The following is a 68,992-nucleotide window of genomic DNA, read 5'->3' on the forward strand; positions in this document are numbered from 1 at the left end:
ACATTCACTTAAACTTTCTCTCTATGACAGAGACATCATACCTATAAACTGTACTGTAGAAATATGAGGGTCTGGATGTGTCTATGCCATAGACATCTTACCTATAAACTGTACTGTAGATGTATGAGGGTCTAGATGTGTCTATGCCAGAGACTTTATGCCAGAGACATCTTACCTATAAACTGTACTGTAGATGTATGAGGGTCTGGATGTGTCTATGTCAGAGACATCATACCTATAAACTGTACTGTAGATGTATGAGGGTCTAGATGTGTCTATGCCAGAGACATCATACCTATAAACTGTACTGTAGATGTATGAGGTTTTGGATGTGTCTATGTCAGAGACATCATACCTTTAAACTGTACTGTAGATGTATGAGGGTTTGGATGTGTCTATGCCAGAGACATCATACCTATAAACTGTACTGTAGATGTATGAGGGTCTAGATGTGTCTATGCCAGAGACATCATACCTATAAACTGTACTGTAGATGTATGAGGGTTTGGATGTGTCTATGTCAGAGACATCATATCTATAAACTGTACTGTAGATGTATGAGGGTTTGGATGTGTCTATGTCAGAGACATCATATCTATAAACTGTACTGTAGATGTATGAGGGTTTGGATGTGTCTATGCCAGAGACATCATACCTATAAACTGTACTGTAGATGTATGAGGGTCTAGATGTGTCTATGCCAGAGACATCATACCTATAAACTGTACTGTAGATGTATGAGGGTTTGGATGTGTCTATGTCAGAGACATCATATCTATAAACTGTACTGTAGATGTATGAGGGTTTGGATGTGTCTATGCCAGAGACATCATACCTATAAACTGTACTGTAGATGTATGAGGGTCTAGATGTGTCTATGCCAGAGACATCATACCTATAAACTGTACTGTAGATGTATGAGGGTTTGGATGTGTCTATGTCAGAGACATCATATCTATAAACTGTACTGTAGATGTATGAGGGTTTGGATGTGTCTATGCCAGAGACATCATACCTATAAACTGTACTGTAGATGTATGAGGGTTTGGATGTGCCTATGTCAGAGACATCATACCTATAAACTGTACTGTAGATGTATGAGGGTCTAGATGTGTCTATGCCAGAGACATCATACCTATAAACTGTACTGTAGATGTATGAGGGTTTGGATGTGTCTATGTCAGAGACATCATATCTATAAACTGTACTGTAGATGTATGAGGGTTTGGATGTGTCTATGCCAGAGACATCATACCTATAAACTGTACTGTAGATGTATGAGGGTCTAGATGTGTCTATGCCAGAGACATCATACCTTTAAACTGTACTGTAGATGTATGAGGGTCTAGATGTGTCTATGCCAGAGACATCATACCTATAAACTGTACTGTAGATGTATGAGGGTCTAGATGTGTCTATGCCAGAGACATCATACCTATAAACTGTACTGTAGATGTATGAGAGTCTAGATGTGTCTATGCCAGAGACATCATACCTTTAAACTGTACTGTAGATGTATGAGGGTCTAGATGTGTCTATGCCAGAGACATCATACCTATAAACTGTACTGTAGATGTATGAGGGTCTAGATGTGTCTATGCCAGAGACATCATACCTATAAACTGTACTGTAGATGTATGAGGGTCTAGATGTGTCTATGCCAGAGACATCATACCTATAAACTGTACTGTAGATGTATGAGGGTCTAGATGTGTCTATGCCAGAGACATCATACCTATAAACTGTACTGTAGATGTATGAGGGTCTAGATGTGTCTATGCCAGAGACATCATACCTATAAACTGTACATTTCTGTATTCTTTTATTTTTCATGTCATTTTTCTCTTTTCTTTATACGTTTTGTCCATTATTCTCTATTCCTTGTATTATAGAATAAAGAATAAATAAGAATAAAATTTGCTTATTATAGTGTCACATTTTGATTGAAACAAGACATTCACATAATATCTATATACACAAAAATAACAATCAATATCCAGCCAAAATGATAAATTATGAAACACTGATCCTTAAAACCAAAATTTATACAAGATATTATAGCACCTCATTATTCTCTATTTTTTTTGTGCCCTATTTTTCTCTTTTCTTTTTTTTTAGTCCACTTTTCTGTCGATGTTGATCCATTATTCTCTATTCTGTAAACCCAATCAACACCCTCCCGATGCTCATTATATCAATCACAAAACATTGTGAATTCCTTGCTTGTTTGTTTACTACTGGTAAGACTTTTCATTATTATAGCTTTCCTATAATTATATTTGTGATTTGTTTAACTACTTTTCTAGCTGTCATTTACGCCTTTAATAGAATCAACGTACCTAGAATACATGGACACAAAATTAACAGAATTGTGAAATTAAACACACCTCGAGGACTATAATTATAAAGTTTAACAAACTGGTTTTGCATTTTGTTTTGTTGAATTAACATATTTACTCAAAGCTATTTCTTTTCCAAATGACCGGTGTGTGATATAAAATGGCCATTACTGAGGTATTAACATCTTGATTTGTAGATAGAGTAGACAATATTCAAACATTAAAGCTGATCTGGTTGACCAGGGGTCACAGAATCTAGAAGTTTATTGTTAACAAAATGTCTTTCTTTACTATAACCTTTAATCAAAAGTTGGTATTGTTGACAATTTTAATTATTCCATTTAAATACGAGTTTTAATTCTATTTAAATAGCTAATCAAGGTCACCAGACCAAGAAACAGGACAGTTAAAAAACTTTAACATTTCACATACTTGAATCTTTATTGTTACAAAATGAATTGTAAATAAAGCTGTATGGAAAGATTTAATGTAAACAATATGAAGGGAAATTTTAAATCTACATGTATGAAGTGTAAAACAAGATTGAATAGACTGAAATGTCTCGCTTGCTTTAAAGTCATAGGAAACGAGTTTCCAGTGAATATAATGTTGATGAAGTTATTAAACCAATTCATGCGTATACACTATGCTAAGTCCTCTATGCACGCTCTTTTATTACATTTATCACGAATCCATAACGTATAATCGACAAACAATATTTCATTCGGTGATTGTTGATAGAGAATTTTGAATTCTTATCACCGTTCGTTTTTGGTGACGAAGTTTACCGATCGTTACCTTGACAGAGCACGTGCAAAATAAGTAAGAAGATAGAACGATGTTCGATCGTTGTTTTTTTTTTTTTAATTTCTCCCATGTCTTTTCATTTGTTAAATAAACTTTATCTTAACAGTTGTGTAAATGATTTGGTGTGTTATTTTTTTCTTTCACAATTAATTTACACATTAAACTTCTACTTTTGTCCACCTTTTCTTTCATCTCGGTTTTTCCTTTGCACTTGCGCTGTGCGGTTGGTGAAGTTCTAACGAGCGGTATCGTGGTTAAGGTCACTGCATAAGAAAAAGCTGTCATCGAATTATAGTACTGGAAGACAGTTATTTAATAGCAATATATTTCTGAAGATTTTGATAAGATAAAGGACTTCCTTTTAAACGAAAATCCAAGTACACGTGTTTTAAAGTAAAACTTGTCCATTCCAGTATAATTCCCAGAAAAACTGGACCTATACAGTCACTGAAACTTAACATTGCCCAATGAACCACGAAAATGAGGTCAAGGTTAGATGATGTCTCCCGGACAGACATTACGCCTTACAATCATTCTATACACTAAGTATATTTAAACTATTGCTCAAGGCATCGGAGAAACTGGCTGAAACCATGCAAACTTAACTTTGACCAATGAACCATGAACATGAGGTCGAAGTCAGATGATACCTGCCCAAAACCATGCAAACTTTTTTTTGACCAATGCACCATGAACATGAGGTCGAAGTCAGATGATACCTGCCCGATATTCATGTACACCTTACTATCATTCCATACACCAAATAGAATTAACACACTGCTTACAGTATATGAGAAACAGACTTAACCAGGAAAACTTAATATTGACAATTAACCATGAACATGAGGTCAAGGCCAGATTAACCCTACCAGACAGAAATGCACACTTTACACTAATTCCGTACACCAAATATAGTTGACCTATTGCTTAAAATATTTGAGAAAGGGACCAAACTACGGAAACTTAACATTGACCTATGGACCTTGGAAATTAGGTCAAGGTCATATGATACCTGTCAGAGAGAGAGATGTACATCTTACAATCATTCCATACACAAAATATAATTGACATATCGCTTAAAGTATCTGAGAAAAGGACTAAACTATGGAAACTAATCATTGACCAATGATTCATGAAAATGAGGTCATTGTCATATCAACACAAGTAGACAGACGTATAAACCTTAAAATCATTCAATACACCATGCAAATATAGTTGACCTAGTGCTAAAGGTATATGAGAAAATACCAAAATTTTGTATGACGAAGATTCAGACCTAGCAAGGATTCCATATACCAAATAGTATTAACATATTTCATAATAAGAGAGAAAATCACATGGCAAAACTGTACAGTTTTTAAACAGTAGCTGAACAATGAACATGAGGTCAAGGACAATGGGCATGACAGACAAACATTTCGTTTTTCCAAGGGCAATCAGTATACTTGGGCATTCAGTATCATGGCAGTTTTCAGTAAACATATAAATTGTTAAGAAAGAAATAAAAGAAAGGGGATTGTAGCAAGTCTAATCTTTAATATTTGGTAACAGCTACGAATTTGTTTGAAGTTTGCTATTTTGACCATATTACTATGATGGTATTGATCACATCAGACATTTGATTATGTATAAAATTAGATATATCATACGTCAAAGAAACAGAAACCAAACAACACACTAAAAAAAAATTAGAAATAAAATTAGAGGTCAACATATGATATTCAACAATAACCAGATGTCAAGCTGTGAATTGCCTAGAATCTACATAAAGTGAATAAATCAGGCGAGACTATGAAAGGATTATTCACTTTTCTTTAGCCAACATAAACGATATATAGAAAGATCTGTGTAATTACATGGGTGTCATTCGGTATATCGAGAGAAATCATCGCGAAAGAATAACTAACGGTGGCCAAGCATTGCGATCAGATCGTAAAAGACCTGGTATCGGATTGTGAATGCAATTAAGTGTAATTCTACTTCAAAATCTGTGAAAATCTGCTGTATTTTCAAAAGGTGGAATATATTAGAAAAAAAATATGTCTGTCAAAATGATTCAACTTCCTTAATAATACTGTGCACTAAGTTAAAGAAAAAATGCAGTACTTTTTAGGAAAACACAAAAGGCGACACACAATACTACGAGAATTACTAAGAAAAATTCACGTTTCGTGTCTATAATGGTCACATTCCAATATATCATGATATATTTGAAAAGTTAATCTTTATTGTATATAGATATAAGAAGATGTGGTATGAGTGCCAAGGAGACAACTCTCCATCCAAGTCAAAATTTATAAAAGTAAACCATTATAGGTCAAAGCGACACACAATACTGAGCCTTGGCTCACACCGAACAGCAAGCTATAAAGGGCCCCTTTATCAACTGCAATAACTGTTTTGTTGGCGTCTTTGTTTGAATTAATTGGTAGTGCGTTTGAACGTTTAATTAAATTGTGTTGTATGTCTGTGATGTATGTTTACACAGTTTTGGCTGCTGGATCCCAAATATGGCCACGTTAACCAATTATGTCTGTATGGGTTCCTCACCCAATTTGGCAATATTTCGGAACATTAAACAACTGTCATATAAGTGGGCGTATTAGCTAGCTAGAAAACTAGATTTAACTTAGGATTCAAAAATGGCTGTGCCAAGTCAGGAATATGACAGTCTATTTCCTGTTGTTTTTTTAAACAATTTTTTTTCCAATTTTTACAAAAATCAACAAGGATCATCGTTTTAAAGATATGACTGTGCATAACTAGAGGCTCTAAAGAGCCTGTGTCGCTCACCTTGGTCTATGTGCATATCATACAAAAGGACACTTTCCAACATTGTAGATGAGAATAGACTTCATGACAAAAATCTCTATTTTGTTGATCTTGTATTACGGATCTTTAAGTCTGTTTAGTTTCTCTCAATCTTCTTTAGTTTTTGCTCAGGGTAAAATAAATCCTCATTTAAGGGCAATCACTCCTATGAAGAGTGACAGTTTACTAACTATATCGGCAAAATTTGACTTTTAAATAGATCTTACCTTGCTGATCATTTTTGTGATTTGAGGTGTTTATTTATCTATTATAATTTAAATCATATAAGGCATAACGGGAAAAAAAATGTTTCTCCCTCTCTAAATATCATAGTTTTCATTATAATAGACAAAAATGAAAAAAATGGTAAAATTTGTCATTTATGGGCAATAACTCCTATAAGAATTTGTCTAACAGTTTTGTTGTATATGGACAATTGGTAGAGCTCATTATTCTGAACATTTTTGCTCCTTTCAGATTTTCTCTATTTATAACTGTTCAAAAAATAATAGACATAACTTGCATTTTACCCCTATGTTCTATGTTTAGCCATGGTGGCCATCTCTGTTGGCGGGCCGGATCATCGGACACATTTTTAAAACTAGATACCCTAATGATGATTGTGGTCAAGTTTGGTTAAATTTGTCTCAGTAGTTTCAGAGGAGAAGATTTTTGTAAAAGATTACAAAAATTTACAAAAAATTGTTAAAAAATGACTATAAAGGGCAATAACTCCTTAAGGGGTCAATTGACCATTTTGGTGATGTTGACTTATTTGTAGATCTTACTTTACTGTACATTATTGCTGTTTACAGTTTATCTCTATCTATAATAATATTGAAGATAATAACCAAAACCTGCAAAATTTTCTAAAAATTACCAATTCATGGGCAGCACCCAACAATGAGTTGTCTGATTTGTCTGAATATTTCAGAGCAGATAGATCTTGACCTGATAAACAATTTTACCCCCATGTCAGATTTGCTCTAAATAATGCTTTGGTTTCAGAGATATAAGCCAAAATCTACATTTTACCCCTATGTTCTATTTTTAGCCATGGCGGCCATCTTGGTTGGCGGGCCGGGTCATCGGACACATTTTTTAAACTAAAGACCCCAATGATGATTGTGGCTAAGTTTGGTTAAATTTGGTTTCAGAGGAGAAGATTTTTGTAAAAGTTAACGACGACGGACGACAGACGACGGACTTCTTATTCTTACACGATCATTTTTCTCGATATACCGAATGACAGCCGTGAATTAACTATCACATGATAAACAATTTATCCATTTATTGTATGATTCATTTTTTTAAATTTTGAAAAAAATGACAAAACGGATATATCAAATGTTTGTGAGGAAAATAGTTATACCATAGATGCATGGGTTTATATATCTATGGTTACATATAATAATGTATGTAAACACTTTACATCCTATTTGTACAAACATAAGCCATAATATTGTCATATATATCTATGTATATCTGAACGGTATTTGTCGCATACTCCATGCATGTAACCATTGTAACTATTTCTCCAGAATGTTATTACCCCATCTTTAAATGTGGTTTGTTGGTTGCTATAGTTACAGGGTTGTAAAACCCAATAGGTAGCTTTGGCATGTGTAAAAGAGAGGCGACAGATACCAAAGGGACATTCAAACTCGAAAGTCGTAAACAAACTGACAACGCCATGGTAAAAAAACGAAAACCGATTTATTGTTGCAGGTCAAATCATATCAATCAAATTAAAAGCTTCAGTTATAAAGTCGGCATGTCACTAGCGTTTATAAAAGAGAGGCAAAAGTTACTGTAGGGATGATTAAAACTCGTAAGTCGAAATGAGAATGCCATGGAAAATAAATGTGGATAGTGTCCACATGACAGATGATGCCCCCGCTTGCATATCATATAGTTATAAAGGGACATAACTGAAGAACGGTAAAAGTGACGCTACCCAAATTTGAACTTGATCTGAGTTTTGTGGTAATTAGCATTGTGTGTAAGTCTCATAACATTTGGTTGATGCTAACTTAAGTAGAGAACAGAAACTAAAAATTCAGCAATTTTTCTATTGGTAAACACGCATAACACGCAGAACGGTTGTGTTTAAGTTTTATAACATTTGGTTGAGACAAACAAAAAAAATCAGCAATTTTTATGTTTATAAAGGGACATAACTCAAGAATGGTAAAAGTGTCGCCACCAAATTTCGTACTTAATGTGTGTATAAGTTTCATAACATTTGGTTGAGGCAAACTAAAGTTAGAAAACGGAAACAAAACACAAAAATTGTACTTGATCTTAGTTTTGTGGTAATGAATATTGTGTATAGATTTCAATGGCTTGTTGGGACAAACTTAAGTTACAGAATGGAAACTAAAAATTTTGCAATCTTTCGGTTTATAAAGGGGCATAACTCAATAATGGTTAAAGTGACAGTACCCAAATTCAACTTGATCTGTGTTTTATCAGCGGAAGTCAAAATTAAACATTGCATTGTATAAAACATTGATTGTAGTTGATTCAACTATTATCATGGACATAGGAAGATAACTCCAATTTTAAAAATAACTTGATATTTAGAAGAAAATAAAAATTTTGCAAGTTTTCCATTTATAAAGGGGCATACCTCTAGAACGGTTAAAGTGACGCCACCAAAATTCAAACTTGATCTGTGTTTTGTGGTAATAAGCATTGTATATAAGTTTCATAACATTTGGTTGAGGCAAACTCAAGTTAGAGAACGGAAACCAATTTTGGGACAAACGGATGTACGGACGGACTGACGTACGTTCAGACGGACAAGGGTAAAACTTAATGACCCACCCTTACGGCGGGGGCATAAAAACGACCAAAAGACAAGCAACAGTATACAAAACACAACAAAGAACACAAATGTGCACCAAATTAAACTCGTCTTGTTTTGGGACCTACCTTAGTCTAATGGTTACAAACTGCAAGACAAATTTAAAGAACTGCTTTGTTTCATAGAAAGGGGTTCTGCGGAACCCTGTGTCTCACACAGGCACTTGTCTCTAAAAAAATTTCCTATATACCTTTAAATAACACACTTGTGTTAAATTAAGGTATATAGGAATTTTTGTTTGTGTTATATTAAGGTATTTAGGAAATTGTTTTTAGAGACAAGTGCCTGTGGTGTCTTGCCTGTGATTGCTGCTGTCAGTGGAAAATGTAATGTTGACCTAAAAAATTGTCCATTTATCAGTAAAATACAGTATTTAAAAAAAAAAATTAAAACTTTTTCTTTAAGATTAGCTTCTGTCCAAGTTTCATAGCAATCCATGAACGTTTACAAATTTATCATGTCAAAAAAATTAAATCCCAGACTATCTGTAAATGTTAACTGTAAAAAACGAAGTCCATCTATCAGAAAAATACTAAAAATTAAAAAGTTGAAAAAAAAAATTTCAAAAGTTTGCTTCAGACATTAACTCTTAATCATTAAAAAGCTTCTGCCAAAGTTTCATAAAACTCTATGACGGTTTGACAAAATAATTGATGTGTAACAAACTTTAAACTTAACTCCAGACTGTATCTACTTGTTGACTGTAAAAAAAACTCCATTTATCAGTATTATACGGAAAAATTAAAATAAATATTTTCAAAATTTCAATCTGGATACTGTATTTTGGTCATAAAGAAGCTGCTGTCAAAATTTCATGAAATTCCATGTAGGTCTGACAAAGTTATTGATTTCTTAAAAAACATTAACCTCAGACTAAATCTGAATTTTAACTGTGAAAAAAACCAAAGTGCATTTATTAGTAAAATACGGAAAAATGAAAATAAATATTTTTAAAATTTTGCTCAGGATAATGTATTTTGGTCATAAACAAGCTTCTGTCCAAATTTCATAAAATTCCAGGTTTGACAAAGTTATTGATGACTAAAAAAGCTTTGACCACAGACTGATGCAGACGACGGAATCTAGGATCACTATGTCTCTTTTTTTTTTGCAAAACAAATTTCGCAGGCTCAACACAAAAGAAAGGTCAATGATACAGGAATCTTATCTTAGAAAGGGATAAATCGTACTTTGTAGAAAATCACTCTGATTTAAAACAAGAAACAATCAGCATTCCCATGGGAACCAACTGTGCCCTCTTCTTGCCAACTTGTTCCTTTATTCATATAAGTTGATACAGCAGCTTCTTAGGAAGAATGAAAAATGCTAGAATTATCCTTTAACTTTAACTTCACTGTCCGTTATATATATATGATGTCCTCTCACTAAATAATTCAAAGTTTGGTGACTATGTTAAACACATCTATCCCATCTAATTTGAAATAAAGGATACAACCGATAGTTAAGTCCACCTCATATCTTGATTTACATTCAGAAATTGACAATGAGGGTCGGTTGAGAACAAAACTTTACCACAAATGAGAATGAGATAATTTCAGCTTCACAATTGTGAACTTTCCATTTCTATGTAGCGCTTGTATATGGAGTATATTAAACTGTATATATCTCCCAGTTGATTCACACCAACTCTGGTAAAGGAAAGTTTTATCATTTATTGTCAAAATATTGTTTAGCCATATGGAATGTATCATGATCTCATCAGCAGTGTCATTAGTGACAGTGTTAAGGATACTCCAGTTTAGTAAAATGTCTTTACAAAAGCTATTAAAATTTGTAGAAATCTTTTGGATACCATCAGGGGTCATCAGCAATATTTTGTTTGCTCCCAAGTTTTTTTCATGATCTATTAGCAGTGTTTTCCATGGGGTCTAAAACTCTTTTTCTGGCATTTTCAACCTCCTTTTTCATACAACCCTATCATGACTTTTCTTTTAATCTTATCTGGTTTTCCTGACCACAAAAAACTAATAAGGTATTTGAAATATGTTTTTATCTTATTAACAGGTGGGTTTGACAAAGTTATTGATGTCTAAAAACTTTAACCCCAAGCTGTATCTAAATGTTAACTGCAACAACAACTAAGTCCTTTTATCAGTAAAATATTGTAATACTCTAAAAAATATTATCAAAATTTTACTCTGGATAATGTCTTTTGATCATAAAAAACCTATGTACAAGTTTCGTAAATTTCAATGAATGTTTGATGAAGTAATTGATGTCTGGAAAACTTTTATCTTAATGTAACCTCCAAAAAAAAAACCCCAGTAAAACAGTGAAAATAAAAAAAAATAAATTTCAAAATGTTTGCTCCGTCTAATTTTCATACAGTTCCATATTATTGATGTTAAAACAAGCATTCGTTGAGTATTGCATGGCAATACATAGTCCCCTGCCGGTTAAAAATTCATTGTATTGGAACAAAATTCTAACTTGATCTATAACTTGTCATGGTGTAGACTATATAACAAATATCTCATCAATATCTTCAAGCATGACGAAGAAAAGTGTTGAAAACTGATTATTTAAGTGAATTTTCTAAGTCCAAGGACCATAACTCTGCTCAAAATCATCAGACTGGAACAAAATTTGAACTTGATCTGTAACTTGTCATGATAAAACTATATACCAATTTTCAAATCAATATCTTCAAGCATGAAGAAAAAAAGTGCGGAAAACTGATTATTTGAGTGAATTTTTTAAGTCAAAGGACCATAACTCTGCATAAAATCATCAGACCGGAACAAAATTCGAACTTGATCTGTAACTTGTCAAGATAAAACAATACACCAAATATCAAATCAATAGTTTCATGCATGAAGAAAAAAGTGTGGAAAACTGATTTGCCGGACTGACGGATGGACAGACAGACAGACTGAGTGCAAACCTAGTCCCCTTTGACTTCGTCAGTAGGGGACTAAAAAAGACTTGAACCACAGACTGACCCTAAATGTTCACGCCACCACCAAGTGTAGTAGGCTGAGCACAGCTGGATACGACCGCAGATGTCCAACCCTGAAAAGTTGGGCCAAAATGGACACAATATTCACGCTTGATACAGGTCTGAATTTGGATTGTAACTAAATTTTTGACACATAATAACTGTAGTCAAATTGGTTATATGATTTGAGTTTATATTCAATTTATTGCTATTGACCCCCCCCCCCCCCCCCCCCCTACCAAAAAAAAATTATTTTACCCAGTTTTTTGCTTTTGTGCAATACACTATGCTGTTGAATATTAACCCCCCAAAAAAAACATTTGAAGAAATTTTCTTTTAATTTCTGAAATCTGAAATGAGAAAAATTGTCCCCCCCTCCAATTTTTTTCGCCTCCCCCTTTTCACTAATTCCCCCAAAAAATTCTTTCCCTCAAGATATGGTCAGTATCTCAATTCAAATTTCTAATGCAGTTTGCAACCAAAATTACCCATTTAAATACATCATAAAAGTTTTAAAATATAAAATGACATATATAGTCATGGCTAAAATTAATATTAATTAATAGTAACTGCTAAAAATAAATTGACAGCTAATCACCTCAAGACAATCATCATTTCTTATTTTCTTAATACATAATTTACAAGCAGTGTAAGGGAGGTAATAAAACAGTGTTCTTTAATTTGAATTGGATTACCTCCCTTACACTGCTTTTAAATTGTCTCAATTGTCCTTTAACCAGAAAAACCCTTGTTTTTCCCCCTTTTTTGCCCCTTATTACTAAATGGTTTGAGCCAAAACCCCCCAAAGTTAATCCTAACCATCGTTTTGTTGTATGGAAGTTTGTGGTATAATTTCAGAGAGATTCATACACTGTAACACAAGTTATTGTCTGGAAACTACAAAAATGCTTATTTGGGCCCCTAATTCCTTAACAGTTGGGACCATAACCCCCAAAATCAATCCCAACCTTCCTTTAGTGGTTATAAACCTTGTGTTAAAATTTTATTGATTTCTATTTACTTATACTAAAGTTATTATCCGGAAACCATCTGTCTTCGGACGATGACAACATGATACCAATATACAACCAAAAAATTTTAAATTTTTGGGGTCGTATAACAAAAATTTTTTTAATTTTTGCGGTCGTATAACAAAAATTTTTTAATTTTTCAGTCGTATAAAAAAATAAGAAATTTCAAATATTTTTTGGGGTTTGTTTTGTTGTTTGACTGCTGTCTCATTGATGCTTAGCATGCAGTATCTTTCATTAATACCAATTGAATTCAGCATCTATATGGAAATTTTTGACACCAACATGGAGATTATTGTCTTTTTTTCTAATGCAACTAAAAATTCAAAACAAACTAGAAATTCATTTCATTAGAAATCCACAAGGATTAACATTTTATTATTGTCTAAACATAAAACATTTTATGAAGATCACATATAAATGATCACACAGCCTTTAGGACTCACTGATCACATGACCCATCATGGATCACTGGTCATGTGACCCACCATAGATCACATATCACATGACCTTCAGGCTCACTAACATAATTTTATAAAATCTATCAAACAAATTTATTAATGTAAAATTACACATAGGTGTTTCTGTTCAAAAAGTGCATTATAATCTTATACAAAACTGGTTTCCAACATCCACTCTTGGTGAGAAATACAAAACTGGTTTCCAACATCCACTCTTGGTGAGAAATACAAAACTTACTAATACATGTACAAACAAGTATTCCAAAATTACTCACATTTCCATGAAATAACTATCTGGATTATTGAAAATGTATTTTTAATTTATATCAAGGTTTACATTTTGTAAATATTCAAACAGAGAAAATAGTCATGCACCATTTAATTTTTGGACTGATTGGTCACTTTAATAGTATGGCTGATTTGTAACATTTGTACATTTTTAACAAACATATTTTTGTGACATTTTCACGTCAGGGAATAAAAAATTAACCTATAGATTTTTTTTACACAGAAGCCAATTTACTGGTGTTATATTATGGAGGTTTATACTTTAACATAGAAATCTTTTTCTGTACTTTAATTATTTTTTTATGGACAAAGACAGTGTAATACAATAAAAAAAAAAAGTTTTGAACATCCTCTGTGACAAAAACTATCTTTTGTAAATTGTAAGGATATGGTTACTGTATACTGTAAAGTGATCAATTTTCATGAGAGGTTTTATTCCCGCTAGTTTTTTGCCATTAAGATAAAAATGCAAAAATTTGATCTTAAAGGCAAATGACAATCAAAGACAAGAAAAATGCATATATAAAACTTCTACCAGGTTTTGCCTTTGAAATAGCGAAATTATAACTCTGTGAATATAAACTATATTACGGTATATTAGATTCATAACTGGAATCAATTTTGGAATGTGTGTTTCAAAGGATGGTCAAAGGTTATTATAATCATTATGGGATACTTTTAATGTTTAACATTATTTTATCTTTCCGAAGGGAAACATTACAAGTGAACAGGATAATAGGTCAATCAAATAAAGTTACATTTAAAGGTATGGAACGATTTTCTGGACTTGTAAAGATTTATTAAGACATATTGTCTGATGATTTTAATCTACATGGGGAGAAAAAAGCATATCAAATTAAATTAATAAATTTATTCATAAAATATTGCATCAAGTTCAACCGTTCTAATTCATAATGCATTACGATTTGGATTATTACTTTGTATAATGGCGAACAGTTTCAAATTTTCACACAAGGCATTAATAAGGGGGGAGTTATAATTTTGGATTATTGGAAATATCTTTGATGTTTGAAAATGAATTATTAATGTTTGAGTTACTAATTTTACACCTGACATCTTGTTGTGTACTGACCAATTAAAGGTGAGGTAATACTACACTGATACTTGCTCATTTTAAATATTTTGAGGTGGAATAGAATATGGACTATGTGATAGTATTATAATGGGAATGAATTTTATTTGATTTTTAAATGTACTAATATCAAAATATTGTTGTTTTAAGGGAATAGTTTCCACCGAACTACAATATATTGAATCCTTATAATAAAAAAATTGAAATTCTTTATTCAATTGTAACTTTCAGCTGTATAAACTATTTTTTGTATTTATCAAAACAGTGTCCATATGTTTTAAAATGTTGAAAAAGTATATATTTTATTGTTTTTTCTACATGTATTTATGTTATTAATATGACATATTATTTGATCATGTTTATATAATGCTGTTAATTATGACCTCCCTCATGTTATACAGTTATCAGTATCTTGAGTTTAAAATCTTCAATCTTGAGGGAAAAAACTCTCAACATATAATATAATTTGGTATAGTCTGAATAAACTTATATACAATTACTTCTGATACATAGCAACAAATAGTGAACTTTTTCTTATATAAAATTTGAGTTTGATATACTCTAAAAAATCAACAAAACAAAATAACTAGAGAGATAGTACTATGTATATGTAGTATAAGTATAGCACTATATAGTTAACTTTAACAAAGAAAATTGCAAAACATTTAAGCCAGAAAACCATCACAATTTGACTCCCATCACAAATCAAAAAGATATCTAGATTTTACCCTAGAACAATCAGTGTACGACCAAGTTAAATATCATTGATGTTTTAATATAAAGTTCATTTGTGTAGTAAGCTGTTCCATAAAAACAAGTGAGACCTAGGTAAGGCAGTTTGAAATCTCAACTGGTGGGTGGCAAGTACATGTACAGTGAAATGAAGAGTTTTTAATTTGCCTCTATTGGTGGTGAATCATATGCAACAGTCAAGTGAGCCTTATAAGAACTGCATTTTTTTATGTTCATCAATTAAAATTTTAATAAAATCGTCCTCAATAAGTTTCAAGTTAATTTTTTTTCTGATCAACAATTATATGTTAAGATACCTTATTGGGTTAATGCCAAGAAATAACAAAAACATGAAGAAAGAAAATAGCTTGATGTCAAAAGTTAAAATGATTTTATGACATAAGCAAAGCAAATTCGCAAACACATGACAGCATTGTTTAATTCACCTTACCAAACAATAGATTTAAAGGTAAACTGATGTGTGTGTATTAATATATATCTAATTACAGGTAAAAAGGAAGTAAAATTAGGAAAATATAAACTTATTAATAGATTTACTAAAAACCATGGATTTTTTAAAGACATATGTATACTTGTTACATGAAATTCTAAAATTCATGACATTTGCAAATTTTACCAGCTTACCTTGACAATAAAGAAAAATCTTCATTATCAAAGCAAGACAGAAAACGTTTCTGGTTCCCAAAATTAGAAAAAAATAATATGGTATTCACCTTAACATACTGTAAACTGATATTTGTGTATTACTTATAAAATTAAGAATATGTGGTATAATTGCCAATGACACAACTCTCCACCAGAGACCAAATGACATAGAAGTTAACAACTATTATCTACTTTCAAAACAAAAACATTGTATTACAATACAAGTATTATGGGGTACAAGTCATTCAAAAGATGCAGACCAAAGAAAGATAACCCTAGAAAAACAAGTAATTATTACAACAATATTTTTTTGTAACACCTGAAATTTAATCAACTTACATTTATGAATGCCTCAAGTATCATATTTAAATGTATGTAAATAGTGTCGGAAGACAGTAATTTATACAATAATAAGTATAAACAAAAAATACAGTTTAGTTCTCAGGCCTTTTCCTTTAAATAAAGTTTACTCTTAATATCTACTTTTTACAAGGTAAATACAGCATTCATTTTAAAAAAACTTCAATGCATTTAAATAAAATTAAAATATAAGGATTAATAAAGAAATTACACTTCTAATTTGACAAAAAAAGATTATATATATATGCAAATGCTTGCATTTAAACAATTTCACAAATTACTTTTCCGTTAATAATGACAAAGATAGATTATTACTAATTCAGTAAGAAAACATGTCCAAAACCAAAATAAGTAGGTTCCCTGTCAGACTGATATGTATACAGACATCTTTCCAAATCAAACTAACAAAAGACTGCTTAGAAATCACTTTGTAAATTTCATTTGTTCTTATACCATATATACCTAGACTTCATTGTTACACTTTAAACTGTTATATATGTTTCAATAGCTGTAATTTCATTCAACGACTACATTGTATTTATAATATGACATATGTTTATATAACTAGACTTTAAGTCCTACAATTGTTTCAACTGACTTAGAATTTACATAAATATGAGTAAAAGAAGATGGGGTATACACCTGTGAGTCAGCAACACAACCATTGACCCAAAGACATCTAAAGATCAACATGCTGTCTTTAACTATAGACAAATGTCTATACAATATATAAAGCTCTTAATCAACCAGTGTCTAAAAACTTTGTGAATAAATAAAAAACAAAGATCGGCCATTAACCATTAATTCCCCACAAAAAATAGATTATTGTATGAAAGCTGTTATAAACTGCACGGAAAAAATAAATTGGTTTGTTTTTATTTAGTTACATCTATTATTCGTAGATATGTGTCAGGCATGTCAAATTTCAATAATAACATTTAACAGAATTCATATTAAAATAAAGCCTTGTCATACATCTGAGAGGTAAATGAAATTTTTAGATTTTGGAGTACTCAATACGTAACTTTTACCTTAAAATATACTCATGTGTTTGAGTAAGAAGAGAAAGTTGGAATATGTTAAAACGATAACAACTCAGCTTTCAACAGCCTTTAGAAACTTCTAGATAATTGTGTGATTTTAAGGGGGGAGGAAATGTCAAGGGACTTTAATATAATTTGTCAGAGCCATTAATAATAATTTTTCTTAATCATGAAAAGTATGCCTAGAAATATTTTAAGTAGTAAAAATAGTTCAATCTAAATAGTTTTTTCGTATCCTTACTTTTTTGTACATGAAAGTTAAAGTAAAGAGCAACTTTAGAATCTTTTAGAATTTAAATATTCCAGCCAATTTGTCTCAACCCAAAGTTCAACTTTTCTATCACATTCTATAATTTAATTAAAAGACAAAAGAAAACTAATTAGTAAGTTAACATGAAATTTACTGTTTTATTCAGTATTAATCATGTCCAAGCACATTCCAGTGAAAAAGGGTCTTACGCAACTTTCATTTGACCTAAGAATTGTTAAAAATTTCATCCCATATCATTTTTAAATCCTTTATTTTGCTCGATCAATGTCTGAACACTATTCTTTCACAAATATTACAATACATATATGAAATGATCTTACAAATAGACGTGTTGAAGACCAAATGTTGACCTCTAGATATTTCCTTAATTGATGTGTTATTGGGTTGCTGTCACATTGAGGTTTATCTCTAATCTTCTGTTATTCATTAAAAAGGAAAACAGAGTAAAAAGACAAAAATATGTATAATAATTAATAAGCATATAATTTTTTATTTTCTTACGTCATGTATTTTAAGATATGGTCAACATTGTAAGAGACAGAAAGAGAGATTATATGTGTAATTTTTGCATTTCTAAACATTAACAGTACTAAACTGTTGACTTATCTCAAATATTAAGAAAAAAACTCACATTTATTTTTCAACAAGTTATTTTTTACACAATTAGTACATATATGTTTGAAACCTTCATACAAACAGTGATATATCGTGCTGCCTTCAAGCATTCATACTAGGTTATGGTTGCATTCATTCTGCCATTTATGTCAGGTATAGCCCACCATACATTAAGTCACATTCTGCCAATCTTGTCCCTGTCAAGCTATCATACAGATCTCTACTTCAGAGGTAGTGGTCCTCAGGCTATATGATGATGACAAGACAAACTATTATCATGGTAATACTCTAAAATTTCCTCAAACTGTTTTATGTAAGTGTAAGTTTCTACTAAGTACTGATCGCACATCGTGACAAAATCGTAGAGCATCTAACATCGGTAGTAAACATAGTAGTGATATGTCTGTTGGTTCACTGAACCATGACTTTATAGGAATAGCGTTATCTGGAAAGATAGTAAAAAAAAAGGCAATGAATAATGGTTCACGGAACAATAATTTTATACGGATAATGCTATTTGAAAAGATAGTAAAATGCCATGAATAATCAGTTGGTTCACTGAACCATAACAAGAATTACATTATCTGGAAAGAAAGTAAAAGTGCCATGAATAATCAGTTTGTTAACTCAACCATGACACAGTGTTCTCCCCAGGCCGTTTTAGCATCGCGGCACCGAGACGCTATATTTTTTTCCCGTGATGCTATAATAATTTCCGTGACGCTATAATTATTTTGAGGATGCTATTTTTCTTTTGTGTAAATCGCAAAACCATGTCCTAAATATTGAACTTTCATCTAATTACCACTTGTGATCATAAAAATTATATCACCTTTAATTGTAATTCCTTCAAGTTGGACAATAGAGGCAATTAAGTGTGATTACATAGGTGTTAATTGCCCTTTGGGTGATAACTGAATGGATACGAATACCCCAAGCTGACACTTGTGACATGAATAATACCACATGGTCCAATCGCAAATTTCGACATGGAGTAAATGTAATCAGAAAATCGAAAAACAATTCGAAATCTATGTTTGCATAATCCAAATTCAAAAGATACAAACGATTTCTCTCTTTAGAAAAGAGGTTAGGTCGTATATTTTTACAACTTTTTAAAAAATTACTTTCTTTCATTTCTGGTATAACTAGTTAATCGAGAGCGTATATTAAACTTTGATTTTGAGTTAAATAAGTTTGATACTTCTTTAGAAAGAGATCATAATTGGCTTTAGTAAATGTTTCATCCATTTAATGCATTAAAAGTGTCATATTCATTCCCAATTTCTTGTCAAGCATTGTTTATTTACGTAATTTTTTCTTCCGCCGCCATTGAAATATTTGTGTAAACTAAGGACCGGAACCGGACCAGATATGACAAAATTCCGCATTTTTACGATAATAACTACAGATGCACAAATGGCACAGTAGACAGAAAAAAATGATCACAAAAGAGAAAACTACGCATTCCACACTCATTAACAGACTATTTATTAGATATCTTTGCTAAATGTATTCTTTTTGAAAATACATCGTTTTAATATACTGACTGAAGTAGCTTAACTTTGTTAAAAATATATATCATTTTGATATAAAGAAAAAACTGGGACTAATTCATTGAGTACCATGAAACAATGAATTCCATAGACATGATAAAGAAAAAAGTTTTTTAATTGAAATTTAATTGCTATATGATACTTTCTCTTCCACTTTTATATAAAACCCAGTTTTTTTTTTGCTAGATATTTAGTATTGTATATATATAGGTTGTACTATAATTAACCATTAATTCATTCATTCATTCATTTAGTTGAGTAGGTAGGGTAACTGGAACCACACATATATTTTTATTTGGCCCAAGAGGAAAAAAATAATTCTGTAACTATAAATGAATATAGAAAACATAAACTGAAACAACTGTTATCATGGTTATAGTTTAATTGTATTCTCAGTTATGAATTGAACATTATAAACATATATAACATAAAGGAAATAGACCATCGCCGCGACACGTCAAATGACATTGAAAAAAATACAATTAATTTTTTTACAACAAATGTGATGCTATCCAAAATTTCTGGGGAGAACACTGTGACATAATAGGATAGTGTTATCTGGTTAGATAATAAAAAAAACCATGAACAATCTGTTGGTTCTCTGAACAATGGTCTTATAGGAAGTGTTATTTGAAAAGATATTCAACAAAGCCTTGATGAATTTGATAGTTCACTGAACCAGGATTTTATAGGAAAAGCATTACCGTACTTGTAAAAAGACTAAAACAGAAACAATGAATCAAAGAACTACAATATTTGATCATTTATAAACCATATAATGGAATTCATACATATCTTATTTCTTTGTCTGAATTCATTACAACTTTTCCATATTTTATTTCATACTTTAACTTTCACATCCTATTTTTAGTAATTTTAACCATAATTGTTCATGTAATGGCTTTAAAGACCAAAATACATAAAAGGACTTTGGTAAACATCAGAATTCCCTAACATACTTCAGAAATGGCATTTTATTATATATATAAATTTAAAACATATGCAGTTGACAGGTCAGTTTAATGAATTTACCCTTGCATGTATATATTACAGAAGTTGCAATGATGCCAAATGATTTACTGGCAGAATATTTTGTTAGTTAGACCATTTTAATTGACTGGTCAAATCAAAACTTCCCAGGAAAATCACTTATCATAAAAGGAAAATGTTCAAATAATCTTATCTAATATTCAGTGCAAAAAATAAACAATAATTTTTTTCCCATTTCTGTAGACTGTATATTACTGATTTTGACCAGCTTAAACTCTGAATCTCAATATTCACTGAAATTATGACAATTAATCAATATGGCAATAATACATTGTTAATCATGTAACTTTGTAATATAAAAACATGAAGTAATGTGAAAACTAGTTAATATCAATAATACCTGGATAATTTTTATAAGCCACCGGTGAATTATCTAATATAAATATACTAGAGAGATCTTTACATATTTCTGTTAACTGCTTAGTGTAACTTCCCTGCATTAACTGACAGTGCTGAAAAAAAAAATCATTAATTATAAAGACTATTATTTTTAAAATTCAATTATGTAGGTACTTCTTTATTGTAATATTCAAACATTCTCTACACAAATCATTGTAAACATAATTTCATTTATTTGCTTATTATACACAATTTATCTCCCTTTATCTAGATTGTTCTGGTTTTCTCTTTAACTCAGCTAGACAAAAGCCAATTTTTAACTTTATCTGTTTTTTTTTATTATTTCAGCTTTTATCTTGAAAGTGAATACTGGGACATTATTTTTCTTGATAAAAATAAATCAGTTGGTTTTAATGAGCCGACCAGTCTTCCCTCTTACTCCTAAATAATCCATGGTGAGGGAGAAGCATCAAATTATCATTTCGTACTCTTTGGTTTGACCTAGCCAAGTATCAAACTAACAACCTCCTACACTAAACATAAACACACTACTACAAGACCATGAAACTGGTTTGAATAAAAGCTATGGAGAAAACGACAATTAGCTAGCAACCAATAAACAAAAAAAAACATTTGGTGAACTCAAACATGTTCTACCCTACCACATTCTGTATAGTCCTAAGCCAGGAGCCTGTAATTCAGTGACCTATATTTGTTTACATCTTCAACCATTGGTCTCTGGTAGATAGCTGTCTCATAGGCAATCAACCCACACGGCAATCATACCACATCTACTTATTTTTAAACTGTGTAATATTTCCTTACATTACAAAATGTAATTGTAGGGAAATTGCATTGGTGCTAATAAAAATTTGTGGAGTTTTTGACCATTTATGTCCAACTCTGGAAGATATGATCTTAAAAAAATTAAATACACACATTTACATAGTTGTAAAAACAAATGACTTAAGGACATAGTGAAAACTAAAGATGTATTTTAAATATCTGCATGCACTTTGTTGAAAATATCTGTAAAATTTTGTGGAATCTAGATCCAGTATATTTTTTTGTTAAGCCGTATATATATCGTTTCTCTCTACTTGCCTGCCTATAATATCTTCTTTTTAATATACCCCTATTATTGTCCAGTTTATCCGCAACGGCAGCTCCATATATTTCCATACTAGCTGTAAATACCACTAAATCATACCACTGGCTAACCTATAAAGCAGGAGTATATTATGTTATTCAATATAAATCTGCAATTCTTGAATAAAAGACTGGGGAAATATTCTAATAGTAAAAGCTATTTTGTCAACCTTATGGTGATGAGTGGAGCACTGCAAAATATGGTGATTGGCTGAATTTGAACACACTCTAATTTAACACTTTTCACATAAAACCTAACAGCAATGAACAGAATGGAGCAATAAAAGATCAAGATTTATTTTCCACTAAATTACGTCTTGTGCACTATTGCTATATTAACATGAAAATTTTAAGATGAAGAACGTCATTTATACAGTTGGAACCCTCTGCCCTACATTTATTGTCTGTGTGTCCTGTGGAACTGCCTCATATATTTATCAATAACATTCTTAATATTTAAACTTTGTATACAAACAAATAAGGTGCTAAGCCAAAATTGCAAGCATGTTTCATAGTTTAACTTACAACTTTCAAACTTAGTTTTATGCTTTTTGGTGGATAGCTGTCTCATTGGCAATCATACCAAATCATCTTATTTTTATGTAAATTCATATGGACATACTGTTTAGGCCAATCTTTAAGAACCGATCCATTTAAAAACATTCTGATAGCAAAAATTCACATATACTTACAACATCTAAAAAATAATCAACATGAGGTCGTTTATGAACAAAAAATCTAACAGGATGTCTATCTATGTTTACCTGAAAATACAAGATACAAAAAGTTATTAATACTTTTTTTTATCTTGGATTTAGCCCAACAATGTTATAACTGTGTTTTTGACATTGAGGCCAAAAAACATTATTTGTCTGTTTCCTGCCCCCAAGCAAAAAAAACATAGGGTCGGTCGGTTAGAAATCTATTTCAAGTGTTAAATGTTTTTTTCTTACATCTACAAAATCAAAGTTATCTGTCAAAGTTGAAAGTACATGTTTTCTCCAACTCCAATACTGATTTACACAAAATCCACCTGTTTTAGCATGCACAATGGTACATTTAAAATTTATAGTATTATCTAGATATTGACCATTCTGATGTTAAAATAATCCACCGGATAAAGGATTCTGTCAAATAAAATGACACTATATATGTTATTTATTTTAAAACATTTGTATACAATCATAGCAGGGCTTCCAAAATTATTTTTAGCCAGCCGGACATTTTATATATTATCCCGATTTTAAAACCCTTAAGACTAAATAAACAAAAGGCAATTATGGTATTCAGTTGCTGAGTTGGCAATCCCAATGATTGACATTAAAAAAAAACGATATTAAACTTTCTTTGATTCAAATTAGAAGTTCTGACGTAAACTGTTAAATTGGCAGTGCATCATTTGAAGTGTTGTCAAAAACTTTACATTCGTTAAAATCTTATACCGGATGTTATCTTGACAATGGTAAAACATGGACTAGAGACTGATACGTAAATTCCGTGTACGTTTGCAAAGCATGAATGAGTGTACGTAGCTCTTTCTACTTTATTTCTTCAAGAAAATATTCGAAATAAACGTGAGATAATGGTATAAATGACAATTTAAGCATTTTTTGAAGAAATTAGGATGCATAATTAAATTTCACACCTGCGCACACATGTACGACATGTCTCTGGTTCAAACAACGTGGTTATGACGATTTTTCATTTTCACCTGTTTAATTTTTTCATCAAATCATATTTGTAAACGTATTTCTGATAATTTAAATCTTTTTGACTAAATTAATTAGACGCAAACCGCTGAAATGTAAGAAAATAACTTTGAATAGATCGATCAATGTCCGGTTCAAAATAGTTTACCTGTCACCTGACCAGGTAAATTTCAGCTGTTCAACAACTAATTAGCCTTGATTAAAATGAGAAGGTATTAAAGTAGGGGTTGTTTTGATAGTACTTAATGATCATGTCACTTTTATGACCGGAAATGTGTGGCTGTTAAAGGCAAAAGGTTGGGTCAAAAAGATCACGAATTATGTTAAAATGACCGTCTCTTAAAATAGCCTTGAAAACTAAAAAGTAGATGACCGTTTCATGCTTTGCCCAGCCGGACTTTTACCGCACATTATACAAATGTCCAGAATATATGACCGTTTTGGAAGCCTTGAATCGTAGGTCAGCAATCAAAATTAGGGTTGGTTTGGAGGTAGGAAACAGGCTTTTATTTTTGGGGCCTAATATCATTCACTCAACAGAATTTGAACTTATATCATTGAGGTATCAATTGTAGCACTGTCTGTACTGTGTCAAAGACCTTGGACCCAACAGCCAGATAAGATATATAATTCAAAATATTACCTGTAAAGTAAAATGTCTATAAATGTAAAACAGCTCAAATTCATAATTATGAAATTGCCACTTAACTATGGTGCTTATAATTCTGGGTATGCATAAGGTAGTCAGTTGATACATCCATTTCCCAATTTGACATATTAATATGTTCACACACTTTGAGTTATATGGTTTTCTCACATATAGGTCTTTCAATTTCCAGCCATTGTTATACCACAAAAGTAGTGATAAAATCAGGAAAATTGATAACTAACAAGCCAGCAACATACATGTAAGGGTTTTGATTTCATGAATGCAATCTTTACCACAAAAATGAATAAAAGGAGACACCTTATCAACATAAATGTTATCACTCTAGGTAATTTTAACTCTTCACTAACATTGGGTTCTTTCATAAAAAAACCCATAAAAAATATAAAATGGTTTTTAAAAAATAATTTCTTTACACACTTTCGATTTAAAATAAACTGTGATCATGAACTTGATGAAGTGTGTGATCTCAGTTTACTTTCTTACATCCAGGATGTAAAAAAAAGATATGTTTTTCATATAATAATGTCAATAACATCCTTATTAATATTGTCATATTAAAGCAATTCATTCATCTCTATAGAATGAAATTTTCAGTAAATGTGTTGTCTTATAAAAAAAACTTCCTGTGTTCTCCCCTGGGGCTTATGGGGCTATATTTTTTTAGGTTTTATTATAAAATGTATTATAAATGTGGGGCTATAATTTAGGCAGAAACAGCACTATTCAAATCACATCATGCTTTTTGAGGAGAACATTGAACTTGGATATAAAATCTAGAGAATTTCTTGTTTACTTACTTTTAATACAAAATCTGGAGGAGTTCCTGGTTTAACTGTTTGTCTAAGAACCCCATCATGATGAGAGTGAATTAATGTTTCATCTAAATCTAATACCAATATCTTTCTTTTCAACATACCTGTGAAAAAAAAGTTTGCCAATCACAAGAATGAAAGACTATAATATTCATATCAAAGTAATTAATTCATCTCTTTTAAATTTATTTTAGGTGGATTTCTTTTGCAAGTTTGATAATCTCACGTATGTGCATTCTTTTGAACCCCATTTATAGCAGGGACTTCCATGGAATACTTCACAAAGTAAGCCCAGTGGATATTATATATGGGCAAAAAAAGGTGAAGAAAATATGTAGAAAAACTATTCAGAGGATGCCTTATACACACCGGGTATCCCAATCTGAAACTTGAGGAGGGATCCAAATCCCAAGGAGCAATTAATGAAAAGTTTGATATGGTGGGTAGGTAAAATCTGGAACTGATTCTCACAGAGCATAATTCCTCCCTGAATCAGATTCAGATTTTACTTACCACTTACTACAAACTTTTTATTAGTTGCTCGTCAGATTCAGATCCCTCTGCAGTTTCAGATGGGGATAACTGGAGTGTTATAAGAAATAACATTTCAGTGGTTTTCAGGGTATCTCCTAGGTCAATTTCTTTATTTGCCACCTCTTTTGCCAAAACAATATTTTTTCTGCCAATCTCTATTTTTTTTGCCAACTCATATTTAAACATGTAATGTTTAGAACTTGTTTTCCTTTTTGCTAAAAAAAAAAAACAACTCAGTTTGCAGCATTGTTGTCTCGTTTATTATAATTCTACATATTTATTTCATATCCTACATTGTAATCTATAAATCATGTAAATGAACACTCAATTAGAACAAAAAAAATTTGAACTTTTTTAAAGAAACTGTAAAATTTGACACTGGGAACATCTTCAATAATTATATTGGATACTTCCTGTCTACTTAAAGGACAAAAAATAAATCAGAGATTTTTCTTACATTTGAACCCTTTCTCCAAAATAATAGTTTTTCTTTTCTGAACCATTGTTAAAAGTAAAAGTTGAGACATAAATTATGCTTAAGACAGGTGTGCCGCTAAAAGGATTGTGACTTCAAAACAATTACTTTCGTAAAATCTGTAAAAACAATCCTTTAGATGATATGTGACATAATTTTACCACACATTATCATTAAACAATACAATTAACGCCTTTTTTAATTAGTCCATTGTTGTTGATTGCTATCAAATACAATCAGCTGATTATTGATTTTCTGACAAAATTGATACACCTGACGAGTTCATTGTGAAATCTGAGTATTGTCTGATCAGTGAAAAGTATGAGAAACCTGAAAAATAATAAACAAGATGAACGACTTCCAACCATTACATTTCTTCGACAACCTCTTTAGCCATTCATGATTTTTTAATCGCCACAATTATATTTTTTGACAGCCTGTGGAAACCCTGGTGTTTTTTCCCTGCTTTCTTCTGTTATCAAATCATACAGACTTATTTTCATCATTAGGTGTTGCTTTTAAGTTCATCTTGGCTCAACTTGCAAATCTGTTTTAGAAAAGCACAGCTACTGAGCATGAATTCATATAACATTTCCACTTGTAAGGGACATTTCATTATTGTATTTTTCAATATAAACTAAAATTGATTATTGAAATGTCAGAATTTTGTATGAAATAATGTATAAGTTCACTACTCAACACTATGGGTATACATGTACTCCCCAAAATGATAGTATAATAGGCATACAAATTCTTGAGGTAAAATTGTGAACTCTTGTCCTTTACACTTTCATCTTTTGAAAAAAAAGTGAAATGGAAGTCAAACTGACATTTGACCCTTTTATATTGTTTATATATATGTCTGTGCGTGTCATCTTTTCTTTATGAAATATTTGTGACCTGTTACTTACTCAGTCTGTGTTTAGATAATGGTGACAATGGTATACACTCATATTTAACTGTCTGGTACTGAATTATCTGAAACACAAAATAAGTAAATTAATAGTCAGTTGAAACTATTAAAATAGCTAACTAGAAATACCTACTGCAAACTTTCTTTCTTAATTTTGAATTTAGTAATGTGAATAACCACCAATAATGGGAGATTCATGCAGGAAATTGTGGTTTCTGTGTTCATTATTAAAATGTTAATTATTATGATATTCATACATTCAATTTGTTTTTACTAATAAAATACATTGTATTAACTTCTCAATTAGTTTTCTTTTATTACATACATTCTACATGTACATATAATAACACCACACCTACACTTTCACATTTCCATGTTCAGTGAACAAGAAATCTGGATCAAAACTGACATACATTTAAAAAAATTCACATCAAAATGAACCGGTGTAGTTAGTTTTAAGTTGATGCAGACATAACTTCATGGTAAACTACCATAAACCTACATATGTACATGTACCTTTAACCAAAACTTCCACATGATCAAATCAATGAACTGTGAAATCTGGGTCAATACACTAATTTGGCATATATTTTTTAATTTTTGAAGAAACAAGCGTACTCTGGGACTGGCTGATAGTTTTCCATTTGGTAATCAATCTGGATCATTTTGTCCCAATTCCCTTTAATTTGAACCTAGAGTTGTTTCATCCGAATGCAGGACAACTCGGACCTACTAATAAGTCAACTCCAACAGTCTATAAAGTCAACTTGGACTGTCTATGTAAAGGCAACTTGAGTTGAAATTATAGACAGACTGAGTGGACTTGTACAAGTTATAGATGGTCGGTGTTGACTTATTAAGGGTCCGAGTTGTCTTGCACCCTTTCATCCCAAATCCTCTTCACATCGGGTTATTTTGTCCCAATTTTATGCATAACTGTAATTTGGTCAAGAATATGACCTTTTAATTTGTGTAATGTTTATTTGGCAAGAAATAATGTATAACTAGAACAGTATAAGTGACGCCACCAAAATTCAAACTTGATCTGTGTTTAGTCATGTTAGTGTTAATAAGCATTGTGTATAAGTTTCATATAAACATTTGGTTGAGGTTAACTAAAGTCAGAGAACGTTTTCCATTTGGTAATCAATCTGGATCATTTTGTCCCAATTCCCTTTAATTTGAACCTAGAGTTGTTTCATCCGAATGCAGGACAACTCAGACCTACTAATAAGTCAACTCCAACAGTCTATAAAGTCAACTTGGACTGTCTATGTAAAGGCAACTTGAGTTGAAATTATAGACAGACTGAGTGGACTTGTACAAGTTATAGATGGTCGGTGATGACTTATTAAGGGTCCGAGTTGTCTTGCACCCTTTCATCCCAAATCCTCTTCACATCGGGTTATTTTGTCCCAATTTTATGCATAACTGTAATTTGGTCAAGAATATGACCTTTTAATTTGTGTAATGTTTATTTGGCAAGAAATAATGTACAACTAGAACAGTATAAGTGACGCCACCAAAATTCAAACTTGATCTGTGTTTAGTGTTAATAAGCATTGTGTATAAGTTTCATATAAACATTTGGTTGAGGTTAACTAAAGTCAGAGAACAGAAACGAAAAATTTAGCAATTTTTCCATTTGTAAAAGGGCATAACTCTAGAACGGTAAAAGTGACACCACCAAAATTCAAACTTGATCTGTGTTTTGTGGTAATAAGCATTGTGTACAAGTTTTAGAACATTTGGTTGCAGCAAACTAAAGTAAGTGAACAGAAACCAATTTTGGGACGTACGGACTATGTATGTACGTACAGACGGACACTAAATGCCCCCTCCACTACGGCGGGGGCATAAAAAATGAGAAGTTAACCCAATGACAATGTGTGCAATATGATGACCAACTGGTTTCGTTTCATCTTTGAACATAACTCCTACAAGTCCTATTTTTTTATGACTTGACTGCCAAACAGCACTGAGATGAAATAGAAGAAAAGCTGGTTATTTATCAAATTATGTCACTCACAGCCCTGGCTTGTCGTTTAAAACAGTAGCAAATGAAACTCCATATTTTGGCTGCCAGTAAGAAGAATCCACGCAATCCCATAACAATGTACTTGATCATGAGTGCAAGACTTTTATATTTTGAAGTTTGCAAAGACACATTAATGGGAAATAAATGGGCATGTAGATAGGGAAAGTTAATATATTTCAAGGACGATAGTTTCACTGAATATATGCCGCCATTGAATTCCCATCATGCTCTTAATTTCATTAAGAGCTTCTCTTGGTTTTATCCTGTTTACTTGGATAAAACCAGATAACATCCGAATAATTTCCAACCGGATGTTGAAAATATGGAAGGCGTCGATGGAAACGAAAACAAATCTCACATGCTGGCACTAGAACTTCAAGAAGTGGACACAGTACAATAATGAGTAAAGTGTAAAACCTGAAATATCTAAAGGTACGGACTATAAGCTGAACGATTATTTATATACACCAAGAAGCATAAAGGCAAGCATATTAACCCAATTATTCTTTTTGTTTGGAATGCTGCCAAACAACAAACTGTGACATGTCAACAATAATTGTTGTCAATTATAAAATTTAATATTGTCGGGTACTCACGAAGATTTTTGGTTCTCAACACTTGGATTTTGCAAATTTGTTTAACTTGTCATAATATTTCCCTGTAATTGGATATACAAATCCTTCTCCTTCAAGTTAAAGTCTGAAATTATTAAAGAACAGAAGTACATGTAGTTGCTGCCTGTTTAAAGTTCTGTTGGGCTACTTAAGTCAAACACACACACATATAGTCCCCTAGCTAGTATTTTAACATTTAAAAAATTCTGTTTTGTACGATTAAATTATATACATGGGGTCCCAGTGTCTAATATAACTGGCATACTGGTAAGGGAAACTGGAAGTTTAGCCCGAATCCGGGTCTGTTCGCCCAAAACATACCTGCCAACCTCTGAAACCTTCAAAGAGGGAGATCTTCCTCTCAGCTATGACAGCTGAGGGGGAGATTTTGCGTGAACAACATTTTCAAGCTAAATATATGACCTGTACACTTATTCATCTACAAAACACCAATATGAGTTAATAGATACACTTTATTTCTTCAATTCATGGTTGTATTCTATAAAAGGTGTCCCCCCCTTTTTCAATACATCCAAGTCTCATAACTCGTAACATTCCATATTTTGATTTTGTTGTGAGTCTCACACTAAGCATGGTTTTGAACATCGTACAGACCACCAGAAGCAACCAAAAAGTTTGATTGAACATAATGTGCACAATAGGGATTCATTAATTTATTGTGCCAAGTGAACTAGGTCCAAAAAATTGAAATTTTTCATCTGGCCAATCTGCTTGACATTTGCAGTTATATTTATTCTTTTTTACAATGCCGCTTGGTCAAGACAAAGACCTCTATCTTGTTGGAGCTGACATAGCAGAAATGATATGCGCTTCCTATTAAATCGATCATAAAATTACTGACCAAAGTTTTCAAATGATTGCTGATTGCTTTTAGTTTTTTCTTTATATTGATAGTAAAGAAAAGTCCTGAGAAATACGAACGTGGTCATTCCAGGTTAAAATATCTGAAAGCGGGAGATTTAATACTCCTGTGCCGGGGAGGACTGGAAAGCTAGAGATTTCCGGAATTTAGTCGTTTGCTTGGGAGACTCGATCCGCTCAAAGCAGGGGGGTTGGCAGTTATGGCCCAAAATTACGTTCGCTCCTATTCACGTTCGCACCGCACACGTTTGCACCCTTTTTATTGATTTTGTGCTTAATGTTTTTTATGCCCCCGCTGTAGGGGAGGGCGCATTAAGTCTTACCTTTGTCCGTCTGTATGTCCGTTTGTATGTCCCACAAATTGGTTTCCGTTCTCTAACTCAAGTTTGCCTCAACCAAATGTTATGAAACTTGTACACAATGCTTATTACCACAAAACACAGATTAAGATTGCATTTTGGTGGCGTTACTTTTACTGTTCTAGAGTTATGCCCCTTTACAAATGGAAAAATTGTCGAATTTTTGGTTTTTGTTCTTTAACTTAAGTTTGTTTCGACCAAATGTTATGAAAATTATATGCAATGCTTATTACCACAAAACCCAGATCAAGTTCGAGTTTTGGTGGCATCTATTTTACTGTTTAAGAGTTGTGCTCCTTTACAAATGGACAAATTGCTGAATTTTTGTTTCTGTTCTCTAACTTAAGTTTGCCTCAACCAAATGTTATGAAACTTATACACAATGCTTATTACCACAAAATTCAGATCAAGTATGAATTTGGGTAGTGTCACTTTTACCGTTCTTGAGTTATGTCCCTTTATAACGTTATATGCAAGCTGGGGCATCATCTGTGTCCCATGGACACATTCTCCATTTATTTAATTGTGTTTTAGTTAGTGTATTGCTATAAATAAGTTTTTTATTGTTTGAAACGAAAGTTACATTCTAAAAACGTGAACAGGTTTCCTACTTCATGCACTTTAACTGCTCACAATCATTCAAATCATGAAATTTTTCATTTAAAAGACAGTACTAAAATGTTAAGAGTAACTAGTTTAATGAAATTTAAAAGAACACGTACTAAAATATTTAAAAAAAAACCATTAACACAAATACTATATAATATGCACTAATGTTAACAGTTTATTTAAGAATTAATGTATTAAATTCAAATAACTGTCACAAGTCAAAGTCTACTGTAGCGGAAAGTCGTCAACTGGTTTGTCTGATGGTCCATACAGTCTTCATCAAATCCCCCTAAAAAATATTTCATTTTGAAATTCCTTAATATTAATTAATGAAAATATAAATATTTTGATTTATACATCAAAAACACATCTAATAATTCAATCGGTATTTGAATAGAAATATGATGTGAAGAGACCCAGGGGGTGAACGTGTGGGGTGCGAACCTGTATTGGGAGCGATAGACCCGCATTGGGTTAGCCCTAAACTTCTCTATGGAGGCTGAAAGGAGATTGCTATAATCTGGTGTTGGATTTTGTATAGCATACATAGTCTAGCATTGAGGCTTCTTTGTTCTAGACTTTGCCATCCTAGTGTTGCTATCATGTTGGTCATACATCCAGGTGTTCTGTCTGTATAGTTGTTGGTGACAAAACTTGCCACTCTTTTTAGGCCTTGATTTGACACTAATTTGCCGATATTTTTCTGTATGCAGTGCCCTTAACTACTACCTCTCGTTAGAATTTCGGCCACTGCACAGCACATATGGCTGTAATGTCTGTAGTGAAAGATTTCATCAAATAGTTTAGAATGTATAAGGTTCACTATTATGCATGATGTTTGATATCTGATGATAAATTAAAATATGTCATAGTCTTTTCTTTTGTTTTTTCAGAATGGTGCTATGGGTAGTTTAGAAGGAACATTTGATACTAGCCTCCATGAAGCTGTTCGTTTTGGAGATCTAGATGAAGTGAAAGTAGCATTACAGCAAGGTTATGACCCAAACTTGATTGGTCTGTATCAGTGGAGTGCATTACATGAAGCTGCACATAATGGAGAGGTCGATATTCTAAAATGCCTACTTAAGAATAAAGGTTAGAATAACTGTTGACAGATTTCTGCTGAAATGCAAATAATTTTCAATAGCACATGTCTCTGCATTTCAGTATTTAAAGGTCATGCAATACTTGACCACTGAGGCTTTTACCAAAAAATATAAAAATAAGAAGATGTAAGACACCTATCAATTAGAGGCTAAATGACAAAGATGTACACAACTAAAGGTCACACTCACCATACAACCTTCAACAATGAGCAAAATCCACACTGTATATAGTAACCTATAACAGACCCAACATGACAAAATGTAATAGAATTAAAAAAAATACAAAACCAACTGCATGATTTTATCTAAAAGAATTAAATAAAAAAAAAATATGAAAGACAGCTACCGATGACAAATTCTCGACTACAAGTTCTGGCTTGGAACAAGGCATATGAAGAATGTAGTGAGTGCTACGAAGTTAAATGCCTGCAAAAAATAATACTAGATAAATGAAATTGAAAAAAAAGATCTGTAAATAATTACCTACAAAAAATAGTACTGAATAAATAAGACTGAATATGTTTTTGTGTAAACCTCATCTAAATGCTTGGTTATAGGAGATCCTGACAGAAAGGATTTCTTACAGGGATATACATCTCTTCATTATGCTGCCAGAGAAGATCATGTGGAGTGTTTACAATTGTTGCTGGAGGGAGGAGGAGATTACAGTATATCTAATAACAATGGTACATCATGTCTGGATATAGCAAAGGGACAGTGCTTAGATCTTCTACAATCATTACGTAAGTTCTGTAGATTTTTTTTTATGTTTCACAAGGTAGATTAATTCCATTAACATATAGTAAATTTTTATCCAGACTAAAACATTCGTTGTCACATTTTGGTATCAATCTGGACCAATATTCTGGGCATAATTTTCGCAGAGGGGGTGTCTCTTTTGCCCTGGAATGTGGCATTCCTACGGAGTTAATACAGTCTCAGGGAATAATAAAATTTTATATTAGGAAGGTTTGAAGGACAGATTTTTTTGTTTAGATTATCTCCTTTAAGAGAAATCTACTTATCATTATAGATGATGCTTCTTTGAGGAGTCTCCTTGAAGATAGGAAGGTATTAAATCTGAAAATAAGGGGAGATAATATTAGTCTGACAAGGGCTATTGTAGTAATAATAGAATATACATTTAGGCTCTTTATTGAAGAGAAGAGAAATTTTAAAGGCTTTTATATAAGGCAAAAGAACTTATTCACATTAAATTATTTAAGTTTTCTCATCTTAATTGATTTCATTATCAGGAGCTAAAGACTTAATGCAGTTATCTCTGGAGGATGCAAAGAAAATAACCACAGTAAAGAAAGATATAGATGATGACCTTGACCTTTCAATATCCAGTAGTACTGACCTTAGTATTATTACAGATGAAGAAAAACCACCAGGTAAAATAATTTTCTGCAATGACCTTTTGTTGGCTTATGAATAAAGACAGGAGGTATCTTACCAAAAATTAATCAAAAAGGTCTAAAACTAGTAAAATGTGTGTATATTAATTAATCATTCTTATACGACGGCAAAAAAAATTTGCGGTCGTATTTTGGAATGACGTTGACGTCATCGTCGTCGTCGTCGTCCGAAGATACATTGGTTTTCGCACTCTAACTTTAGTTTAAGTGAATAGATCTCTATGAAATTTTACCATAAGGTTTAATACCACAAAAGGAAGATTGGGATTGATTTTGGGGGTTATGGTACCAACAGTTAAGGAATTAGGGGCCAAAAATAAGCATTTTTATAACTTCCAGACATAACTTGTGTGTTAGTGTATGGATCTCTCTGACATTGTACCACAAGGTTCCATATCACAAAGGGAATGCTGGGATTGATTTTGGGGGTAATTGCCTCAAAATTTTAGGAATTAGGGGCAAAAAACAAGCATTTTTCTAGTTTCATGACAATAACTTGTGTATAAGTGTATGGATCTTTCTGAAATTGTACTACAAGGTTCTATATCACAAAGGAAAAGCTGGAATTGAGTTTGGGGGTAATTGCCCAAAACGTTTAGGAATAAGGGGCCAAAAATAAGCATTTTTCTAGTTTCCAGACAATAACTTGTGTTCAAGTGTATGGATCTCTCTGAAACTGCACTGCAAGGTACCATACCACAAAGGGAAGGCTGGGATTGATTTCGGGGGAAATTGCCTCAAAATTTTTGGAATAAAGGGGCAAAAAACAATAAAATTGAGAATGGAAATGGGGAATGTGTCAAAGAGACAACAACCCGACCACAGAACAGACAACAGCAGAAGGCCACCAACAGGTCTTCAATGCAGCGAGAAATTCCCGCACCCGGAGGCGTCCTTCAGCTGGCCCCTAAACAAATATATATACTAGTTCAGTGATAATGAACGCCATACTAAACTCCAAATTGTACACAAGAAACTAAAATTAAAAATAATACAAGACTAACAAAGGCTAGAGGCTCCTGACTTGGGACAGGCGCAAAAATGCGGCGGGGTTAAACATGTTTATGAGATCTCAACCCTCCCCCTATACCTCTAGCCAATGTAGAAAAGTAAACGCATAACAATACGCACATTAAAATTCAGTTCAAGAGAAGTCCGAGTCTGATGTCAGAAGATGTAACCAAAGAAAATAAACAAAATGACAATAATACATAAATAACAACAGACTACTAGCAGTTAACTGACATGCCAGCTCCAGACTTCAATTAAACTGATTGAAAGATTATGTCTTCATCATATGAATATCAGGCACAATCCTTCCCGTTAGGGGTTTAGTATCATACCATCATAACATATATGAGAAGAACATAACCCGTGTCATGCCAACAACTGGTTTTTAAATAAATGTGTTTAGTGCAGATGCAAAGACCCTATAAGTGAATCAATATCAACGCCAAAATATGCAATCTTTAATGACCTGACAACAGTATCGTAACTATATCCCTTCTTAATAAGTCTATTTAAAGGTTTTGTTAGTTTCAGAGGTGAATACTGACATTTTTGTGCTTTATAAAGAATATTTCCATAAAAAATTGGATGTGAAATACCTGAACGTATAAGAAGTCTGCATGTTGAGCTATATTTACGAATGATGTCCTTATACCGATGATAAAATTTAGTAAATGTTTTGACTAGTTTGTGATATCGAAAACCCTGGTGTAATAATTTTTCAGTAATACATACATTTCTCTCGTTAAAATCTAAAACATTGTTACATACACGAGCGAATCGTACAAGTTGAGATATATAAACACCGTAAGATGGTGACAAGGGAACGTCACCATCTAAAAATGGATAATTAACGATAGGAAATGAAAAATCATCTCTTTTATCATATATTTTAGTATTAAGCTTTCCGTTAATGATATAGATATCAAGATCGAGGAAAGGGCAGTGGTCATTGTTAGTATTAGCTTTATTTAAAGTAAGTTCAACAGGATAAATTTCTTTAGTATACATACTGAAGTCGTCATTATTGAGAGCCAAAATATCATCCAAATATCTAAAAGTATTATTAAATTTGTGTATCAGATGTTGTTTCGATGGGTCTTTACTGATTTTTGTCATAAATTGTAACTCATAGCAATACAAAAAAAGGTCCGCAATAAGTGGTGCACAGTTAGTCCCCATTGGAATTCCGATAACCTGACGATATACGGAATCTCCAAAGCGAACAAAAATGTTATCTAGTAAAAATTCAAGGGCATATATAGTATCAAAGCATGTCCAATTGACATAGTTTTTTTGTTTATTGCTACTAAAAAATGACCTAAAAGAGTTTGAACATATATATTCACATTCTGACTTTTTTCTAGTTTTAGGACAATAACTTGTGTGTAAGTATATGGATCTTTATGAAATTGTACTACAAGGTTCCATATCACAAAGGGAAAGCTGGGTTTGAGTTTTGGAGTAATTGCCCTAAATGTTTAGGAATTTGGGGCCAAGTGGGGCCAAAAAACAAGCATTTTTCTAGTTTCCAGACAATAACTTGTGTTCAAGTGTATGGATCTCTCTGAAATTGTACTGCAATGTACCATACCACAAAGGGAAGGCTGGGATTGAGTTTGGGGGTGATGAATCATAAGGGGGTTCAAAAAATTTGGGGGGGGGGGATTTTTTTTTCCTTTCTTTTTTTCTTTAAAATTTTCCATTTTAAATTGGTTATTTCTGATTTATATATAAAAGCAAATAATAATGATATGGTTTGAATAGGTAAATTAAAAAATTTTAAGTTCTTAGACCACATTCATTCTGTGTCAGAAACCTGTGCTGTGTCAAATATTTAATCACAATCCAAATTCAGTGCTGTATCAAGCTTGAATGTTGTGTCCATACTTGCCCAACTGTTCAGGGTTCGACCTCTGCGGTTGTATCAAGCTGCGCCCAGCGAAGCATTTTATTTAAAATTTAAATACATTTTAAATGCAGCCATAAAGTTCTATTATCTTAGATTTGTTGATTGATGGTGTTTAACACCACTTTCAACACTTAGCTATATCATGGGTTTTGCATGGCTGGCAGTTTTTATTGGTGGAGGAAGCCTTAGAGAAACACAATCTTTGGCAATCCTTGTCCCTCAAGATCAGAGTCCAATTTACCTGCCTAGAGGGGGTTTAAACTCATAACCTCAGTGTGTTAACTGACTAGTGATCACTGTAGATTAATTTACTCATACTTTATAGACCATTTGGCCACAGAATTCTTGTATGAACTTAATAAAATTGAGAATGGAAATGGGGAATGTGTCAAAGAGACAACAACCCGACCATAGAGCAGACAACAGCCGAAGGCCACCAATGGGTCTTCAATGCAGCGAGAAACTCCCGCACCCGGAGGCGTCCTTCAGCTGGCCCCTAAACAAATATGTATACTTGTTATATATATATGCACTGATTTAACAATTATAAATTATCTCATCTCAGATCTGAACCTCTATAAATAAATGTAATTAGTAATACTATTCTCAGTATATTTTAAAAGAACACTTAATGTATTTATTTATTGTTGATATGTATATATAACTTTTGGTATTTTGGTCAGAGTTTTCACTTAGGTAAGTGTATAAGTTGAGAACATGCAGAATGCTTAAGTGATGAAACAATTAAGACAGTGAAATATATACGATGTTATATGCTGGAAAAAAATTGTTTCATGAATGCAGTTGGAATATTCTTAATTATTTATGGTTAGAGATTGAGTTTAGCTCTTATTAAGCGAGTTAAATTCATATGTACTCTGACTAAAGGGAAATCAAAGTATTTTTCTATAGGAGTTCCAGTGTCAAAGGGAAACGACTCTCTTTGCAGGATTTTGTTAAGTTATATCAGTGTTCTCCCCAGATATTTCATTTAGCATCCTGGTAAACAGGGAAATTTGTAAATACCATCTTGTTTCTAAATATTATAGCATCACATCCATAACACAATCTATAAGAAAATTAATTCAGAAAGCTTCACATTCAAGAAATATAACATCACATTACCATGATGCTAAAAGGCCCTGGGGAGAACACTGAGTTATATATTAAATCCATTAATCTTTTGCATCAACCATGCAACATGATTAATATAAAACCTTTAAAAATAGTTATTCTACAACTATTTAATGTTGAAAGCTTAGGTTATCATGGTATGTAAATTTTAAAAGTTTTAAGATTTTGAAGGAGTTTTTATTTTGCAATTTGGAAAAGACCATTCATAGTGTTGTTAGAAGTTTTATGCAGCTGAAGTAGCAAAACCTTTATTCTTTATTGGACGATTCCACAGGATTGAATATCTAGCAACACATAGTGCGATTATTTCATCAATTAGTTTTTCAAAATAGCTATAATCAATATCACATGGCGGAGTTAAAAACAGTGTTCATAATTGTTGTTATTTTTTTTTTTCAGCAATTGGATATATCCACCTGACATTTGAATACAACTCTAAGAAAAGTTCTTTAAAGATCAGAGTATGGCAAATTACAGACCTTCTGTTACCTCCTAGTAAGTAGATAAGGAATTAAAAAAAAACGGATGAAAAAGGCAGTGCTGACAGAGTAAGAAATAGGCAGGATATACAAAAGCCCTTTAATGCTTTGTCTTTTTTCATTTATAGACCTTTGATTTTGATTTGTAGGTCATTATTTTTGGATCAGAAACTTAATTTGAATAATTTCATGTTTTTGATGATGGATTTGGGATACTAAAGGTTACCAAGCTTATATGTACTGTGAAATCTAAACTGAGATGAAAATAAAAAAATTGCATAAGTTAAAATTTAAGCCTATTTACTGCGATCAATTATACATTTTTTTGCCTGCAATAAAATTCTTGTCTCAGCTATTTCTAAATATATAGAGTAGTCTCCCCTATTCCATTTTTCATTTCAGTGAGTTTTGAGGTTGCACTTTGACAAGATTACTGGTTCACCAACTATGCCTCTATTCATGAGATATTTATATTCATTAGACATTTCATTTTGTTGTTTTTTTGTTTCCAAGATATGATTCTCATGTTTTATCTTTACATGCTTTAAGACACTACAAATTTACTGGTCTAAATACAGTTTGATAGCAGTAAAATATTCCCATAAAGTTATGAGGTACTTTTACTGTCATGAGTTTACTACCACAGGGGTTCAAATTAGCGGTGGTCCAAGGTCCGTGACCTTCCACTGTTGCAATTGGACTTTCGTTTTGGTTACTAGTTACGCCCGACGGACCTTCGATTTTAAAGGAAATAAAAATGATCTTTGCTGACCTTATAATATCTGTATCGTCATTTTTAAGCCATATTATTAATGAAATTGAGATAAAAAAATGTTTCATCCCTGACCTTGCCGACGAGTGATAAAAGTTATTTTTAACCTTGTATTCTTGGAAACACCAGGTTATAAATAGTTGCGAGAAGTCATGTGACAAATCATTTAATCATATAGACGTTTTCAAACAAAATGAGTCCGTTTCACCAGAGACATATAATACAATGTATTATATGTCTCTGGTTTCACTTTGGTGTCACTTCTTCCAAGAGAAAGCCTGAAGATCATGAACGGTCTTCAACCACAGGCACTTGTTTCTATTCATGGGAAGGTCGACTATCCATAAATATAGAAGGATATTCAACCTTCCAATGGATAGAAACAAGTGCCTGTGTCTTCAATGTCTTCAAAAGAAATTAAAAGAAGATCTCACTTAAGACCAAAAATGCGATCGTGAAAAAGGGGAACAGACATTTAAGCCCCACTGGAAAATCGATCGAACCGATATTTTGATGAATCAACTTGTCTAATGTCATGCACACACTGCCAGAAGTTCCCCAACCATCCAGAAAGTAAGGGGAACACAAAATCTTAAAATAGACCCAATAAAAATATATGAAGTGACATTCAGCATTTATCTTATCTATGAAAGTGACCCAAATTTTAAGTCTAAAGATTAATTGTCAGACACTAAACTTGGACAATGTATTCTCAAGCAGCAATGTAAGCCTAATCAGTTAAATAGATATAAGGTTCTTTTCAACACTGCATACAGTATTGCAAAAATGGGAAACCCTTCAGTGACTATGAATTTAGTCTCCGTTGAAATCCAGTGCAAAAATGGTGTTGATGTGTAAGCAGTATTTCAATATTGAAGGTTGTAAACTGTTTATTCGCTGAATAGCCCATTATATGAGAAACGAAACATCACATGCAGTTAAAATATGATGAAACAAACTAACTTTACTCCAAAAGCACATTAATTTTGTATCTTATTGAGTTATGAAATATTTCATGCAAAAGTAGGACCTGGGATTTAGGTTGTGGACCTTTTAGTTTGGAGTGTCAAAGGTCCTGGACCTTCCAGTACAAAATGTTAATTTGAACCCCTGCTACCAGATCTAATATCTGATTTCCATCCGTTTATAATATATAAATGGTTTTGTATTTCCTTTCTAGTTTTAATACAGACATATGCTGCTTACCAGTACACAAAAATAAAAATAAAAACAACATTCTCACAATACCTGGTACTTTTTATTTACTTCATAAACCTCAAAAACATTATACGAAAGTAATAAACAAAAAAAGTATAAAATTTATGACAAATATTGAATGTGTTAATCAAAACTGGTTAATGACTGTGGTGTGTTATTATAGACAAATGTTCTTTATTCTCAAAACTACATATAGTATAGTTACAGAGAAAATATACAAATGTACATATAATTACAATTATTTGTATGTTAAAAGATTAATATATATGAAATAGGAAGACTGACCTCCACATACTCTACCTCTAATAAGAATAGTTTTATAATACAATTGGCCGATTCAGTAATTCATCTTTTGCCCTTGTAAATTACATTGTTTAGTTTCAGCATCCTCAAAAATGATGTTTTGAACTCTTGGCTTATCAAAACATCAAAAGAACTGACATACCAATATATTCCCCCAATCGGAACATCAAAACATTGACATTCCCACAATGCAGCACTATCACAGAATTTATTCTCATACTTTGAGCAATTATACAAACTACCTGATTTTTATTTATCTGGATTTCATGGACAATATAATATATTTGTACATGTATATCATGGTAATTTCATTATTGATTTTATTTTCATATAATTTTCTTGTCTTTTAGCCAATACATAAATCATATAATTTTCTTGTCTTTTAGCAAATACATCAATCATATAATTTTCTTGTCTTTTAGCCAATACATCAATGATTCACTCTCTGTTTATCAAATCCTACCTCATGCCTGACAAGAAGAAAGATTCTAAAAGAAAAACCGAGGAGGTGAGGGTGGATTCATCAGAGGCTCATGTAAAGACAAAAAGTTCACATCTTAGTGTACAGCATGTATATTCACCATCCACATTCAAATTCACAAAACCACTCGAGTATGATTGTATTGCGAAAGACATGATTAAGGAGCGAAGTGTTCAGATTGAATTGTGTTTGACACAGAAATATTCAAAGCGAAGTTTTCTCATAGGCATGTTTCATATGAAGTTGAAAGATGCAGTCAAAAAGATGGTTCGAGAGAAATATCCCCTGATTCCTTGTATGAATCATACAATTCCTGCCAATATGAAAGTTTACTGTGCTTCAGAGTTGAAAATAACTAATTCTAAGAAAGTGTTTTATAGCAATCCTGATGTTAGAAATCTGTCTGATGCCATGTCAGATTGTTCTAGTCGAGCAGCTAGCAATCCTGACATGCATGAGGTTAACTTGGAAATTGAATCTGAATTGTCACCAGTAAAACTGGAAATGTCAGAAATTCAAGATTATGTTTCAAATGAACAGAAAAAACAAAAGGAAATTGAGAAACAACTCCTGACAAAAATCCCTGGATTGACCGATTTAAATTTTGACATAGCAGAAGATGTGCAATCTGGAGAAGGAGAGCTCTTATCTAGAGTTGTTGATATTACAGATTATGGAGATGAAAGGGAGGTCAAGAGAAAATCTGCCTTCACCTCAGTTTTGAAATCTAAACTTTCACCGAAAAAGAAAACTGAAGTACAAAACATAGCTAGCTCACAGCAGCATAGTATAGAACTTGATGAAAGATTATCTCCACGATTTGTGGAAGATTGGAAATACCAAAATATTAAGGATCCAGAACAACACATACCAGAAACTAAGATTAATATACCAAATAAACATGTCAAGATTAAAGAGCCTGTAAAAACTAAAGCAAAGGAAGAAAAGGATGAAGGTCAGAGTTCACGACCTGAAACTCCAACGTGGGACTATTATGATTTAGACTTAGAACCAGTTGAAATTGCTATAAATGACTCATCACCAACTTCTGATGGAGCTCAACCAATTTATCTCCCCATGGATACAACCATGGGAATTAAAAAACAGAAAAGTGAAATGACCAAAGGTCAACAGAAAGGTCACCGAAAGAGTGCAAAACGAAAAGACAAACCAATACCCGGAAAAGCTGTTCCACAGATCATTATTACTGATGCTGAAAATGATAGGAATGAAAATAGGAAATCTTATGAATTTGTTACACCAAGAAATGTAACAATTGAAATGGGAGTTGACAAATTGTCAAACCAAAATAAATCAAATGCTCAAATAACAGTGACTGCTGATGTTCACTTGCCAAAAACAAATCTTGAGAGAAGTGAAAGTACAACGATTGAGATTCAAGATTCAGATTCATTTATCATTGACTTAGAAGACATAGACTCGATAACGCCATCTCCAAAACTAGATTTATCAGCAAAACAATCCATTCCTATGCAAGTTTTTATTGATGAAAATTATGACAGTTTCGACGAGGCCAGTATAGAAGAAATTCGCCACCCTTATATTGTGTCTAAAAATAATGATTTGATTACAGAAGTATAAGTTCTTGGTGCTACAAAAATACTTTTTTCCAATTCATGTAAATTTTATTCTTCCATAGTTTTTCATTGATTATGCATGAATAGAATCAACAATGCTATGGTTTATATTTTAACAAGAATCTACCATTATCTTTGAATTTTAAGCAATAATTTTTACTATTTATTAATTTTTTTATTTTCTTAAATTTTGACAAGTTATAACAAAGGGCTATTCTTTTGGAATGAAATAGAGATGGTAGGAAGGGATGCTTTATTTTTGGACATATGTTGTTTTGGTAATTTATGGATAATTTTTCTTTTGATGTGTTCTTAAGTCTATTGAATGTAATGTAGGTTGTTTGGGGATTTTGCACTTTGGGATCTTCCCTTTCTATCTCCAATGTCTATTTTAATAGAATAGTCCTAATGGTAAACCTTTTAATGGGATTGTTACGAATAAGTTTCATTTTTTACAAAGATTTTAAAACTCAAATTAAATTTATAAAAATGTGTGTTCTATTCATAATATGTATAGGGGGAAAATAGCTGCTAATTATAAATATTTATGCAAATTTATGTAAATTTTCTATATAAGTGTACATTTATCTCAGGAACTTTTTTGCCATTACAGACCACTCGAATTCATAGGGCTATATATATAAGGCATGCTAGAATGCAGATTGAATGTAAGTTTTTTTATTTGGATAAACGTATAGGGTTGGCACCTTCAAACTAGTTTTACCCCGCCACATTCTGTATTTGCCTGACCCAAGTCAGGAGCCTGTAATTCAGTGGTTGTCCATTGTTGCTGTATATCATATTTGTTTTTCGTTCATTGTTTTGTAAATCTGGTTGTTAGTTTTCTCGTTTGAATTGTTTTACATTTGTCATTTTGGGGGGCCTTTTATAGCAGTCTATGCAGTATGGGTTTTGCTCAATGTTGAAGACTGTACGATGACCTATATTTGTTAACTTCTATGTCAATTGGTCTTTCTGGAGAGTTGTCTTATTGGCAATCATACCACATTGTCTTATTTTTATATCGTTATTGGCATGCTATGAAACAAAGTTTTGCAACAGAACAAATCTAACCAGATAGTTTTAGGCGTAATTTGAAAAAATTTAAGTTGTAAGTAAATGCTAGCAATATTTAATCAAAATCTCATGTATCATGTGTAGGTAGCAGGAAAGGAAAAATATAAATTCTTCAATACATACACTTATCTATAGAGAAAGCGTTTGGCTCATTTTATATAGTATTATATACACATTTCATGACATATAAATGGAATATTGTTATAAATTGTTTCAAGGTTAAAAATATATTTGGATGATTAATATTTATATTCAATGTTGTGACAAAAAGTTATGAGTAAAAATTATGTTATAATTATAATATAAAGTTACTACTGAAGCTTATGTACATGTAGAACAATTAATACTATTAATAAATTTATCCATTTACTTGATTTAATGACTTGTACTTTTATAGTATGGCATGTTTTTTCACCTTGACCTATTTCACCAAGACTATACATTGTTGACCAAACACATGTACATTTTGTACTGTAACTAAGCTTTTTTAATGCTTAGAATATATTTAGACACATTAATGTCAGTATAATCCATAGTAAATTATATAACACATCATATTCATAGAATTACTGTGTTAAGATTTGACTGCCAAAATAGTAACCAAGGTTGGCGCTTAAGTACACAACCTGATGGGGAGTGCATTTTGTTTTCAATCAATGTTAGTATTTTTATATAAGAATTTTTTTTTCTTATTTTTATACCAAGTTTAACATAGTGCAGTGGCATTTTGTTTTTGTGTCTTCGTAAATGGTGTTTTTATCAATCAGAATTGCCAAACATTGATGTCAAAAAGATACAACACCAACCATTAATAGTACATAATTTTGTTTCCAATTCTTTCAAGTTGATAAACCGTTTGTAAAATGTAGAACTAATTGATATGACTAAGAACAATCACAGATTAGAAAATCTGACAGTGTTTGATAGTTTAACAAAAGATTTATCTAAATCTACGAATACTAAAACATGTTTGTTAGTTCTTATTAATTTGTACTAATTGATATTATTAATCTGTGCAATAATTGTATTTATTTCTAAGCTGCTGGCAGCAAAACTATTATTTGTTATTTTAAAATAATATTACTTGTTGTGTCTCAAGTTATGATTTTTATCTGTGCATTGATGTTGAAAAACTTTTATATTGTTTTTGAAATTATCTTAATTACTGTTTGCAATGGTTGAATTGATGCTTTTGTTAATATTTTTTCTTGATTGCTTATGGATGACATAGGTGTTAATCTTGTAGATTCAGGGTTAACAACTTGTATGAAGCTTTTTTTCAGACTTTTCAAGGTTAAATTTCGAAAGGTAGCATGCTTTATTAATCTCAAAATTAGTAAAGTTTATCCATTTCAGTGGCGGATGCAGACATTTTCATAAGGGGGCAGCTCTAGTCATGCTTCAGTGGTCCCTAAATAATCAACCAAATTTTTCCCACAAAAGGGTGGCCCGGGCACCCTCTAGATCTGCCTCTGCATTTGACCTTATACCAATTGTGTCAATTGTAAAAAAATATTGTATTTTTGATTGGAAATCAATTTTAAAGAAATGTCAATATTTTTTATTGACAATCAATTGTAAACAATTTCCAGTACAGGAATACCTGAATATGTATTCAATATAAAAAATCTTCATTTAAACAATGTGAATACATAGTAATTGGAGTGTGGTGCATTTTTGTTCAAATTTCTTTGATGATATTACATATAAATGCCATAAATTTGCTGTGTTTCTTAAGCTTCAGCACATTCATTCCCAAAACTATCTCAAACATCAGGAGTTTAAATATAACTGTGAGAACATCCTCATGCATGGTCACAAAATATTGATCAATTACAGTTTATGAAGTGCAAATATGTTCCTGAAATTGCTGATTTATCAAAACTTTTTATATTTAATCCCATGTATATTTTTGTATACCACAAACCGTAAAAAAGGAATTTACCCTAAAACATCTGTAAATTTCTTCAATGTGGTACATCAAATATAATTTACTAATTTAGCATTCAAGGTAAAAATTGGTATATCCTTATATATATTTATAGATCTATTCTAAATTAAACAGATAATGACTGGATTATCATGAGTATTGCTTGACTTGTCTTCCAGTAGATTTTATATAATTATATATATATAAATATATACACATACATATGTATTCATGTTTAAAGAAGTGAAATTGTTACTTATATAAAATAGTTAAATCCTGTTCAATATTTGTCTTTATTGTCAGAATGCGAATCATAATGATGTTTATCCAGTGGCTTTATATTTAAACAGGTAGAAAACCTGGATACATCATGTCTTGTATACAAAGGCCTTATGTTCTGAAGTTTCTATCTGGCATATATCTGTAGTACATGTACATGAGATCATTTTTATGGCTCATTTAATGCTAAAAAAAGGGTAAAGGATTTTTTTTACAAGTGATTTACTCACTAATTATGAGTAATTGGACAACTATTTATGGTATATATAGAATCATTGCAAGGTAAACATGTAGTGTTAGACAGGGTTCACCGGACCTTAACCTTTTTTCATGGATCAATGATCATGTTGAGTTTTCTTGCTGAGGTCCTTTTCTCAGAAAAAATAAGCAATAGGTAAAACTTTATTCTGTGTATTGAATGATTGTAAAGTGTACATGTTGGTCATGCAGGGTTCATCTGACCTTGACCTCATTTTTATGGTTCAATGGTTATCATTAAGTTTTTGTCTGCTATGTCTGTTTCTCAGATAAGTACTCTAAGTAATTGTTCACCAATTGGTGTATGGAATGATTGGATAGTATACATGTCAGTCTGGAAGGATTCATCTGACCTTGACCTCATTTTAAGGGTTCATTGGTTATCTTTACGTTAAGGTTGTAATTTTTGTTTCTCGGATACTCTAAGCAATAGGTCAACTAAATTTGGTGCACTGAATGATAAGGTGTAACTTTGTCTGTCTGTCGGGGTTCATCTGATCTTGAATCATTTTCATGGATCATGGATAATGTTAAGTGTATGTGATACCTGAAGTAAAACCTTGATTTGTAAAAGATTTGAACATAAAATTAGACCATTATTGACTGTCTTGGAGGTCTCTTGGTACAGTGTGCTTGCCTTGAGGGAGGTCATGTGGTTGATTCTTGGCTGGGTCAAACCAAAGACTTAAAAAATAGTATTTTCTGCTTCTCTTCTAGGCACACAGTATAAAGGAGTAAGAGCAAATCCAGTCGTCTCAAAAAGTCAGAATAATATGTCCTAGTAGGGTAAAAGTTTGTTGGTCTGGAACAAAGCAGGGTTCATATTTATTTCACATTAACATGTTCTCATCCTGAATATGCATTTTATTTGCCATTGGACATTAAACAACCATCTATCATCATCAATCATGATCAGTAAAGCAGGCAAGAAATTTCAGGATGTGCACTATTGTTCTGAATGAGGTTCCACTAGATTTTTTTCAGAAATATTAAACTCACTTGATTGCAAATGAGTGACATGAGTTTATTATAGTAAAGATAGTAACTATTACTGTTATCTGAAATGCATCCATTGTTGAAAAGTCCTGAAACACAAGGAGGTATAAAATGGGTAGGTCAGTTCAGGTACGCAAAAATTGGACATTCTTTTGTTAGAAATCTGTATAATGGGACATTTATGCTGACCTGGTCTGCCATAACTATTTCCAGAGCAAGATGATGACATCACTTACACTGGCAGTCAACATAAAAGTGATGCTGTATTAAACTGCCAGGCGCTATTTGAATGAAAGAACACAAATACATCAATCTTCCCCTGTCAAAGTCCAAAAAAAGACTGAAATTGTCCACTTTTAACCAGGAGTCTGTTCAACACACTTTTTTCCTGATGTTGCACAGGTGCTTCCCCCCTTTTTACCTTTTCCTACAGGGTTGAGGAACATGTCTAAACTGCATGAAAGGATAAATGTTTGAGTACATTGTGGGGCTTTCCTTGTTCCTGTTTTGTTATGTACAGAATTTTCAGTAAGAAGACAAGTGACGAACAATTTAAAAATCAAAGCATTATCGGTGCTGTGATCCAGCCATTTTTTAGCTACAGTTAGTCAGACATTTTTTTTTACTCATATTTAATATTTCTTTTTTTATACAATTGTTTGTAAGACATTTATATAGAGACAAACATCACAACTTTGGATAAGTGATTTAGCCCAAAATGTTTTAACTTGTGTTTTTAAACTTTTAAGAGAGTTTTAGAACGGGTACTGATTTTTGATATCTTCTTTTATTAATTAAATGATTTTGAATGACATGATTGGAAATAGAAATCATCAATAGAAGGTGTAGTATATGTTAAGGGAGCTACCATTTGATTTTTATGTCCTGCATTTTTTTTTATAGTTGAAGTCTCTGTCCTGCCTTTTTATTTTTCACTCTACTTGGTGCAGCCTTTTTTTATTAGTTTATCCTGACTTCTTTTTTACATAAATTGTCATCGGGCCTGCCCTTTTTTTTTAACTCAAAACTCCTGTCCTGCCTTTTTTCAAATTTCATCCTAGCCCCCTTACACAGTTATATAGCAATATAATAGGGAATAAACAAGAAAATGCCCAGTTTAGAGTTTTTTGTTTGTTTATTTGTTTATTGTTTTCAGCAAATTAATTATACTGTAACTTAAATTAACCTAGCTAAAGTATTTATGATTATAACACTGATTTTACAAGTTGATTTACAAAGGAACTTTATGCAAGAGTATATCTAAAATAAAGAAACTGTTCAACCAACATTTTCTGAATTTAAGGTCAAATAACACGCCAAAAGTTGACATTAGAAGATTAAAATGGTGTATAAAGTTTCTGCAAGTCATAAAAACACATAATTAGTTTTATGATATGTCTTTAACTTAGAATTCAGATCTGCACCATATCAAAATCTGGAGTGATCACAATAGATCCAGCATGGTTGAATCAAAAATCATATTTGAAGAATTTGCTCTTAAACTTTTAACACCAGAATAATCACTTTATGATAAGATTACAGAAATTAAAATTACCCCATGCATGCCATGTACCATACAATCATTCATCTTCTATATAATACTTTTTTTTTTTCAAAATCAATAAGCAAAAGAAATGTTTTGATATGACATAATTTGAGTTGGAGTTATTTCCCTTGATAATAACGTCAGAGGGCAAGTTGGTTGATTATTTATTTGACTAAACAAATTAAAGCATGTGGTACAAGCAAACCTAATAAGAGATTAAAACTATATCTCAGTGATAAATTACAAATATGACAAAAAAAACAGAAAAACAGAAAAATTAAAAAGAATAAATTCACAAGTAAAAACCACATTCTCGTACCTTTTACATGTATTTCTGAAGAGGCAACGATACTGAAAAATAATTTTAATTCCATTTCCGTTGATCTGTTTGACTCCGTAACAAAAATAATCAAAACTGCGACTGGCTTTTTAGAAAAGCTGCTAGCTTATAGCCGCTAGCTTATAGCCGCTCATAATATTGAACTTGAACATATTATGAATCAAGAAAATTCCGAATGTAAGAGGCATGTCTTGCATAAAAAATTAAAACGAATGCTTGAATATTTAACTTTGGGTTGATGTATTTTAGGATTATTTCTTTTCTATTATAGCCATTTTTTCTTTGGCGTAAGCGGTTGATCTGAAATCAGATTCAGCTACTAGAATATAAACAATATGAAACCCTGGGTAGAAATCGGCTGTAAAGGTTTGTCTATTCACATACCTAGTTAAACAATGAACAACAAATATTGACTTTCCAAAAAAATAAAAGAACATTGAGCAGAACTTAACATATTTCGCAATCAAATGAGATGTCTGCTGTTGGGGCGAATCTTAGACAACTCGTCATGTCTGCCGGCTCACCCCAACTTTTCACACTTCGAAAGTAACTGCCAGCACAGATATGAAAGAGTTCTAAGACCAACCGACATAAACAAACCCAACAGAAAAAGGCGCTTTAGGTTTCTCGAAAAGGTATTGCCAAATGTGGCCATATACACAGATTCTGCAAATCAACAATTCTACTATCTGACTATGGCTGGATTGTGGCAATTCTTCAAGTAAATTTCTGCTTCTTGCTGGTTAATTGGAATTAGAAATTTTGCAGACATAATAAGGAGGTACTTTAGAATATAAGGGTAGCCAGACATACATGTATTCATTACCATACAAGGTAGCCCAGACTTAGAAGCATTGAAGTCTGGTGCAAAACAACATATATATTGCTAGAACAAAATTATGTTTTTATCTATATACAAAATAAATAAACAAAAAAAAAAAAAAAAAAAAACGTTTTTGTCATCAGTCGTAGGTGACGGCTAACTTTTACAAAAATTTTCGACTCTAACTTAACTGGGCCAAATTTCACCAAATCTGTCGCAATCCTCATTGGGGTATCTAGTTTAGAAAATGTGCCCAATTACCCTGCTTACCAACCAACATGGCCACCATAGCTAAAAATAGACAAGATTTGTCTTATTATCTTGAAAATTGCTATAGATCGAGAAAATCTTAAAGGGCAGAAATGTTCAGAAATTGAGATGTACCTATGTACATTTACATCAAAACTGTCAGATGACTTCTTACTGGAGTTATTGCCCTTAAATGATGTTTTTAACCAATTTTTTGCATTTTTGTCTAATATTTTAAAAACTTAAATAGATACAGAGCAACTTAAAATAGCAAAAATGATCAGCAAGACAAGATATCTACAATTGAGTCAAATCGTCAGATGACTCTTTATTGGAGTTTTGTCCTCAAATGACAATAATTTACCAATTTTTTGCGTTTTTGCTTTATATTTTGAAAATTATAGATAGGTAAAAACTTAAATTAGCGAAAATGATCAGCAAGACAAGATCTGCATTTAAGTCAAAACTTGCTGAAATTATCCATCAACTCCTTATTGGAGGAATTGCTCTTTAATTATAATTTTTACCAATTTGTTTGCGTTTTGCCTTATACATTTAACTAAAAAGTTTCAATAGATTTATAGAAACTTAAATAAGCAAAAATGATCAACAAGACAAGATCTAAATATAAGTCAAATGTGTAACTCTATTTTACATGTATTACTTCAATTATGCTGATACATTGTACATGTATCCTGCAGCAAATTAATAACTTTGTACAGACAAGGAAGATTGAACAGACAATATAAATACTAGGAAAGAAAGAGACACATTAGATTCCATCAGGTCTTCCCCCTTGTGGGTAGGCAGGAATTCATTCACCACCAGAATTCATATTCTTTGGGATCGAAAATATACCACTATACGATTACAAGACTGTGCGACAATTTGTGAACTTTCGAACAATTAAACATTTGAACTTTTGAAACATTCTTAAAATTGCATTTACGTAATAAATTATTATTGTATTCCTAAATCTTCTTTGTTATATGTCATAAATTTGGTGCTGTTCTAGCACAATCAACTTGGATTCAAGTTAAAACAACGCAAAGGAATATAGAACGTAAGATCTTTCATTTTTTCTTTATGGACAATCAAGATATTTTTATGTCAGCGCAAAAAGTAGAAATGGCTTTTCAAGAGGTGGCACACATATTAAGAAAAGTTGCAAATTTTAAAGGGAGTGTGGCTGCTAAATTAAAAGGCTTAAAAAATGCCTTTTGTTCACAAAAGGTCTTTCAAGCAATAACATTAAAAAGATTTTATTAGGGTTTTCACAGAAAAGATGAATTTAAGAATTATGCATACAATTTTTTATTTGCATTATAGGTTATTTTTTGGGTTGTGTTTATATATTATTATTTAATAGATAGGATGATATTGATACAAGGTTAGATAATTATACTTAAAAATAAAATAATATTTTGAAAGTTTGAAGAATTAAGTGTTTAGTTTAAGAGTAAATATGGTAGAAACTAAAATATCTGATACTATAGCATTTCTTTGGCATTAATGATGGTTTTAAATCATATTTGAGCTGATCTCTGAAGAAACATTCAGTTATTCTAGAATTTACAAACATTGACAAATTGTACTGTAAATTGAGTTAAACACTGGTAATGTATGAAAGTTGAATTAGAAGTCCTTTTGTAATTGAAGTTAAGGGTACATATGTTTGTGATGAAGTTAAGGGTACATATGTTTGTGATGAAGTTAAGGGTACATATGTTTGTGATGAAGTTAAGGGTACATATGTTTGTGATGTTATAACCATTGATGATATAATGGTTTACGCAGTTGGGTATAGTGCTTAAGCACGTTTGTTTAGAGAATACAAATATTATATTTTTAGAATCCAACCCCTTCTTCAGATGATTAACATAAGTGATGTTAAGTAATGAAAATAGTGCAGGTTGTTGTATGGTGTTAGATTACACCTTTATCACATAATGTTTAATTAATAAGAGAGAAGTATCTTCAGAAAATAGCACATAAATGATAAAAATTTGTTATGTTTCGCTCATAAGGATTTTAAGTATTTTTGTGGTAGATTGAGATTTGTAACAAATGAGAGACACATTTGAACTTCATGTATAATGACAAAATGTAAGTGAAATGGATATTGATATAAAATAAAAACCAGCATTAAAGTAAAATGGACATTTTTGTCATAAACAGTGGTGAGGTTTGTCAACAGATCTTAAACAACAAAAATGAATAATTTAAGATTTAGAAAATGAATCTTAAGAAATGTGTAGTATTCATAAATACAGAACATTGACAAAACAATGAATTGTTTAAAAGATGTGAGATCAGTTTTAGATAAAACTATTTAAAAAAAAGTCATTACAGATACATACTGCAATTTATAAAAAAGATAGGCAATAGGTTTGTTAAGTTTAATGCAAATTTCAAAAAGATATACAAAAAAGAGAGGAAACTTTCTGATTAAGAAGATGTCATATAAAAATTATGTATACCGGTACCATTAATTGAAATAATTTAAAAGATTAATGGGAAGGATTTTTTTCGTACAAAATGTTATTGCAAATAGTAAAATGTACAGTCATAAACAAATTGCGAGAAAAATAGGTAATTTTCAATTAATGGAATCTGGAGTTTTTGATAATATTTCTGTTAACAGTGTTAAGATTATGTAGTAATAAACGAAAAGTTAAAGAAGTAAAAGTACCACAATAGGTAACAAAGTAACACATATAAGTTTTAGTAAAATTTTTTAAAAGGTATATATATGTAGGTTGTTTTTATTATGTAAGATTCTCAAAATTGTCATGATTGTAGAAGCTGTATTTATATATACACAACATTTTTTTTCACGTTCTTTTTGTTCTAACCAGATAATTCGATATTTAAGAGAACTTACTGATTCATATATAGAATTTTTTTTACTATAATTTTGCTTAGAATAGGCTTGTATAACCCCTTGAACTTAAGGTGATTTAACGAACTATCAATTCTTTAATTGATAAATTGAAAAAAAATGAAAGGGGATCGAAAAAGAGATATCATTTCCAAATTGGGGAATAGGCATAGCAGTTGGGTTATGTGTGATCTTCCTTGAAATAGTCATATTTTTGTACTGTTATTATATTAGAAATAAATCTTGGTTATCCAGAAAGAATGGTGAAGGATTGGGTTCTAATGCTACAAACAATGGGTAACAAATAGTGTCAACTCAAATAGTTGGGACAGATGTTACTGCTTCCAGAGAGATGTTTTCCTCTGCATCATTGATCTAGGACGAAGTAAACTAAAGACCATTACTACGAATCTATTGAGAAACATGTACCCAGGACTAGATACGCCAACAACTTAGTAGTGGAACTATATTGTTAAACCATCACAGCATTGCTAACAGAACTAACCTAGCGAAAGGACAACATTGTAACTAAACTATGTACAAAATGTATAAACAATGTGTATAATCCAAAAGAATTAATATGAAATGTGTATATATAGAATTGAATTGCGAACTTTCAGAACTTTATCAACTGTATATTATGATGGTGGCGGAAGAATATTGACAGGAAACTACAGAATACTTATAACCATATAAAATGAAGGAAGATGGAAATGTGATGAACAATAAATAAAACCCAGCTTTCGTTCTTGTTGCTTATTGGAAGGGAAAATGTAACACTATTAAGATTCAAACAATACTCTAATTTTTACATACAGACAAATGTGTACTTCATTAATAGACTTTACATTTTGTTATACAATTTATGAACTTTCAAACAATTGAACATTTGAACTTTTGAAACATTCTTAAAATTGTATTTATGTAATAAATTATTATTGTATTCCTAAACTACTTCGTTTATAAATGGATGAAATTGTCAGTCGACTCCTTATTGGAGTTATTGCCCTTTCATGAGGATATTTACAAATTTATTGCACTTTTGCCTATTATCTTGAAAAATACAAGTAACTCAAGTTTTGCTGAAATCATTAGTAGACACTTTATAATAGTGATTGCCCTTAAATGAGAATTTTTTAAAAACTTTTGTGTTTTGGGGAAAACCAAAGAAGATAGAGAAAAACTCTAAACAGAAAAAATGATCAGCAATACAATACAAGAATGAGATTTTCGTCATTAATTCTATTCCAGTCCACAATGTTGGAGAGTGTTTATTGTTGAAGATGCACATTGACCTAGGTGAACAACACAGGCTCTTTAGAGCCTCTAGTTTGCCATGGCATTGTTAGTTAGTTTGTTTTACTTATGAATTGGATTATCTCTATGGTATCTTTCACATCTCTCTTGTTTTACTTATGAGTTGGATTATCTATATGGTACCTTTCACATCTCTCTTTTGGATTATCTCTATGGTATCTCTCACATCTCTCTTGTTTTACTTATGAGTTGGATTATCTCTATGGTACCTTTCACATCTCCCTTGTTTTACTTATGAGTTGGATTATCTCTATGGTATCTCTCACATCTCCCTTGTTTTACTTATGAGTTGGATTATCTCTATGGTATCTCTCACATCTCCCTTGTTTTACTTATGAGTTGGATTATCTCTATGGTATCTCTCACATCTCCCTTGTTTTACTTATGAGTTGGATTATCTCTATGGTATCTCTCACATCTCCCTTGTTTTACTTATGAGTTGGATTATCTCTATGGTATCTCTCACATCTCTCTTGTTTTACTTATGAGTTGGATTATCTCTATGGTATCTCTCACATCTCCCTTGTTTTACTTATGAGTTGGATTATCTCACATCTCCCTTGTTTTACTTATGAGTTGGATTATCTCTATGGTATTTCTCACATCTTCTTGTTTTACTTATGAGTTGGATTATCTCTATGGTATCTCTCACATCTCCCTTGTTTTACTTATGAGTTGGATTATCTCTATGGTATCTCTCACATCTCTCTTGTTTTACTTATGAGTTGGATTATCTCTATGGTATCTCTCACATCTCCCTTGTTTTACTTATGAGTTGGATTATCTCTATGGTATCTCTCACATCTCCCTTGTTTTACTTATGAGTTGGATTATCTCTGGTATCTCTCACATCTCCCTTGTTTTACTTATGAGTTGGATTATCTCTACGGTATCTCTCACATCTCCCTTGTTTTACTTATGAATTGGATTATCTCTACGGTATTTCTCACATCTCTCTTGTTTTACTGATGAGTTGGATTATCTCTACGGTATCTCTCACATCTCTTGTTTTACTTATGAGTTGGATTATCTCTATGGTATCTCTCACATCTCCCTTGTTTTACTTATGAGTTGGATTATCTCTATGGTATCTCTCACATCTCTCTTGTTTTACTTATGAGTTGGATTATCTCTATGATATCTCTCACATCTCTCTTGTTTTACTTATGAGTTGGATTATCTCTATGATATCTCTCACATCTCTCTTGTTTTACTTATGAGTTGGATTATCTCTATGGTATCTCTCACATCTCTCTTGTTTTACTTATGAGTTGGATTATCTCTATGGTATCTCTCACATCTCCCTTGTTTTACTTATGAGTTGGATTATCTCTACGGTATCTCTCACATCTCCCTTGTTTTACTTATGAGTTGGATTATCTCTATGGTACCTCTCACATCTCCCTTGTTTTACTTATGAGTTGGATTATCTCTACGGTACCTCTCACATCTCCCTTGTTTTACTTATGAGTTGGATTATCTCTACCGTATCTCTCACATCTCCCTTGTTTTACTTATGAGTTGGATTATCTCTACCGTATCTCTCACATCTCCCTTGTTTTACTTATGAGTTGGGATTATCTCTATGATATCTCTCACATCTCCCTTGTTTTACTTTTGAGTTGGATTATCTCTATGGTATCTCTCACATCTTCTTGTTTTACTTATGAGTTGGATTATCTCTATGGTATCTCTCACATCTCCCTTGTTTTACTTATGAGTTGGATTATCTCTATGGTATCTCTCACATCTCCCTTGTTTTACTTTTGAGTTGGATTATCTCTATGGTATCTCTCACATCTCCCTTGTTTTACTTATGAGTTGGATTATCTCTATGGTATCTCTCACATCTCTCTTGTTTTACTTATGAGTTGGATTATCTCTATGGTATCTCTCACATCTCTCTTGTTTTACTTATGAGTTGGATTATCTCTATGGTATCTCTCACATCTCTCTTGTTTTACTTATGAGTTGGATTATCTCTATGGTATCTCTCACATCTCTCTTGTTTTACTTATGAGTTGGATTATCTCTATGGTATCTCTCACATCTCCCTTGTTTTACTTATGAGTTGGATTATCTCTATGGTATCTCTCACATCTCCCTTGTTTTACTTATGAGTTGGATTATCTCTATGGTATCTCTCACATCTCCCTTGTTTTACTTATGAGTTGGATTATCTCTATGGTATCTCTCACATCTCTCTTGTTTTACTTATGAGTTGGATTATCTCTATGGTATCTCTCACATCTCTCTTGTTTTACTTATGAGTTGGATTATCTCTATGATATCTCTCACATCTCTCTTGTTTTACTTATGAGTTGGATTATCTCTATGATATCTCTCACATCTCTCTTGTTTTACTTATGAGTTGGATTATCTCTATGGTATCTCTCACATCTCCCTTGTTTTACTTATGAGTTGGGATTATCTCTATGATATCTCTCACATCTCCCTTGTTTTACTTTTGAGTTGGATTATCTCTATGGTATCTCTCACATCTTCTTGTTTTACTTATGAGTTGGATTATCTCTATGGTATCTCTCACATCTCCCTTGTTTTACTTATGAGTTGGATTATCTCTATGGTATCTCTCACATCTCCCTTGTTTTACTTTTGAGTTGGATTATCTCTATGGTATCTCTCACATCTCCCTTGTTTTACTTATGAGTTGGATTATCTCTATGGTATCTCTCACATCTCTCTTGTTTTACTTATGAGTTGGATTATCTCTATGGTATCTCTCACATCTCTCTTGTTTTACTTATGAGTTGGATTATCTCTATGGTATCTCTCACATCTCTCTTGTTTTACTTATGAGTTGGATTATCTCTATGGTATCTCTCACATCTCTCTTGTTTTACTTATGAGTTGGATTATCTCTATGGTATCTCTCACATCTCCCTTGTTTTACTTATGAGTTGGATTATCTCTATGGTATCTCTCACATCTCCCTTGTTTTACTTATGAGTTGGATTATCTCTATGGTATCTCTCACATCTCTCTTGTTTTACTTATGAGTTGGATTATCTCTATGGTATCTCTCACATCTCTCTTGTTTTACTTATGAGTTGGATTATCTCTATGATATCTCTCACATCTCTCTTGTTTTACTTATGAGTTGGATTATCTCTATGATATCTCTCACATCTCTCTTGTTTTACTTATGAGTTGGATTATCTCTATGGTATCTCTCACATCTCTCTTGTTTTACTTATGAGTTGGATTATCTCTATGGTATCTCTCACATCTCTCTTGTTTTACTTATGAGTTGGATTATCTCTCTGGTATCTCTCACATCTCCCTTGGTTTACTTATGAGTTGGATTATCTCTCTGGTATCTCTCACATCTCCCTTGTTTTACTTATGAGTTGGATTATCTCTATATTATCTCTATGGTATCTCTCACATCTCTCTTGTTTTACTTATGAGTTGGATTATCTCTATGGTATCTCTCACATCTCTCTTGTTTTACTTATGAGTTGGATTATCTCTATGGTATCTCTCACATCTCCCTTGTTTTACTTATGAGTTGGATTATCTCTATGATATCTCTCACATCTCCCTTGTTTTACTTATGAGTTGGATTATCTCTATGATATCTCTCACATCTCCCTTGTTTTACTTATGAGTTGGATTATCTCTATGGTATCTCTCACATCTTCTTGTTTTACTTATGAGTTGGATTATCTCTATGGTATCTCTCACATCTCTCTTGTTTTACTTATGAGTTGGATTATCTCTATGATATCTCTCACATCTCTCTTGTTTTACTTATGAGTTGGATTATCTCTATGATATCTCTCACATCTCTCTTGTTTTACTTATGAGTTGGATTATCTCTATGGTATCTCTCACATCTCTCTTGTTTTACTTATGAGTTGGATTATCTCTATGGTATCTCTCACATCTCTCTTGTTTTACTTATGAGTTGGATTATCTCTCTGGTATCTCTCACATCTCTCTTGTTTTACTTATGAGTTGGATTATCTCTATGGTATCTCTCACATCTCTCTTGTTTTACTTATGAGTTGGATTATCTCTCTGGTATCTCTCACATCTCCCTTGTTTTACTTATGAGTTGGATTATCTCTATGTTATCTCTCACATCTCCCTTGTTTTACTTATGAGTTGGATTATCTCTACGGTATCTCTCACATCTCCCTTGTTTTACTTATGAAATGGATTATCTCTACGGTATTTCTCACATCTCTCTTGTTTTACTGATGAGTTGGATTATCTATATGGTACCTTTCACATCTCCCTTGTTTTACTTATGAGTTGGATTATCTCTATGGTATCTCTCACATCTCCCTTGTTTTACTTATGAGTTGGATTATCTCTATGGTATCTCTCACATCTTCTTGTTTTACTTATGAGTTGGATTATCTCTATGTATCTCTCACATCTCTCTTATTTTACTTATGAGTTGGATTATCTCTATGGTATCTCTCACATCTCCCTTGTTTTACTTATGAAAATAAGGTCAAGGGCAATGGACATATGACAGAGGGAAACTTGGTAACATAAAGCATCTAATGTGAATTCATTTATTTTTCTTGGGTAACCAATATCTTTAGATTGAGGAAAAGTTGTAATTCGGTGAATATTTGATTTTGTGGTTTTCATGGTTTTGCAAAAGTCTGCATACAAGCCTATAAAAAATGTGTTCTTCGTAAAACATCTAAATTCGGGGTTTACCTATACTCATGAAATCCACAAAAATGGTTTCCTAAGGCACTGGCCTCCCAAACAGAAAGTAACACAGGTTAGCTACTAAATCTACAAAATGTATACACACTGACATATAGTTCCCCTTTATTTCTCATGTCTGTGAACATATGTGCACATATGAACTGTGAAAAGAAGACATGCAGGTAATACAGTTATTGTCAGCATTAGTGCTATATTAATGTTCCTTTTCTGTCCACACCATACCTAAATATGATTTGAAATTATTCAAACTACCCTTCTAATCTTTCCATCATTTTGATCTGTTTAGATGTTTCCCACAAAAGAAGTTTAGCGTCACAACTTATCTATTAATACATTAATCTTTTTCATAAAAATTGCCTTTTGGTTCAATGTAACTTGCAAATTATGTATTAAGCCTTGGACAAAAAATGTCAGACCTCAGTGGTTAAATTTACTTTTTCAGAAAGTGTTGTGTATCCAAATTACAGAATTTGAAAATGTTCATGCATTTTGATGTGCATTTTTTGTTGTTCCTACAGACGGGGCCAAATAAACTGAGTTTAGAAAAATGTTTGAGATGTTCCCATCATAATATTTTTTTTTATTTCCAGCATAACTTACACCATGGTCAATAAACTACAGTTACTTCACCATGCAGATGTTCTGAGATGGCAGATTCATTGTAAGTACATCTTGTGAATATTATGCCAAAAAGTAAAGAAGTAGATTCTCATTCCTGGCTGACACTGTTATGTTTAGTGATTAGAAATAAGAAGATGTGGTATGAGTGCCAATGGTGGTATGAGTGCCAATGGTGGTATGAGTGCCAATGGTGGTATGAGTGCCAATGGTGGTATGAGTGCCAATGCGACAACTCTCCATCCAAGTCACAATGTGTAAAAGTAAACAATTGTAGGTCAAAGTACGGCCTTCAACTTTAGTCCAGATTTTAAGATGGGACAGAATTCTGAATTAAAGGCAAATAATAATATCATAGATATGTATTCTTAAATTTATAGTTCCTCTTTTATTGTGCATACATGTAGCTCTTGCATTACAATGACTTAACACATTAGTGAAATCTTTAGATATTCCTTTAATCAGTACAAATGTAATAACATTCATTTTGTTTTTTGAAAAATTAAAACATTAACTAAATATATATTGCTATATATATGTGCAGTTTTGAGACCCATTTAAATTCTGGTGGATAGTTGTCTCATTAGCCATTACATCACATCTTCTTAATTCTATAAAAATACATCTTTTATAGTATATTTGTATCTGAAATCCCATGTGGAAGTTTTTTTATTCCTTCCAAAAAGCTTTTATGATTATACTAATTGATGTTATGTAGCTTATCGAAATAATTATAGAAACATGGAAAAACATCTTATTAATAATTTCTTCTAATTATTTTATAGGAAAATATTCACTTTTGGATTAAAATGTCAATTCTGGTATCAGACTAAAGCTTAATGTACACTGATTCCAAAATATATATGGTTTCTATACACTTTTGCTTAAAATAAGGGACATAATTTGTTATTTCCGGTTTGAAAAATGTCACTTCCAGTATTATATGATAGGTCACTTGACACTGATTCCAAAAATATATGGTTCTAGATACTTTTATATTAAATAATGGAAAAAATTATTACTTCCCATTTACTTAAAGTCATCTCTGGTTGACTTTTTGAAAGTCATGTGTATTCCTGCTAAATGCAAAAGACCCTATGTCTTTATCAAAAATGAAGTTATAGCAAAGGTCAAAATCTAGAATGTCTAATTTACATTTGACCTTGACCTCAATTTTAAGGTCATTAAGAGAGGACCTCATATCTTAAGACCTTAGGTCTCTGCTATGTAGTGTTAATAAGTTATATTACCATGCATCTTATTTTTTACATTCCAGGGGAGAAAACTCCTAGTAAAAGTTACCTTACTGCTTTGAAGAAAAAATTTCCAGTTAGGACATATCACAACTAATAATTTAGTGAAAATCTTTTGTCAATATATATAACAGTTTCTTAGGAGTAGCATGCACAAGCAAAAGCAAAGAATTAGAACATGACCTTTACCTTTGACCTTGACCTCATTTTCTTTTTGATGGACCCAGGACCTCAAATCAGAAGACCCTAGGTCTCTATCACTTATGGTTTATGAGTTATTATTACATTTCACTTATGTTAAATACATAAAGGGAAATAACTCTTATATGGAATCTTCAGACTTCTTCGATCAAAATTATTCTCAACAGCCTGAAGATATAATGAGCAATTTGGTAAAATAATTTTGTCATAATCTTTTACGGTTGGGAAGAAGAATTGTGCACAAGAAAAACAGTGTTTGGGGAGACTATACGGTATGGGTTTTGCTCATTGTTGAAGGCCGTACAGTGACCTATAGTTATTAATTTCTACGTCATTTGGTCTCTTGTGGAGAGTTGTCTCATTGGAAATCATACTACATCTTCTTATTTTTATATTGGGGGAGATAACTCTTACAAAATAAAGTGTTCAATGAAGCAGGTCAGTTTCCAAAGCATATAAACGGTTTGATATCATATACCAAAAATCTAAGCAACATCTTTTGAAACTACAATACCGCACAAGAAAGAAATTAGAGGGAAGAAAAAAACAATAATCCGAAAAAAATCAAAAGGTCTTTCCAAGGAAAAGTGGAAAGACCTAATAATAATAATATAATAATAATAATAATGATTCTTTATTTATAGAGGTTTACACAGTTAGCTACAAAACTAATCTTCACTGAGGCCCTCATGAAATACATTGAAATGCACTAAACAAAGAACTACAAAAAAATCAATGAATTAATTTAGTATTGGCATCATTCAAATTACCTCAACAATATTTAAAGTTTTTAAGTAAGTGTGTGAAAAATTATTATGCATATAAAATTACACAGCTTCTTAATGTTCCAACAGCTAATTTATTAAATCTTTTTTGAATGAACTTGTACTTGAGGTTGATTTTTTCAGAGATGTTGGTAGGTTATCCCATAAAATATATAAAATATTTATTATACAACTCTGTTTTGGCTTTTGGAACTTGCAATTTTTTGTTAGAAGTATTCCTCAAACAATATTTGTTTATTTGTGGCATTTCTGAAAAATTTTCAGTTAAATATACAGGGGCTTTATACTTTATGCATTTATGCATCGAAACAGATTTATGGTATGAGATTCTGTTCTCTACTGTCATCCACCCAAGCTGTTTAAACAGTGGTGCTGATGCTGAAAGTGGATCAGCATGTAAAATAAGTCTTGCAGCCATTTTCTGCAATTTCATTATTCTTACTAGCTCATTTTTAGCACAACCACTCCAAATAATACAACACAAATATATCAGTTGGAGAATATGCAACCATTATAAAATAATTTTCTTGAATAAATATTTAAAAATTTCTTGATCTGAGAAAGTAAATGAAGTCTAGCTGATGCTGTAAATTCCGAAATTATTGCATGCAATTATTATTGTGATATTTGGAGAATAGACAAAAATGAGAGATTAATTATTGCGATTTCAGAAAAATCTTCATTAAGATATATGTATGAGATATTAGAATGCATGTTCTTGTTTTTGCAATAACCACCAAGTTGCATTATTTGCATTAATAAAAACCTGGCAATAATTTGTGAATTTACAGTATTAATGAACATAAGTAATTAATATGGCCTGTCCTAGATAGATTAGAGTCAATTATAACACCTAAACTATTTTCAATTGATGATTTTTTGAAGAATATTATTCTCAATAGTTAGAAGTTGTTCTGCTGGATGGAAACACAGTCTTTGTCTTGTACCTATAACCATACATTTAGTGTTATCAGAATTAATGAACATGTTATTTTCATGACACCATTTTTCAACACATTGGAGATTATCTTGTACTTTTAATTACATATCAGCAGTACTCTTTCCCGATGTATGCATAGTTGTGTCATCAGCATACAAGTCTGTATGGCAGTTTTTGATATTTAATGGAAGGTCATTTATTTACAAAACAAACAAAATTGGACCAAATATTGAGCCCTGTGGAACACTGAAATTTATAAATTTTTTATCAGAATATTGGTTACTGATATGGCCTTGCTGTGTTCTCTCTTTCAAATATGATTTAAAACAATCAACAGTATTGTAATGGAAGTCATAAATTGCAAGTTTTTGACATAAAATTTCATGATCAACAACATCTAAAGCTTTTTTAAAACCCATCTTGAACTGCCAAATTGATATTTTCATTATTCATTTCATGTAGCCATTTATCAATGATATTAATGAGGGCAGTTTGGCATGAATTATTAGGTCTAAAACCAGATTGGGAAGGGTGTAAAATTGAAACTTAGTCAAATAATCATACAGATGTTTAGATACATGTCTCTCAGTTAATTTTGATAATGTTGCCAGAACAGATATTGGTCTGTAATTGCTAGCTCAATTTTTTCCACCTGATTTGAAAATAGGAACCACCTTGGCATTTTTTAAAACATGGATAAACACCAGTATCAATCATTCGATTAAAAATGTATGTTAAGGAAGATGCTATGAAAGGAGCATGCACTCAGTTTAAAAATCTTTGGACCTATATTGTCAGAACCAGGAGATATCTTAACATCTAGTTTGATTATTTCATCAAACAGTTCTACAACTTTTTGGGAGATGATGAATTTATTGTGCCTTTGTTGCAAAAATTTCATTTGTACATAGTTTGTCAGAGTATTGAGATTTGAGTTGCTTGGTGCCCTGCTATACCTTTATTTTTCAACACATGAGGTAAAATAATTATTGAATGTATTTGCAATTTCTTCATGATCTGTAGTTTTATGGTCTCCAATTGTAATAAGTTCATGTGGTTTTGATGGATTAGATGGATTAATTAGACTGTGAATGCATTCCCATAGTGTTTTGGGATCTTTTAAGTCTTTTATCATATCATTATAATATTTCTGTTTAAATGTATCAATGATATGTTTTTTTCTATTTCTTCAATGTCAAAAATTGTCATGTTTTTTTTGTATCTTTAAAATGATGTCTCATTGACATATGCCCCATTTCTCCTTTTATTTGCACTGATCAAATTTCTGACTAAGGACAGACACACAAACATGTGACAAGGTTAAAATATTGGTCCGAGTACACAGTTATTTCGTAGTGCATTTCTTTTAGACAATAAATGAAAATTAAAAAAATCCCACCTGCGCTTTCTCAATAATATTTTTACAGTGTGTTGTACTACTTTTGGGACAAATTATATGATAATTATAGAAAACTTCATCGGCTCTAACTCAAAATATGGACAATTTCATGTTAAGGGGATCTTCAAATCTTTTGACAGCTTCCGAAGTGCTAATTTTTAACATTTTTCAGCTGGACCAAATCACTACTTTACTTTAAAATTCATGACCCAAATTTTTTTACAGTGTCATTTCACCCCCCTACTTACTATTTGAGTCATAAAACGGAGAAATAAATTTGGAAGGGGTATAAAAAAAATCAACAAGTAACACACTGTCCACACTAGGGACTATATTCGTGGATAACGAAAATCAAAGGACGATTACTGTGTACCCGGACCTAATAGGGTAGAAAAAGTTGACCAATCTTAATGAAACTTGGTATGACCAAAGCTTATTAAATTATAAGACTGCTTACAAAGTTTCATGGCAAAAGGATATATATTATAGACAATATGACTAATTCTATATTCAACTTTGCGTGTTAAATTTAGACGTTAAAATTGAAAATTTTCAACTATCAACATTTGGGGCTTAAAAAATTAAAATATTGCAAAAAAATACTTTTGAAATACCTTAATATATAATATATTATGTATTAAAAGCAATAGTGTACTCATTTGATTTATCAGACTTATCATAATTATTAAAAAGTCAAATTTATATGAGCCTGTGGCTAAAAATGGAGGTTTTCCAATGAAGGGGGGCCTTACATGTAATATTTTCCAGCAATTTTAAATTTGTAAAGCTTTTTGGTTATAAATAATCCTTACATATGTATTTAATGTACTTTAAATGGAAAGAAAACTTACAAATAACATATCACATTAGTTTAAAAGGGTCTTAGGCCAAGTAAGACTGAAAATAATTTAGGGTCAATTTAGGCCGTTAACATATTTACATTTAAAAATGCATATTGAAGCTATAGAAAATAAAATTTTGTGTCTTTTCTATCATTTCTATACTCAGGTGACATGATACAATAAATCTGAGCACAAAAAGACTCTTGCATTCAACTTTTTTTGCAGACAGTATGGTCTGATACAAAGATTTTTCACTTTTTAGTGAAAAACATGCATGCAATTTTAGTCTCAACAGGCTTATATTTGAACCACTTGCTATCCTACAGAAGAAAAGAAAGATATTATGTGACATAAAACAGGTACAAAAGACATTGTTAAGTGCTTTTTATACAAAGTTAGTGAGGTCTTTATAATGGACTTCAACTTTTATGTTCCAAGCTCCTCACATTTAACTTGATCCAAACAGGGCGTTAGACGAGGATCATATATACAACACATTTTGCACATATTGTCTGAGATAATCTGCTTTTCTGTAGATTCAGAGTTCACAAATGAGTAATACAACTGGATTGAAGCATAGAAACACAAATATTGATACATAAAAACCTGTCAGATAGAAAGTCAGAATACCACTTATGCATCAAAATTGAAAAAGCTATGAAATGCTTATTTTGACCATAAAATGCCAAAATTGGTCATTTTTGCAGAAATTCTATCAAATAAAAGTTTAAATCCTTTAGTTTTATGCTATTTGATAAATTGACACCATCAAATCATTCAGGGAAGTTGCCAAAGTACAGATTCTATATTTCCTGATTTCACCTCTTAGGTCCGAGTACACAGTTATTTCGTAGTGCATTTCTTTTAGACAATAAATGAAAATTAAAAAAATCCCACCTGCGCTTTCTCAATAATATTTTTACAGTGTGTTGTACTACTTTTGGGACAAATTATATGATAATTATAGAAAACTTCATCGACTCTAACTCAAAATATGGACAATTTCATGTTAAGGGGGTCTTCAAATCTTTTGACAGCTTCCGAAGTGCTAATTTTTAACATTTTTCAGCTGGACCAAATCACTACTTTACTTTAAAATTCATGACCCAAATTTTTTTACAGTGTCATTTCACCCCCCTACTTACTATTTGAGTCATAAAACATGGAGAAATAAATTTGGAAGGGGTATAAAAAAAAATCAACAAGTAACACACTGTCCACACTAGGGACTATATTCGTGGACAACGAAAATCAAAGGACGATAACTGTGTACCCGGACCTATTGTATGGAGATATCCTTTCCCTTCTGTTATGATCAGTGTAATATCTAATGTTCAATAAATATCAGTTTCATTAAAAACACATCACTGCTTAATATAGATACTTTTACTGCCATACATTGAATTGATATATTATATATTTTTATTCATGAAATATTATGTCAATCAAGTATGTGAAAACAAAACTAAAATATGCAAATGTATATTACTCTTTTTAAGAATTGTTAAACCAGATGTACATCTTTCAAGCACAAGAGGAGGTTTGGATATACTAGACAATGTTGCTGATGCTATACATGAAATATTGTGTTCATCAAGTGTGTGGAAGCAAAACTAAAATATGCTAATTCATATCATTTTGATGAATTGTTGACCCATTTGTACATCATTCAAGCACACTAAGACATATGGGAATACTAGACAATGTTGCTGATGGTGATATCATAGTAGCACTCCAATTGTCATCATCCATCATGAACTCAACCAAAGATTAGCTACATCCTCATAGTAGGTATAAATTAACAATATACTATAAAAAGTAAAATAGCAAAAATACCGAACTCCAAGGAAAATTCAAAACAGAAAGTCCTTTATCAAATGGCAAAATCAAAAGCTCAAACACATCTAACGAATGGAAAACAGCTGTCATATTCCTGACTTGGTACAGGCATTTCCTTATGTAGAAAATGGTGGATTAAACCTGGTTTTATAGCTAGCTAAACCTCAATGTAAAAACCTCAAGTATCCTTACATGTATCTGCATTGGACCAAATCTTAGATTTAGTTTATACGCGCTCAGAGAAAGTATATGTTTACAATTGATTGTTAGTGTTAACACCACTTTTAGCACTCTTGGCTTTATCATGGCCAGTTTTTATTGGTGGAAAACTGGTATTCCTTAGATATAAGAAGATGTGGTATGAGTGCCAATGAGACAACTCTCCATCCAAGTCAAAATTTATAAAATTAAACTATTATAGGTCAAAGTATGGTCTTCAACACGGAGCCTTGGCTCACTCCGAACAGTAAGCTATAAAGGGTCCCAAAAATTACTAGTGTAAAACCATTCAAACGGGAAAACCAACGGTCTAATCTATGTAAAAAACAAGAAAGGAGAAACACTTATGAACCACATCAACAAACGACAACTACTGAACATCAGATTCCTTGTCGATTAAGATTGGAGTAGAACCTACCTGCCACACTCCGTGTTTGAACTCACAACCTCAGTGTTTACAGACAAGAGATTGCTGTAGATGAACTAATTAGACCACTTGGCCACAGAGGCCCTTAAAAAATGTTTTCTTTAGTATTGGTGTTCACCATTTATTTTTCATCAGATTTTAATGCAGTCTTCTTCTATTCTATAAATAGTGCAATATTTTGAGTACACACATAGTTTGGATGTAGTATTATAGGCCCAGTTGGGAACAATTTGAAAATAATTTGGACCTTTATTTAATTAGATTTGTGATATTTTTGACAGTTTTATAAGTGATAGGGACCAAAGAGGCTCAAATTAACATAAACTTATTATGCATAGAATTCTTATTTCATTCAATTCCATTTGGTTATTAGGGCCTGGCCAAGATAGCCTGTCATTGTCCATCCATGTTTCTGTGCATCCAATCCATGCATCTGATCATCACAAATAGTTTACTTTATCTTACTTTAAACCCCCTTGAGTTGGGTAAAGAAATATGGCATGATTATTCACCACATTTAGAAAATGTGCAAGAAAGATAATTATTTATTAAAAGTCAAGGTCAAAAACTT

The 68,992-nt window shown here is 31.8% G+C and overlaps 2 protein-coding genes across 2 annotated transcripts; one reads left to right on the forward strand and one right to left on the reverse strand.

Moving 5' to 3' along the window:
• Window positions 1-13,157: 13,157 nt before the first annotated feature.
• On the reverse strand, window positions 13,158-29,813 carry LOC127719476 (CTD nuclear envelope phosphatase 1-like). Its single transcript, XM_052225625.1, has 7 exons — window positions 29,582-29,813; window positions 27,551-27,617; window positions 25,616-25,734; window positions 23,132-23,203; window positions 22,395-22,511; window positions 21,292-21,403; window positions 13,158-18,790 (listed from the first exon to the last, which is right to left on the reverse strand). Exons 1-7 carry the CDS (start codon window positions 29,678-29,680, stop codon window positions 18,645-18,647), a joined length of 732 nt encoding a protein of 243 aa, XP_052081585.1. The 5' UTR covers window positions 29,681-29,813; the 3' UTR covers window positions 13,158-18,644.
• A 77-nt stretch (window positions 29,814-29,890) lies between these two features.
• On the forward strand, window positions 29,891-46,777 carry LOC127719477 (uncharacterized). The gene is made up of 6 exons (XM_052225626.1): window positions 29,891-30,022; window positions 32,948-33,149; window positions 33,718-33,903; window positions 34,417-34,557; window positions 39,035-39,130; window positions 41,830-46,777. The coding sequence occupies exons 2-6, from the start codon at window positions 32,957-32,959 to the stop codon at window positions 43,488-43,490; spliced, it is 2,277 nt and encodes a 758-aa protein (XP_052081586.1). The 5' UTR covers window positions 29,891-30,022; window positions 32,948-32,956; the 3' UTR covers window positions 43,491-46,777.
• Window positions 46,778-68,992: the final 22,215 nt, after the last annotated feature.

This window comes from Mytilus californianus, unplaced genomic scaffold, assembly GCF_021869535.1.
Source record: "Mytilus californianus isolate M0D057914Y unplaced genomic scaffold, xbMytCali1.0.p SCAF_11, whole genome shotgun sequence".
Lineage (NCBI taxonomy): Eukaryota > Metazoa > Mollusca > Bivalvia > Mytilida > Mytilidae > Mytilus > Mytilus californianus.

What these genes read in the sequence shown, in the direction of transcription:
- LOC127719476 (XM_052225625.1), bottom strand. Translation starts at nt 29,680, where the DNA reads ATGATCAAGTACATTGTTATGGGATTGCGTGGATTCTTCTTACTGGCA. An exon ending in TTGATTATTTTTTAGATGTT is followed by an intron (nt 22,512 to 23,131) that starts GTAAGTATATGT and finishes CCTGCTTTATAG; the next exon opens with GTTAGCCAGTGGTATGATTT. An exon ending in AAAGAAGATATTATAGGCAG is followed by an intron (nt 21,404 to 22,394) that starts GCAAGTAGAGAG and finishes TTTTTTTTTCAG; the next exon opens with CACTGTCAGTTAATGCAGGG.
- LOC127719477 (XM_052225626.1), top strand. Translation starts at nt 32,957, where the DNA reads ATGGGTAGTTTAGAAGGAACATTTGATACTAGCCTCCATGAAGCTGTT. An exon ending in ATGCCTACTTAAGAATAAAG is followed by an intron (nt 33,150 to 33,717) that starts GTTAGAATAACT and finishes GCTTGGTTATAG; the next exon opens with GAGATCCTGACAGAAAGGAT. An exon ending in AGATGAAGAAAAACCACCAG is followed by an intron (nt 34,558 to 39,034) that starts GTAAAATAATTT and finishes TTTTTTTTTCAG; the next exon opens with CAATTGGATATATCCACCTG.